This window comes from Somniosus microcephalus, unplaced genomic scaffold (assembly GCF_052327205.1).
Source record: "Somniosus microcephalus isolate GS21.2 unplaced genomic scaffold, FLI_Smic_1.0 scaffold33, whole genome shotgun sequence".
NCBI lineage: Eukaryota > Metazoa > Chordata > Chondrichthyes > Squaliformes > Somniosidae > Somniosus > Somniosus microcephalus.
Window position 1 is genome coordinate 308848 of NW_028225220.1, and position 71835 is coordinate 380682.

General features: G+C 50.5%; 1 protein-coding gene across 1 annotated transcript; it reads right to left on the minus strand.

Annotated features, from left to right (window-relative positions):
• Positions 1–3115: 3115 nt before the first annotated feature.
• Positions 3116–34483, minus strand: LOC147083871 (poly(ADP-ribose) glycohydrolase-like). Its single transcript, XM_085980079.1, is given in 8 exon segments — positions 3116–3894; positions 5250–5378; positions 18487–18592; positions 20642–20750; positions 24081–24159; positions 27092–27239; positions 29910–29982; positions 34428–34483. Coding segments are annotated over 8 exon segments (816 nt in total). The 3' UTR covers positions 3116–3778.
• Positions 34484–71835: the final 37352 nt, after the last annotated feature.

The window sequence follows — 71835 nt, forward strand, 5'->3', positions numbered from 1 at the left end:
TAGTCTGCCTTGTCACTTTGTGATATCTTTCAACAAAAGTGCTTATTTCACTGAGTTCCAGCTTTACCTGTTGTGGATTATTGGCCCAAACACTGTGGCCAGCAGCGTCGTTCCCGAGTACCTTGACAGGCCGCCAGTTCACCATTAACTTGCGGTATTTTTCAAAGGCGGTATGGCGGTACACAAGATACGGCCATTATTTTTTTAACTGTATCCAACTCATTTTTAGCCGTTCTTGTCAGTTTTTGTGTTTGTTCAGCAGAATGCTTATCACAACAACAACAACTTGTGCCTTTAATGTAGTGAAACCTCCCAAGGTGCTTCGCAGAAGCAGCAAATAAATCTTGACACTGAGCCACATAAGGATAAATTAGGGCAGGTGACTAAAAGCTTGATCAAAGCGTAGGTTTTAAGGAGCGTCTTAAAAGAGGAAAGAGAGGTAGCGAGGCGGTGAGGTTTAGGCAGGGAATTCCAGAGCTTAGGGCCGAGGCAACAGAAGGCACGGCCACCAATGGTTGAGCGATTATAATCAGGGATGCTCAAGAGGCCAGAATTAGAGGAGCGCAGATATCTCAGGGGGGTTGTAGGGCTGGAGGAGGTTACAGAGATAGAGAGCGGCGAGGCCATGGAGGGATTTGAAAACAAGGATAAGAATTTTGAAATCGAGGCGTTGCTTAACCGGGAGCCAATGTAGGTCAGTGAGCTCAGGGGTGATGGGTGAATGGGACTTGGTGTGAGTTAGGACATGGGCAGCCGAGCTTTGGATGACCTCAAGTTTGCATAGGGTAGAATGTGGGAGGCCAGCCAGGAGTGTGTTGGAAGTCAAGTCTCGAGGTAACAAAGGCATGGATGAGGGTTTCAGCAGCGGATGAGCTGAGGCAATGGCAGTCAGGTGAGTTTGCGATGCTGGAAATAGGCGGTGTTAGTTGTGGCACGGGTATTCCACTGACTATCTTGCTTACCTCTACAAGACCAGCTCTCAGTCACTTCCTCTGATGGTGAAGAACTCCGTAATTGCCAAGCATTTAACATCTTGTTGGAAATGCAGTGAAGGAAAATCACTTTTAATCCCACTGATTTCATGGTGCGCAATTCTTGTTCATCCCCTCGCACTGCTCCCAACTCCAGTGACAGTCTTGTACCAGTTCGCTCCTCACTGTTGTTTTATCCGGCTCCGAATGCTCTCTTCAGGCAGCCCAGCTTTGAAGGGATACTTTCTAGAATTGTCCCACAGGGAGGCTTTTTAAAGAGTGAAAGTTCCGCACTCCACTTTTACAGAAATCCTAGTGACAGCACTGATGTGGGTTTCTGTCCTTCCCTCCAAACTGTGAATGGTGGCCTGACTCGCTCACTCTCTGAGCTGCCATTCAGGGGCCTGATGACTTCTCTGTCCACTCCACAAACAATTACAAAATGAGTTCCACCCTTACTCGTGAAACACACGCAAGTTCAGCAATAGGATGCGCTGAAAAGTTCATCCCATATGTCAAACTGAAACCGATTTCATGGTTATTCAGACTAAACACCTTCAGCTCTTGCTGCCTCCTGTTAGATCCATGCTGGGAGCCGGGCCTGTCAGTGACGGTGCCTGTTCATGCCAGCCTGGAGCTCTTTCAACATCATCTTCCTGCTCATTGGTACGAGGCTCCCAGAGGATGTACCAGCTAAATGAAAGGTTGCGACCTTCTGCCCCCCACCACCCCCTCCCCGTCCAAAACTGGATGGGAGCGTCACGGACTAGCACCAGGACAGCCTGATAGCTGAAGGTGTGATATTTACTGTTGGTGAGAGTTCATTGAGAACTTTACTAACTAATGCCCCCACCCCACCACATCATGGGGCAAAAGGGACTTCTGCTTTTATAAGCAGAATTATCGCCGATCCTTCATCGTCGCTGGGTCAGAATCCTGGAACTCCCTCCCTAACAGCACTGTGGGAGCACCTTCACCACACGGACTGCAGCGGTTCAAGAAGGCGGGTCACCACCACCTTCTCAAGGGCAACTAGGGATGGGCAATAAATGCCGGCCTTGCCAGCGATGCCCAAATCCCATAAACAAATAAAAAAATAAGCTGGGTCTATGTCTCAGCCGCCCTGGTGTGAAAGCAGGCGTGTTGGCCCCTCACCGTACGGGCGCTGATCTGAACAACTGCTGTGCACATTAGACCGGCGGATCTAAGAGAGAGAGTGAGGGGCAGGTGAGAGGCCTCGGCTTGGGTTCATTGCTCTGATTCTATCCTATTGCGGTTGTACAGACATCCCACGGGTTGATGTGTCAGTCAGTCACTGACAGTGACGGTGAAATGTAGTGAGTGCTCCTGTTCCCCATCAAAAGAAATTCTCGTTCCTTTCAACATTATTTTAAGTTTTTAATTTGGATTAGGATGTACAAGATAAGAACAATTTGGGTGGGAGAACCACTTAACACTTATAAAGAAAGAAAGACTTGCATTTATATAACGCCTTTCACGACCTCAGGATGTCCCAAAGGATTTACAGCCAACGAAGGACTTTGGACTGGACTCACTGTTGTAATGTAGAAACGTGGCAGCCAATTTGTGCACAGCAAGCTCCCACAAACAGCGATGAGATAATGACCAGTTAATCTGTTTCAGTGATATTTATTGAGGGATAAGTATTGGCCAGGACACCGGGGAGAACTCTCCTGCTCTACAATATAGTGTTATGGGATCTTTTACATCCACCCGAGAGAGTAGACTGGATCTCGGTTTAACGTCTCATCCGAAAGACGGATGACTCACTATGAAATGAAACGGCCCTTGGGAATCTGTGTAAAAATGCATGAGACAGCTTCAGGCTCTCACTTCGCACCTGGTTGGTATTTGCCCAGCTGTAGCATCGCTTCCTGTGCTCACAATCTCTGTAAAACCAACCCTGACCCTAATGCTGTAAGCACAGGGTTAATCAGACTGGCCCGAAGCCGACTGACGCTGTACTGCTGCTGAGCTCTCTTCATAGTGTGGCAATGTTAACCTTTCACCTTTGCTTGTTAAGTTAATTTAGATGCGGTGACCACTGAACTAAGGCTGATCTCGAAGCAGTGGTCAGTTTAATCACTTCAGTAAACCTAAAGACATCCCAGTGCAGATTGATCCAGATATTTCACAGAACTTTAATCAGTTGATAACAAGTGTGTGAAAAACAAAGGAAACCCTCTGGGGATACATCCTCCTTTTTAATTGGGGTTTCTGTAGAAGCAGAAGATTGGCTGGTATGGAATGGCACCGAATCAAAGACACACTTACAATCAAAGGTTTCACCTGGTAGAATAGCAGAAACTAGCGATAAGATAACAGAGTAAGGAGTCTCATTAACACAACAGAAAAATAACTCTAAGTAAACAAAACTAAAATTATTGATAAGGGGACAAGCTGATTAAAATTCACCTTATATAGGGCCGTAATTTAACTTTTGTACAATCTTAATGCAGAAACATGTGGGTAGTCACATCGAGCGGGGTAAGAAAAAGATATAAAAGGTGTGTGTTTGTACAGATACCACAAGGTCTGATCAACCTGTACACTGAGCTCGAAGCTGTGACACGTTTCAGTCCCCGACTAAAGCAGCCAGCCTCAGTTGTAAATGCTGTCTTTTTTAAGTGTATGTTTAAGGACTATTGCCTGTGCTGTAAGCTAATAAATCTCTGGCCCCTGATTTTCAATGTTTAAGAACCCTGTTGATTTGAGGAATGAATTATAAATGAGATCCTCTCCTCCATCAATGTACTGAGCGTCTTTCTGTCATTTGCTGCTGGTGATCAGATTCGCACCTTTAAACAGTTCACATTGTTCTGAATGAACTCGTATAGATCTCTGGCTCTGCTTGTTCCAAAATCTGTTCTCGAGTACTTCTCCAAAATGTTGTAAAGTTGCCCTATGAGAAAAGCAGCAGAATGTTTGATGACATTACACTCAAACCAGCTCGCCAAGGTTTTTCACTTAATTTCTCGCCTCCTCTCCTGAAGGTACCGCCGCTTGCTGGGGTACAATCCCACGGGTGTTAGCCGTAGCCTCCCTCCCCCGGACCAGTGTGTTAATCTGTGCTTGGACAGTAAGTAGTGGCAGGCTATTCAGCCGCTTGGGGCTTCACATATGCACCTGATTCTACCTTTACCATGTCTGTCTGTCCACACAAGCGCACACACACACACCCACACCGCACCCCACACTCACACCCACACCAACCCACACCCACACCGACGCCCACACACACACTCACACCCACACCAACCCACACCCACACAGACGCCCACACACACTCTCACACCCACAGCCACACTCACACCCACACCCACACTCACACCCACATGAACACACCCATGAACACGAACACACATGCACCCACGAACACGCACACACACGAACACACACACACCCATGAACACGCACGCACACACACACACCATACCCCACACACACACCCACACACACACTGACACCCACACCCACTCTCAAACCCACACTCACACCCACAGCCGCACTCACACTCACACCCACACTCACTCACACCCACACGAACACACCCATGAACACGAACACACACGCACCCACGAACACGCACGCACACATGAACACATACACACCCCAAGAACACGAACACACACGCACGCACACACACCCACATGCATACACGAACCCACGCACACCCACACACCCACGAACACACACCCACCCACGAACACACACCCACCCACGAACACGCACACAACTACATACAAGCAAGATATACTAATCAAGACCAGGAGCTGGGCTGATTTTGGCCCATTCCCCCACACCCGATAAGAATGATGATGTGAATTATAGCAACTCACCAAGGCCCTGCTTTAACTCTGCTAACAAAGCACGAAGCAGGAATGGAACCTGGGATCCTCCTCTAAACCCCAGTCTCACGTTGGGAGGTTAATTTTGAACTGAGCCATTACAGCAGCTCGCCTTCACACAAGTGCTGAAGGTCTCGGTAAACTGGTGGTGTAGGTATTCCTCATCTTTCCCCGAGTGATGCCACTGGATGGCTTTATTGATGGGCTCTCTACTCCTGCTCTTTCATGTTCTCGACAGTTAGAACCGCCACAAAAGCATTGACAACTACACATTGACCTAATGTTTGAGCAGCTGTGGCTCCTGTTCCTGATCACTATCCAATGGCGTCGAACAGAAAATACCAGAAACCGCTGCTGTCTCTGAGCTCACACCATACACTATCCATCTTCTAGTTTGGTTGGTACTTACCCACTGTGACATCTTTCCTTTGCAAAAACTGATGCATTTCATATATGCTTCTCATCAAGGCCCTGTCCCCAAAAGTAAAGTACACCACGTCCCTCTGTGCCTGAGCAGCTGCCATTATCTGAAGGAGAGCTGTGGAAAGAAAGCATGATTTCAGAGTCATAATAATTACAGCACAGAAGGAGGCCGTGAGGCACCTCAGGTCTGCACTGGTGCACGTTCTGCAACTGCAGCCTTCTACTCTAATCCTGCCCTTCCTCTATACCTTTACCGTCTTCCTTTTCAAATACTGAATCCAATTCCCATTTAAATGATGTGTGGGGCTCTGCCACAGCAGCCACGCGTGGTAAAATGTTCCAGGTTCAAATAACCCTCTGCACGATCAAAAATTCTTCTGATCCTGGTGCTGACGCCCTCTTATTCCCTGTATCTGTGCCAGTGTGAGCAATCTTTGTCTGTGTAACTTGAGCCATTTTATGTTAAAGGCGCTATACAAATGGTTGTTTCTAGAATTGTTCCCATGGATGCAAGCACCTGGCTCTTTGTCTCTGGTGGATTTTTATTTTCCATTCAGGGCACTGCAGAAGATTTGCAGCTTCTCTGGTCATTATCACAGTGCTGTTTGTGGGAGCTTGCTGTGCACAAATTGGCTGCTGCGTTTCCCACATTACAACAGTGACTGCACTCCAAAAAGTTCTTCATTGGCTGTGATGTGCTTTGGGATGTCTGGTGGTCGTGAAAGGCGCTATAGAAATGCAAGTCTCTCTTCTCTTCCTGGGCGCTAATGCCACCCACTTCCTTCAGGTGGCAGTGCTGAGACCAGCACCTTCCACTGAATCGATAGCTCCACCAGCAGCAGCGTGCTGGTACTACAACTGCAGTATTTACCCAACTTGCAAAACTCACGGGGAGAAATTCGGTAGCTTAGCGCCTGGTGGGGCGCTAACGGGGCACTGAGGCAGTAGCACCGCGGTGAGGTGAATCCAGCAGCGCATGCCAAATTCGACCTCCCACCCCCGTAGCACCGCCGCTACGATTAGCGCCGGGGACTTCAGCAGCAGGCAAATCGTAACGTCAGTGAGTGTGCAAAGGTCACTGGGCGCCCAATCTGCCAAATTAAGCATCATCCCCTGCCTTAGCGACTCGCCCAACAGCGGTAATGGGAGGGGGCGTGAAGCAGGCATATGTCGGCTCCAGGGGCGCTATTTAAAGGGATCAGTCGCAGCTGTCAGGTTAGTGCTGTTTCAGTTTGCGATTGTACAAGAGTTTAATTCAGTCATTTAAAAGTTCTTTAGTATCAGTAGTGTTGTGGCTACTAAAAATTAGTTACATTTATTCTGACAAAATTTCAAAGTGCTACACATCGTTACATTAATGGGGGCTGTACTGGCAGTCAACCTCGCCCTCCAGGGTCTACAGCAGAGGGAGCAGAGGAAGCGAGAAAGATTGCAAGATGTGGCCTGAGGGAGGAGGAGGGCCATCAGGGCTCTCAACAGGAGGCCTTACCCTCCGAGGGTATTCCGAGAGCACTTCTCCTTCCTCCAATTAAGCGAGGAGCAGTGCATTAGAAGGCTCTGCTTCAGCAAGGATGTGGCCACCTCCTGCAACCAGACCTCGAGCCTCAGATCAGGTCGACCATGGCTCTCTCTGTGGCAGTGAAGGTCACCATCGCCCTCAATTTCTTCGCCAGCGGTTCCTTCCAGTCTGCAACAGGTGCCAGTTCGCAGACCATCACTGCATCCGGGAGGTCACAGAGGTACTCTACAGTAGGAGAAGGGACTACATTTCCTTCCCCATCACCAGAGAGAAGCAGGACAAACGTGCATGTGGCTTTGCCAGGATAGCGGGCTTCCCCATGGTGCAGGGCGCCAATGACTGCACCCACATGGCTTTGCCTGAGGCCTCTGTAACCGCAAAGACTACCACTCACTTAATGTGCTGTTGGTGTGTGACCACAGACAGCAAATCCTCAATGTGAATGCCCGCTATCCTGGCAGCACCCACGATGCCTTCATCCTGCGCCAGACTGGTGTGCCAGCACTCTTCCAGCCACCACATCAAGCTCGCGGCTGGCTGGTTACATTCCAGGGCTATCCGGTCTCCACCTGGCTCATGGCTCCCCTCCACAACCCCAACACTCCTGCTCAGCACTCATATACTGAGAGCCATGCTGCCACCAGGAACATCATCGAACAGACCATTGGAGTGCTCAAGCAACGGTTCCAGTGCCTTGACCGCTCGGGAGGAGCCCTTCAGTACTCGGCTGAGCTGGTGTCCCATTTCGTTGTGGTCTGCTGCATGCTCCACAACATGGCCATCATGAGGGCCCAGCTGTTGCCACCAGGGACTGCGAAACAACCTCAGGAAGAGGAAGAGAGAGAGGAGGAGGAGGAGGATGAGGACGAGGAGGAAGAGAAAGAGAAGGAGGAGGAGCAGGAGCGAGGGAGGAGGCAGCCACTCAATCTGCCTTCTGGAAGGGCGGTCCGTGACTGCCTCATCAGACTGCAGTTCCAATAAATTAAACCCCAGATCCCCGCTGCTCACCACATCCCCATCATTCCATCCCTGTCGCAGGTCACATCACAGCACAACGCTGAAATGAGCGACATCACAAAATCATCCAAAGCCAATTAATAATAATCAGTGAACACATATTTACAACAACAATATTAACTCTTCACCCTCGTGCGATCCCTTAGTGCCTCTTGTTGCTGTGCCTTTGCCTACCCTAGTGCTCCTACCAAATGTTGGCCCAGTGGCTGCAGCACGGTGGGTGGAAGGCTGCTGAGTGTACGTGCGGGAGACATCAGATGGCCTTGCGGATCGCACTCGACCAGCTCTGGGCCTGGAAGGCCCGGCTGTAGACTGCACCACCTCAGCATTGGCGGCAGCAGTCTGGGCTGGCTGGATGACAGGCAGTGACAAGGGCAATGGCGGAGTGCCAGTGGTGGGCGCAGGAATGCTGTCATCCTGAGAGAGGACGGTAACTTCCTGCTCCACTGACACACTGCCACTCCCCCGAAGCAGCACCTCAGCATCACTGCCAATCTGCTGGAGCACAGATTGCTGGCCTGCTGCGACACTGTGACACTGAGTGCGGTTTTCAACAGAGTGCTGAGAGTTGGGTGAGTCAGGGAGTCTTAACTGGTTGCTGAAATCAAACTTTTGTTTGTTTCACATTTGCTGTGTACTGTTTACTGTTTAAAATCTAAATTTCCCAGCTTTAAGCAGGGTTAAAAATGGATAAACAAGTCCTACAACTCAGAGCAGCTGAAGGCAGTTAACAAGGGAAACTGGAGTAATCTGGTTAACCTGGTTCTCCTATAGCTGGGCTCAGCAAGTCTTTGTTTCAGGGCTTATAAAAACAGGCTTTGAAGTGCGATTTTGCACTGAGTGCGGTTTTCAACAGAGTGCTGAGAATTGGGTAAGTCAGGGAGTCTTAACTGTTTGCTGAAATCAAACTTTTGTTTGTTTCACATTTACTGTGTACTGTTTACTGTTTAAAATCTAAAATTCCCAGATTTAAGCAGGGTTAAAAAGGGATAAACAAGTCCTACAACTCCGAGCAGCTGAAGGCAGTTAACACGGGAAACTGGAGTAATCTGGTTAACCTGGTTCTCCTGTAGCTGGGCTCAGCAAGTCTTTGTTTCAGGGCCTATTAAAACAGGCTTTGAAGTGCGATTTTGCACTGAGTGTGGTTTTCAACAGAGTGCTGAGAGTTGGGTGAGTCAAGGTGAGGCAAGGCCTCAGAGCTTCGGCGGGTGCTTCAGCGGTAGAGTGGGCCTACAAAGGGCTCCAGAGACCAGGTATGGCTTACTTTACTGGTGGTATTGAATTAATTTAATTTAAATTGATTAAAGGGGTAGGTCATGCCAGGAGATCCCAGCCCCGTGATATGCACCTCTTGCTCTATGTGGGAATTCAGAGATGCTGCCAGTGTCCCTGACCAACACGCGTGCCAGAAATGCATCCAGCTGCAGCTACTAACGGGCCGTCTTGGGGCACTGGAGCTGTGGGTGGATGGGCTGTGGAGCATTCACGGTACTGAGAGAGTCGCGAATTACTCGTACAGTGAGTTGGTCACACCGCAGGGTAGGGCTGCACAGGCAGAAGGGAAATGGGTGACCACCAGGCGGAACAGTAGAAGCAGGCAGGTAGTGCAGGGGACCCCTGTGGCCATCCCCCTTTCAACCAGGTATACCGCTTTGGATACTGTTGGGGGGGATGACTTATCAGGGGAAGGCAGCAGCAGCCAACTTCCTGGCACTGGGTGTGCTCCTGATGCCCAGGAAGGGAGGATAAAGAGTGGGAGAGCAATAGTGGTAGGGGAATCTATAGTAAGGGGAACAGATAGGCATTTCTGTGGCTGTAGACGTGAATCCAGGAAGGTTTGTTGCCTCCCTGGTGCCAGGGTCAATGATGTCACTGAGCGGCTGCAGGGCATTCTGGAGGGGGAGGGCGAACAGCCAGAGGTCGTGGTCCACATTGGTACCAACGACATAGTTAAAAAGAGGGATGAGGTCCTGCAGCAAGAATTTAAGGAGCTAGGTAGAAGATTAAAGAGCAGGACATCAAAGGTTTTAATCTCTGGATTACTCCCGGTGCCACGTGCTAGTGAGTATAGGAATAGAAAGATAGAACAGATGAATGCGTGGCTAAAGGGATGGTGCAGGAGGGAGGGCTTTAGTTTCCTGGATCACCGGGTCTGCTTCTGGGAAAGGTGGGACTTGTACAAGTCGGACGGTTTACACCTGAACCAGAGGGGGACCAATATCCTTGCGGGGAGGTTTGCTAGCACTGTTGGGGGGGGGTTTAAACTAACTTGGCAGGGGGATGGGATACAGAGTGGAGCTATAGTAGGGGGTGATTTACAGCCAAATACGGAGGAAAAAACAGGTCAGCTGGGAAGGCAGAACAAATATGTGAAGGCAAAAGTGAATATGGCAAGGCTGGAAGGCACTTATTTTAATGCAAGGAGTCTTGCAAATAAGGTGGATGAACTGAAGTTGTTGTTGAACACATGGGAGTACGATATTGTTGCTATCACGGAGACATGGTTGAGGGAGATAGAAATGGCCTCTTTCTGCACTGTGGGGTTTCTGTGATTCTGTGACTGGCAGCTCAATATTCCGGGGTATAGAATCTTCAGGCGAGACAGAGGGGGTGTAAAAGGGAAGGGGGTGTTGCAATATTAATTAAGGAGTCAATTACTGCTGTAAGGAGGGATGATATATTAGCGGGTTCCTCTAATGAGGCCATATGGGTAGAACATAAAAACAAAAAGGGGGCAAGCACTTTGCTGGGAGTGTACTATATGGCCCCCAACAGTCAGGGGGAGAGAGAGGAACAGGTATGTAGGCAAATCTCAGAGCAGTGCGAAAATAATAGGGTAATAATAGTGGGGGATTTCAACTTCCCCAATATTAATTGGGATAGTCAGAGTGTGAAAGGCTTAGAGGGTGCAGAATTCTTAAAGTGCATCCAGGAGAGCTTTTTGAGCCGACATGTAGAAAGTTCTACAAGACAGGGGGCGGTACTGGACCTAATTCTAGGGAATGTAGCCGGGCAAGTGGTGGAAGTGTCAGTAGGAGAGCATTTTGGCGACAGTGACCATAATTCGGTGAGATTTAAGGTGGTCATGGAAAAAGACAAAGACGGCGTGGAAATAAGGGTTCTAAATTGGGGGAAGGCCGATTATAATATGATAAGGCAGGATCTGGCCAAAGTGGACTGGGAGCAGCTACTTATAGGAAAATCCACATCAAAGCAGTGGGAGACTTTCAGAAGGGAAATAGAGAGAGTACAACGCCAACATGTTCCCGTAAAGGTCAAGGGTGGGACCAACAAGCAAAGGGAACCTTGGATGACAAGGGATATACAAAAATGCATTAGGAAAAAAAGGGGGTCTTTTGGCAGTTACAAAAGACTTAAGACGGAGGAAGCCCTAGAGGAGTATAAAAAGTGCAGGGGCATATTTAAAAAAAGAAATTAGGAGGGCGAGGAGGGGCCATGAAATAACACTGGCGAGCAAAATAAAGGAAAACCCTAAGATGTGTTATAAGTATATTAAGGGCAGGAGGATAACCAGGGAAAGGGTAGGGCCCATTAGGGACCAAAGTGGCAATCTGTGTGTAGAGCCAGATGATGTAGGCGGGGTTTTAAATGAATTTTTTGCATCTGTGTTCACTATGGAGAAAGACGATGTAGACCTAGAAATCAGGCAAGGGGACTGTGATATACTTGAACATATTAGCATCGAGAGGGAGGAGGTACAAGCGGTTTTAGCAGGCCAAAAAGTGGATAAATCCCCAGGCCCGGACGAGATGTATCCCAGGCTGCTGAGTGAGGCAAAGGAGGAGAATGCAGGGGCTCTGACACAAATTTTCAGAACCTCTCTGGCCACAGGGGATGTACCAGAGGACTGGAGAACAGCTAACGTAGTACCATTATTCAAGAAGGGTAGCAGGGATAAACCAGAGAATTACAGGCCAGTGAGCCTAACATCTGTGGTAGGGAAATTATTGGAAAAAATTCTGAGGGACAAAATTAGTCTCCACTTGGAGAGGCAAGGATTAATCGGGGATAGTCAGCATGGCTTTGTCAAGGGTAAATCATGCCTGACCAATCTGATTGAATTTTTCGAGGGGGTGACTAGGTGTGTGGATGAGGGAAATGCTGTGGATGTGGTATACATGGACTTCAGTAAGGCTTTTGACAAAGTCCCGCATAGGAGACTGGTCAAGAAGGTAAGAGCCCATGGGATCCAGGGTGCCTTGGCACGTTGGATCCTAAAGTGGCTGAGTGGCAGGAGGCAGAGGGTGATGGTCGAAGGTTGCTTTTGTGACTGGAAGCCTGTGTCCAGTGGGGTACCTCAGGGATCGGTGCTGGGTCCCTTGCTGTTTGTGATCTACATAAATGATTTGGATGAGAATGTAAAAGGTATGATCAGTAAGTTCACAGATGACACGAAAATTGGTGGGGTGGTAAATTGCGAGGAGGAAAGCCTCAGGCTACAGGACGATATAAACGGGTTGGTCAGATGGGTGGAAAACTGGCAAATGGAATTTAACCCTGAAAAGTGCGAGGTGATGCATTTTGGACAGACAAGTAAGGCAAGGGAATACACAATCAGTGGTAGGACCCTAGGAAGTACAGAGGGTCAGAGGGACCTTGGTGTACATGTACATAGATCCCTGAAGGCAGCGGAACAGGTAGATAAGGTGGTTAAAAAGGCATATGGGATACTTGCCTTCATTAGCCGAGGCATAGAATATAAGAGCAAGGAGGTTATGATGGAGCTGTACAAAACGCTGGTAAGGCCACAGCTGGAGTACTGTGTGCAGTTCTGGTCGCCTCACTATAGGAAGGATGTGATTGCTTTGGAGAGGGTGCAGAGAAGATTCACCAGGAAGTTACCTGAGATGGAGCGCCTCAGCTATGAAGAAAGAGTAAACAGGCTGGGGTTGTTTTCCTTGGAGCAAAGAAGGCTGAGGGGGGACCTGATTGACGTGTACAAAATGATGAGGGGCATAGATAGGGTAGATAAAGAGGAACTTTTCCCCTTAGTAGGGGGGTCAATAACAAGGGGGCCTAGATTCAAGGTAAGGGGCAGGAGGTTTAGAGGGGATTTGAGGAGGAACTTTTTCACCCAGAGGGTGGTTGGAGTCTGGAACTCACTGCCTGAAAGGGTGGTAGAGGCAGGAACCCTCACAACATTCAAGAAGCATTTGGATGAGCACTTGAAATGCCATTGCATACAAGGCTATGGACCAAATGCTGGAAAATGGGATTAGATTGGACAGGGCTTGATGAACAGCGCAGACACGATGGGCCGAAGGGCCTCTTTCTGTGCTGTAAAACTCTATGGCCTAGAAATTCACTTTGGGCCCGCCAGCTGGCGTGCGCCCAAAAGTTAGCGCTGAGAGCGGAGCCAGTTGCGACCGTCAGATATTCAGTTTTTGCGCCCCAAGTCGGAACCGGGTGCTATTCCAGGGTGTGCCCGCCCCCGCTTGGGGTGCTGAAACTGAATTTCAGCGCTCTAGGCGCCGCTGCGCCACCCGCTGCGGAGCGGCAGGCTGCGGTACTGCAGGCCTCCTCCTTCTCTTAAGGGGGAGGTGCCTGCAACGGGGAGGTCGCCACTGGATAGTGCCGGCAAATTAGCCCGGCACCACGGAGAAGTGCCGGGTTCGCGGAAAGCAGCCGGCAATGCCATGGGGGGGTGGTGGTGGAAGAGGCCGGGGAAGGAGGTGCGGGCAGGAGGCCGCCGAAAAAGCGGCCGGTCGCACCTCCACCTTAAAGCGCCCCATTAAGGCTACAGTACAGCCCCGTTTTCTGATCGCTGTTTGCGGCCGCCGCGGAAGAGGTGGCCGCAACTCAATATGGGGTTCGGGCCGGTGGCGGGGCGGTAGCGGGGCACTGCGCACACCGATGACGTCATCGGTGCCGGCGCAGCGCTAACAGCTACTGCCGCCATTACCGCAGCGCTGAATATCAGTGCAAACTCCTCTATTGGCGCAGAAACCCTCTTTGGGCGGTAACTGGCTGCAAAGCTGGCAGCGCCTTACTGAATTTCTAGGCCTATGACTCTAAACTCTATGACCGTGAAAACTCCGGTGGACGGTGGTCGACCCAGCCACGATGGCAGCAGCCAGAGCTTATGTGGCATCAAGCTGAGACTGCGTGAAAGCAGTCTGAGAATCGATGGCACCAAGCATAGTCTGCATTACAGCACTAAGACGTTGCATGGCTTCAGTCTTTGCTGCAATGGAAGCTGCGACATTGCCCATCACACGCGGCAACAGGTCTGGGTCTCCACTGTTTCTCAGGGAGTTCACCGTCCTTTCCAGACTGGAAATGACAGGCTCCATGGTGTGCACAGAGCTCTGTGCAATGTTGGAGGCGGACTCCTCCATGCTCCTTACCATTGCCGAGAGGCTCTCGGGCACCCTTGCCATTGCACCTATCATCTCCGTGTGCATGCCCATCACCCTTCTTCTAAAGAGCTCCCCATCAACGTCCTCAACTGAGTCCTGTGCAGCAGAACTCGCCGTCCGGGGAGCTGACGCTCGCGCTACCCTATCCCCCTGGCCTTGCTGCAGCCCACTTGTCCCCGGTGCATGACCCTGTGCAGATCCCGCTACTATACTAGCCTCTAAAGAACGCGTAGTGCCAGTATCTGAGCTGGTGTCTGTGGGTGAGACATGCAGTGACACAGTGTGTTCTTCGTCCTCCTCTTCTTCCGCCTCACTCTCTGTGGTACCGTCAGGGACAGGATGCTCAGCTGCTTGCTCATTATCTGAAAGCATAAAGGCACAAGAGTCGGGTTAACATAGAAACATAGAAGACAGGAGGAGGAATAGGCCATTCATCCCTCGAGCCTGCTCCGCCCTCAATGCAATCATGGCTGATCATCCAAATTCAGTACCCTGTTCCTGCCTTCTCTCCATATCCCTTGATCCCTTTAGCCTTAAGAAATATATCTAACTCCTTCTTGAATATATTTAATGAAATGGCATCTACTGCCTTCTGTGGTAGAGAATTCCACAGGTTCACCACTCTCTGGGTGAAGAGAATCCTCCTCATCCCTGTCCTAAATGGCTTACCCCTTATCCTTCGACTGTGACCCCTGGCTCTGGACTCCCCGGCCATCGGGAACATCCTTCCTGCATCCAGTCTATCTAGTCCTGTTAGTATTTTATAAGTTTCAATGAGATCCCCTCTCATTCTTCTAAACTCCAGCGAGTATAAGCCCAATCGACCGAATCTCTCCTCATACGTCATTCCTGCCATCCCAGGTATCAGCCTGGTAAATCTTTGCTGAACTCCCTCCATGGCAAGAACATCCTTCCTCAGATAAGGTGATCAAAACTGCACACAGTACTCAAGGTGCGGTCTCACCAAGGCCCTGTACAACAGCAGCAAGACATCCTTGTTCCTGTACTCAAACCCTCTCGCTACAAAGGCCAACATACCATTTGCCTTCTTAACCGCCTGCTGCACCTGCATGCTTACCTTCAGCGACTGGTGCACAAGGACACCCAGGTCTCGTTGCACTTTCCCTTCTCCCAATCTATTGCCATTCAAATAATAATCTGCCTTCCTGTTTTTGACACCAAAGTGGATAAGCTCGCATTTATCCACATTATATTGCATCTGCCATGTGTCTGCCCAATCACCCAACCTGTCCAAATCATACTGGAGTTTCTCGGCATCCTCCTTACAGCACACACTCCCACCCAGCTTTGTGTCGTCTGCAAACTTGGAGATATTACATCCAATTCCCTCGCCTAGATTATTAGTATATTGTGAATAGCTGGGGTCCCACGTCCGATCCCTGCGGTGCCCCACTAGTCACTGCCTGCCACTTGGAAAAAGACCCGATTATTCCAACTCTTTGCTTTCTGTCTGCCAACCAGTTCTCTATCCAAGTCAATACCTTGCCCCCAATCCTATGTGCCTTAACTTTACACGCTAATCTCTTATGCGGGACCTTATCGAAAGCCTTCTGAAAGTGCAAATACACCACATCCACTGGTTCTCCCTTATCAATTTTACCAGTTACATCCTCAAAAAATTCCAGTAAATTAGTCAAGCACGGTTTACCTTTTGTAAATCCATGTTGACTTTGTCCGATCCTGTCATTGTTTTCCAAGTGCTCTGCTATTACATTGTTATAATGGACTCTAGCATTTTCCCCACTACCGATGTCAGGCTTACCAGTCTATAATTCCCCGTTTTCTCTCTACCACCTTTTTTGAATAGTGGGGTAACATTAGCTACCCTCCAATCCATGGGTACTGTTCCAGAGTCTATAGAATTTTGGAAGATGACCAGCAATGCATCTACTATTTCTAGGGCCACTTCCTTAAGTACCTAGGATGTAGATTATCAGGCCCTGGGGATTTATCGGCCTTCAATCCTGTCACTTTCCCTAACACCATTTCCCTACAAATATTGATTTCTTTCAGTTCCTCCCTCTCATTAGAACCTATGTTCCCCGACATCTCTGGGAGGTTATTTGTGTCCTCCTTTGTGAAGACAGAACCAAAGTATGTATTTAATTGTTCTGCCATTTCTTTGTTCCCCATTATAAATTCCCCTGATTCTGACTGCAAGGGACCTACGCTTGACTTCACCAATCTTTTTCTCTTCACATATCTATAAAAGCTTTTTCAGTCAGTTTTTATGTTCCCTGAAAGCTTACTCTCATACTCTATTTTCCCCCTCTTAATTAATCCCTTTTTTCCTCCTTTGCTGAATCCTAAACTGCTTCCAATCCTCAGGTTTACTGCTTTTTCTGGCCAATTTATATGTCCTCTCCTTGGATCTTATGCTATCCCTAATTTCCCTTGTTAGCCACGTTTGAGTCAGCTTTTTTTTTATGCCAAACTGGGATGAACAGATTCTGTAGTTCATTCATGCGATCTTTGAATGTTTGCCATTGCCTATCCACCGTCAACCCTTTGAGTGACATTCCCCAATCAATCGTACCCAACTCTTGCCTCATACCATCATAGTTTCCTTTATTTAAATTCAGGACCCTAGTCTCTGAGTCAACTACTTCACTCTCCATCTTAATTAAGAATTCTATCATATTATGATCGCTCCGACCCAAGGGGCCTCGCCCAACAATATTGCTAGTTAATCCTTTCTCATTACATAATACCCAATATAAGATGGCCTGATGTCTAGTTGGTTCCTCGACATATTGGTCCAGGAAACCATCCCGTATACACTCCAGGAATTCCTCCTCCACTGTATTGTTACTAATTTGGTTAGCCCAATCTATATGTAGATTAAAGTCACCCATGATAACTGCTGTGCCCTTATTGCACGCATCTCTAATTTCCCTTTTAATGCCATCCCCAACCACCACATTACTGTTTGGTGGTTTATATACCACTCCCACTAACGTTTTCTGCCCTATGGTATTTCTCAGTTCTACCCATACAGATTCCACATCTTCAGAGCCAATATCTTTCCTACAATTGTGTTAATCCCTTTTTAACCAGCAATGCTACCCCACCTCCTTTTCCTTTTTGCCTATCTTTCCTTAAGGTGAGGGGAGGGGGCAGGAAGGGAGAAAGACATGCATACAGCATGATTAGCTGGAAAGTGGGAAAGGCTTGTGTGGTGAGGGGGAAGTGGGATGTGAGGAGGAGGAGTAGGGATGAACATACCATTGTTGTCCCTAAGAGGGTCAACATCGCTGGTGGCCACAACGCCCACCACCTGGCACCCAGTAATCTGCAGCACTCTCCTCCAGCTCAGACAGTGGTCGGGTGTCAGGTTTTCCCCCGCCTGTGTGCTCCTGCTCCCTCCTGTTGTGAGTGACCTTGGCCTGCAAGAGAAAGGAAAGTGTGAGAGTGAGTGCGGAGCAAGGTGTTTGGGAGATGTGCCTGCCACAGTTGAATAGCTGCCATTGTTTGCAAGGTGTGAGATGTGGGTGTGAGTGTTGGTAGGTAGAGATTGTTGGTGGATGAGTGCTGGGGGAGTGGTGCTTTGGGCAGTGTATGAAGATTGTGGCTCAGATAGTGGTATGTAGCATTTGTTGAAGCGTTGACTCACCCTGACCACATGAGTGAGGTTGTTAAATTTCTTCCTGCTCTGTGTGTGGGTCCTGGGGACCACAGTGCTGCCCGAGACCTGCTGGGCTACCTCCCTCCACATGGTGTGGAAGACTTGCGGTGAGGGCCTCCTGCCACTTGCTGGGTACAGCACGGCCCTCTGTCTCTCCACAGCGAAGACCAACTCCTCCAATGCTTGGTTGCAGAATCTGCGGGCTCTCTCCCTGGGCCGTTGATCTGCCATGAATACAGCTGCTTGAATCATCCGGCTCCTTGGGCTTGGCCTGCTCCTGCTTGCTGACACAGGTTCACAGGCAGCAATGCTGAGAATGAGGTTCTGCAGCATCAATGAACCTCCCCTCTAAGAACTGGAAAGAGCCTGTGGCAATGATGACCTTCGATTAGACTGCACCTGACATTGGTTAGTGTTTTGAGTGTAACGCCACTGAGCTAAGCCGTTAGCACTTGATTTAGCGCTGCCATCCATTCTCTGAGCGACTACACTGAATTTTGTGTGCAGCGAGATTCATTCGCGCCTGGCGCTAAATCTCAAACTTTTCCAAAGTTAGCGTCCACTCCTGGGCTATAATGAATTTCTCGCCCACAGTGGCCTCAGATGGTTGTACTCCACTTGAGGTGGTCTTTTACTAATGGCAGTTTAACAATCAACCAACCTTTAAGCTGTACATCCCCTTTGTACGCTTCACAGCCCCAGTTGCCGGTGGCGATGGCGGAATGCTGATTGGCTGGTATCACACAGTGTGAGAATCCACAGAAAGCCTTCAGAGGAGACACAGCATTAAAGGCACCAGACTCAAAGCCGTTAAATCTGACCAACAAACAAAATGCAGTCAGAGACGCCTTTTATTTCCAGCCTTCGCCTCTCTTCTCCTGAAGGTGCTGACACTGGCTTGGTCCAGTCTCGCCCCCCCCACCGTCCTGCCCATCCCGTCCCACCCCCACCCCATCCCGTCCCACCCCATCCCGTCCCTCCACCAACCATCCCTCCCCCACCGTCCCCTCCCCCAGCATCACCTCCCCCACCGTCCCCTCTCCCACCGTCCCTCCCCCACCGTCCCCTCCCCCACCATCCCCTCCGCCAACATCCCCTCCCCCACCATCCCCTGCCCCCACCGTCCCCTCCCCCACCCACCATCCCCTCCCCCACCGTCCCCTCCCCCACCGTCCCTCCCCCACCGTCACCTCCCCCACCGTCCCCTCCCCCAACGTCACCTCCCCCACCGTCCCCTCCCCCACCGTCCCTCCCCCACTGTCCTCTCCCCCACCGTCCCTCTCCCACTGCCCCCTCCCCCACCATCCCCTCCGACTACCGTCCCTCCCCCACCGTCCCCTCCCCCATCGTCCCCTCCACCCACCATCCCCTCTGCCCACCATCCCTCCCCCACCGTCCCTCCCCCACCATCCCTACCGTCCCTCCCCCACCGTCCCCTCCCCCACCATCCCCTCCCCCACCGTCCCCTCCCCAGCGTCCCCCTCCCCACCATCCCCTCGCCCACCATCCCCTCCCCCACCATCCCCTCCCCCACCGTCCCATCCCCCACCATCCCCTCCCCCACCGTCCCCTCCCCCATCATCCCCTCCCCCACCGTCCCCTCCCCACCATCCCTCCCCCACCATCCCCCTCCGCCACCTTCCCCCTCCGCCACCGTCCCCTCCCCCACCGTCCCCTCCCCGACCGTCCCCTCCCCCACCATCACCTCCCCCACCGCAGCAGCCCCAACACTGGGCTGGCAAGGCCCAGCTAACTCCACACTGACCAGAGATCTAAGCAAGGATCGCTGTGGTTCAGTACCAGATGGGACAAGATCCTTTAGCAGTGAGTGGAACAGCAGCGACTGTGACAGCCCCAAGCCACACCAGCAGGTCGAGAGGAGAGGGGCAGAAACCCAAATCATTTCCACAATCTTATCTGTGACCAGTGACTAAAATCTATAATTCTACTTTTGCTGCTGATACCTTTAAGTATTTTAAATAATAAGTTATTCTCTCCCTTTTCCCAAATGGACGTCGTTGGCTACGAATGGGTGAACCTTCTCCCTGGCCTCTGCTGTGAAACTGGCTGTTGGGAGGCGAGAGCAGAAAGTTGAAGCAAAGTAGACCGCTTTGCTCACGCCAGTGGGGTGACTCTAGCCAAGCCCGGAGAGCAGCTCCAAGGGCCCACACCCTCCAGAAGGAGGTGACCACTAATGGTGACCACTAATGAGAAACCCCCTTGGCTCGTCCCAACTAAAATGTGTAAATTTAGATCATTTGTAAATTGGCATCAATGAAGCGATGTCCAGGGGTTCCCGCTAGTGGACACCAGGTGGCTGCAACCATGGTCACCTCGGTGTGTGACCGAGATCAGGACCGAGCAGGCAGGCTCAGGCAAGGGTCCACTTTTCACATCCAGCTCGACAATCAGACAGCTGGTTAGATGCAGACTGGAGTTCAGGCCGGCTGCAAGATACAGTTTGTAAGTCTGCAGGGGCCGCTGATTGCGGTTTTAGATCTTCAAAAAATTGTACCTGTTTCAATCAACCTCGGACTTCAATGAATCCTGAAACTTAAAAACGCACGAGGTGAAGTAATGTAGTGCGCAGTAATCCTTGCCTGGCTGTCACCCTGAAGCCCTGTGATTAAGATCAGGAGCTAACCTGTGGGCCGCTCTCACTATACGCTGGTACTGTGTGTGGGTTCCCAACAGGACCTGCTCGCCTTTAAGTTGGTTACTACACACTTTGCATCCGTTTCAAGCTGTGTGACCACGGATGTCAAAGGCGGCCAGTTTCCTTTGCTGGGTTGTGTTCTTCCTGTCTCAGGACTTACCTTTCTCAGCTCCCTCTCCAAAAACCGAGGTTGGTACTGGTCCATGGGGTTGCGAAAGTTAATAGCATCAATGGCCACTATCTCTGTACTGCGCCTCAGCCAGGAATCCCTGGAAAAATGGAAATGGGATGAATATTTCTGTTTGCAAAGACCCCGAATATTCACTCCCCCCTCCCCAAGGTATTAATGTGGCACGGTTGGTGATTTATTTAGATAGTGAAAATAAACTTAATTCCCAGAGCAACTGAAATATTGGCAATCCACCAGAACAAATGAAACTACGGACAGCAAATGCCCCTTCAGACACTTTCTTTTCACAGACCATGTACAATCTGCCCTTTCACAGACAGGTTGTCTCTGCCCACTCTCCTGAAGGTGGTGCCTCCCTCACTGGAGCAGTGACCAACATCAGCGGCATTTTCTAACAAGGTAAAACCCTGAAATTTCTCACTGATGCCGAGTGTATTGCCAGGATATTAGTCTAACGCAATTTTCTACCTTATTCAGTTCTGTCCTACAGGGGGTTTATATATAGAATAACGGATACCCGGGAGTGAGTTACAGGCTGGAATCTAATCAAGGGGTTTGGTGGTTTATATATAGAATAACGGATACCCGGGAGTGAGTTACAGGCTGGAATCTAATCAAGGGGTTTGGTGGTTTATATATAGAATAATGGATACCCGGTAGTGAGTTACAGGCTGGAATCTAATCGAGGGGTTCGGGGGTTTATATATAGAATAACAGATACCCGGGAGTGAGTTACAGGCTGGAATCTAATCGAGGGGTTCGGGGGGGATTATATATAGAATAACAGATACCTGGGAGTGAGTTACAGGCTGGAATCTAATCGAGGGGTTCGGGGGTTTATATATAGAATAACAGATACCCGGGAGTGAGTTACAGGCTGGATTCTAATTGAGGGGTTCGGGGGTTTATATATACAATAATGGATACCCGGGAGTGAGTTACTGGAGACATCAGCTCGCGTTTCTCTGACTTTAGCCTCTAACCTTCTGTAACAGAACTTCCTCGGGGCAGTGTCTGAGGCCCAACCATCTTCAGCTGTTTCATCAATGACCTTCCCTCCATCATAAGGTCAGAAATGGGGATGTTTGCTGATGACTGCACAGTGTTCAGTTCCATTCGCAACTCCTCAGATAATGAACCAGTCCATGCCCCCATGTAGCACGATCTGGACAACATTCAGGCTTGGGCTGATAAGTGGCAGGTAACATTCGTGCCACACAAGTGCCAGGCAATGACCATCTCCAACAAGCGAGAGTCTAACCACCGCCCCTCGACATTCAATGGCATTACCATCGCCGAATCCCCCAGCATCAACATCCTGGGGGTCACCATTGACCAGAAACTTAACTGGACCAGACACATAAATATGTGGCAGCAAGAGCAGGTCAGAGGCTGGGTATTCTGCAGCGAATGTCTCACCTCCTGACTCCCCAAAGCCTTTCCACCATCTACAAGGCACAAGTAAGGAGTGTGATGGAATACTCTCCACTTGCAGCTTCAATAACACTCAAGAAGCTCGACACCATCCAGGTCAAAGCAGCCCGCTTGATTGACACTCCATCCACCACCTTAAACTTTCACTCCCTCCACCACAGGCGTACCGTGGCTGCAGTGTGTACCATCTCCAAGATGCACTGCAGCAACTCGCCAAGGCTTCTTCGGCAGCACCTCCCAAACCCGTGACCTCTGCCACCTAGAAGGACAAGGGCAGCAGGCGCATGGGAACACCACCATCTCCAAGTTCCCCTCCAAGTCACACATCATCCTGACCTGGAAGTATATCGGCCGTTCCTTCATCGTTGTTGGGTCAAAATCCTGGAACTCCCTCACTAACAGCACTGTGGGAGTACCATCACCACACGGACTGCAGCGGTTCAAGAAGGCGGCTCACCACCACCTTCTCAAGGGCAACTAGAGATGGGCAATAAATGCTGTCCTTGCCAGCGACGCCCACATCCCATGAACGAATTAAAAAAAATTCTACCCCTCTCGATATAAAGGCTAACATTCCATTTGCCTTTTGATTATTTTTTGTACCTGACTACATTTTAGTGATCTGTGTACACGGAGCCCTAAATCTCTTGGGCCCTCCGCTGTTCCCAGCTTTTCACCATTTAGAGAATACTCAGATCCATCCTTTCTTGGCCCAAAATGGATGACCTCACACTTACCTGGGTTGAAATCCATCTGCCAGGGTTTTGCCCACTCACTGAATCTCTCAATGGCTCTTTGTAATTTTATGCTCCTGTCTACACGACTTACTATACCACCAATCTGTGTCATCGGCAAACTTGGATGTACGGCTCTCTAATGTGTTAATAAATATAGTGAATAGTTGAGGCCCCAGCTCAGATCCTTGTGGGACACCACTAGTCACTTCCATCCAACTCGAGTACACGCCCATTATCCCTGCTCCCTGTCTTCCACCGCAGAACCAATCTCCTCACTAGGTCAGTAATTTGCCTTCAATTCCATGAGCTTTAATTTAGGTCTTGTGTCTTCTGCAATTATCTTGCATTCTTCACATAATTCAAACCTGCCTGACCTTGTCTCTCAATCAGCACTTCTCCCCATGCAAATAGCTCAAGTTTGGAGAGTCTTTTGATAACTTGCCCCCAAAATAATTTTTTTTTTAAGTTCTATAAAGTGGGCGCTCAGAGACCCACTTCCTGCACTCTTCCCCACTCACTTTCTTTCTGTTCTACAACCCAAATCAAAGCCGGAGATACATAATCCCATTCCAAAAGAAGAGGGTATCCAGATCTGCACTTTGTGTTCAGCTGGAGTCCCAACACCTTCAGGGGCCCAGGCGGTCAGGCGGAATCGCTCTGACGCAACACCTCATATCATCTCAGAAATGTCCCAGAGCACTTCACACTCAATGAAATACATTGAAGTCACTGTTATATGGGCAAACACAGCAGCTAATCCGTACAAAGCAAGATCACACAAACAGCAATCAGGTGAATAACCAGTTAATCCATTTTTGGGGGTGTTAGTTGAGGGAGGTGTGTTGGCCAGGATACTGGGAGAACTTCCCGCTGTTCTACAATGATGACACGGGATCTTTAACATCCACTTCAAAAGGCAGGTGGCACCTCGGGCAGCCTAGACTATGTGCCCTCATCCTGCATCGAGGCCTGAGCCCACAGCCTTTGGAGTCCGAGACGAGAGTGCTTCCAAGTGAGCCGAGCTGGAACACGGGTGGTTTTTGTTCAAGGTCACCATCAACAGCGGGAGTACTAAAAGCGCTCAGATGGCCAATTCTGATAATCACTATTTCAGGCAAATTGTTGCTCTAAGCATCGACAGGACAGAGGGCTCCAGATCTCCACTTTGAGCAGCCATGGTTACGATAGCCCCCTACACCCAAGCACCATATTCTCTACCTGAATGGGATGTCACTCACCTTGGCGTCTCATCATTGTAAAATCTGGCCCATCTGTACGAGTCACTGTATCCATTATATTCACTGTAACGCTGAGCTCCTGGAAATCAGATGATTGGGATCAGTGGAATCTCTCAGCATTCGATCACTCTCATTGTCTGCTCTCTTCCTCCGCGCACTGGTTCTGTTTCTCCCCTCTTTGTGTTCCGAGTCTCAGATTGTCACCCGGCCTGCACCAGGGGATGAGACTGGAAATCTGCCCCTCCATGCTCGCTGATGGATGGGAGACTCCCGGGGATTAACTGGCCCATCCGTTTCCCCAGCCTTCCTTGTGAGTTAGAGCCACCTCCCCATCTCTCCTGAAGATGCTGCCCGTGGTGGGGACAGTTTTACAGGGGGGGCACTGGCCCTCCAATACCTCGTCCAATCGACCATTCTTTAGGTATGAGTACCATCAGTGAGTATCGGCACGCTATCTGAACTGAGCCCAATCCAGTTCGAAGCCACTGTCCAGACACCCGCACACTTCCAGCAGGGGTGGTGTGGTGGTTATGACACTGGACTAGTTAATCCAGAGTAGAGCCAGTTCAAATCCCACCAGGGCAGTTTCAGAATTTGAATTCAGTTAAAAAAATCTGGAAGTAAAAAGCTGGTCTCAGTAAAAGTGACCGTGAAGCTGTCGGATTGTCGTACAAACCCAACTGGTTCACTAATGTCCTTTAGGGAAGGAAATCAGCTGTCCTTACCCGGTCCGGGCCTATATGTTACTCCAGTCCCACACCAACCTGGCTGACTCTTAACTGCCCTCCGAAGTGGCCCAGTGAGCCCCTCGGTTGTTCAGGGTGACTGGGGATGGACAGTAAATGGCGGGCTTGCCAGCGACGCCCACATCCCAACAGGTTACGTGATTGGACAATAAGGTGACAGATGGAGTCTAATGTGGGGAAATGTGAGGTAATTCACTTTGGTAGGAAGAATAGAAAAACAATGGCCTAGAAATTCAGTGGGCTTTGCGCCCAGTTACCGCCCAAAGAGGGCTTCTGCGCCAGTCTGCAAACTTCGGGCGAGCTTCATTGACGCGCTAATTGCGGCGGTAGCCGTTAGCGCTGCGCCGCCACCGATGACGTCATCGGTGTGCGCAGCGCCCCGGTTCCACCCCGACACCGGCCTGATCCCCATCTTCAGTAGCGGCCGCCTCTTCCGTGGCGGCCGCTAATAACTTTCGGAGACCGGGTCCGTACAGCAGCCTTAGTGGGGCGCTTTAAGGTGGAGGTGCGGCCGGACGCTTTTTCGGCGGCCGCCTGCCCACACCTCCTTCCCCGGCCTCCTCCACACCCCCCCCCGCGGCATTGCCGGCTGGTTTCCGGGAGCCCGGCACTTCTCCGTTGTGCCGGGCTCTTTTGCCGGCACTCCCGATCGGGGCTTCGGCTGCTGCAGGCACCTCCTCCTTAAGAGAGGGAGGAAGGCCTGCAGTACCGCAGCCTGCCGCTCCGCTGCGGGTGGCGCTGCAGCCAGTAGCACGCCGATATTCAGTTTCAGCGCCCCAAGCGGGGGCGGCCACACTCTTGAACAGCGGCCGTCCTCGACTTTGGGCGCTGAAACTGAATATCGGCTGGGCGCGAGTGGCTCCTCGCCCAGCGCTAAATTCTGGCCGCCAGCGAGCTGGCGGGGCTATAGCTAATTTCTAGGCCAATATTTTTTAAATTGTGAGAAACTATTAAATGTTGGTGTTCAGAGAGATTTAGGTGTCCTCGTACAGGAAACACATAAAGCTAGCACGCAGGTATAGCAAGCAATAAGGAAGGCAAATGGCATGTTGGCCTTTATTGCAAGGGGTTGGAGTATAAGAGTAAGGATGTCTTGCTACAATTGTACAGGGCCTTGGTGAGACCACACCCGGCGTACTGCGCATAGTTTTGGTCTCTTTATCTGAGGAAGGATATATTTGCCTTGGCGACGGTGCAGCGAAGATTCACTAGATTGATTCCTGGGATGTCCTATGAGGAGAGATTGTGTAGAATGGGCCGATACTCTCTGGAGCTTAGAAGAATGAGAGGTGATCTCATTGAAACATACAAGATTCTGAAGGGGATTGACAGGGTAGATGCTGAGAGGTTGTTTCCCCTGGCTGGAGTGTCTAGAACTAGGGGCCATAGTCTCAGGATAAGGGGCCGGCCTTTTTAGACTGAGACGAGGAGGAATTTCTTCACATGGGAGTGTTGTGAATGTTTGGAATTCTCTGCCCCAGAGGGCAGTGGTTGTTGAGTCATTGAGAATATTCAAGGCTGAGACAAATAGATTTTTGGACTCTAGGGGAATCAAGGGCGATGGAGATCGGGCGGGAAAGTGGACTTGAGGTCGATGATCAGCCATGACCTTATTGAATGGCGGAGCAGGCTCGAGAGGCCGAATGGCCGACTCCTGCTCTTATTTCTTATGTTCTTATGGGAATGAACATAAATAAACCCTGTAAATGGTACATTTTCTACAGCACCATTAATGCAGCAACCGTCACACGGCACTGGAGATGGTACAGGAAAACCATGGGCAAAACGGCAGGTTTGGAGGAGATTTTTTAAAGGCAGGGAGACAAGTAGCGAGGGGGAGGGAGGGAGAGTGCAGCTACGCATTGAGAAACTCCCAGCTTTTCTCTCACACGTTTGCTAGTGTTCCTTCAGGCAGCGAGCGTTTGCTTAGCGCAGTTTCAGAGTTTGGGAGCTGCGTCTGCCTGAACCATTATTTAAAAAAATCCATCTGAACCGGGCAGTAAATCCCAATAAATCCAAGCAGATCCCGAATTACACCCATGGAGAAAGAACTGGGAATGCTGAGAATGTTCCGAATGGGAGGTTCACCAGAAGCAGTGCAGACGATGGACCCTCATCCAAGCATCAACCCGGCTTTCCTCCCTTCCAAATGCTGACTGTCTATTCCATCAGACCCTGAGCTCTCCCGAATCCGAACTATTTAACCAGGAGGCTCGCTGCCGCTTGCAGCGCAAAGTAACTGAGTTAACAGAGCTGAAACCTTACAGGTAATAACCAGACATTCGTTTTCCAGCATCTTCTCGGTGAAGAGACGTGCCACGATCAGCTCCGTGTTAATGAGAAATCGGATTTCCTCCTGGACAAGTCCAGAGCCAAGAACTCCACCTCCCACCAACGCTGCAGCAAAATCCTCCTGGAATCAACAGGCACACTGGTCACACCGCGCACTGCTCCAGCCCGCACTGGTCACACCGTGCACCACTCCAGCCCACACTGGTCACACCGCGCACTGCTCCAGCCCACACTAGTCACACCGCGCACTGCTCCAGCCCACACTGTCACACTGCGCACCGCTCCAGCCCGCACTGGTCACACCGCGCACCGCTCCAGCCCACACTGGTCACACCGTGCACCGCTCCAGCCCACACTGGTCACACCGCGCACCACTCCAGCCCACACTGGTCACACCGCGCACAGCGCACCATTCCAGCCCAGACTGGTCACACCACGCACTGCTCCAGCCCACACTGGTCACACCGTGCACCACTCCAGCCCACACTGGTCACACCGCGCACTGCTCCAGCCCACACTGGTCACACCGCTCCAGCCCACACTGGTCACACCGTGCACCGCTCCAGCCCACACTGGTCACACCGCGCACTGCTCCAGCCCGCACTGGTCACACCGTGCACTGCTCCAGCCTGCACTGGTCACACCGCGCACCGCTCCAGCCCGCACTGGTCACACCGCGCACTGCTCCAGCCCGCAGTGGTCACACCGTGCACCGCTCCAGCCCACACTGGTCACACCGCGCACCGCACCAGCCCGCACTGTGCTCCGCGCATTGCTCCCGCCCACACTGGTCACACCGCGTACTGCTCCAGACAACATTGGTCACACCGTGCACTGCACCATGCACTGCTCCAGCCCACACTGGTCACACCACGCACTGCTCCAGCCCACACTAGTCACACCGCGCACTGCACCAGCCCGCACTGTGCACCGCGCACTGCTCCAGCCCACACTGGTCACAATGCTCCCGCCCACAATTGTCACACCGTGCACTGCTCCAGCCCACACTGGTCAGACCGCGCACCGCTCCAGCCCAGACTGGTCACACCGCGCACCGATCCTGCCCACACTGGTCTCACCGTGCACTGCTCCAGCCCACACTGGTCACACCGCGCACTGCTCCAGCCCACACTGGTCACACCGCGCACCGCTCCAGCCCACACTGGTCACACCGCTCACCGCTCCAGCCCACACTGGTCAAACCACACACTGCTCCAGCCCACACTGTGCACCGTGCACCGCTCCAGCTCACACTGGTCAAACCGCGCACCGCTCCAGCCCACACTGGTCGCACCGCGCACCGCTCCAGCCCACACTGGTTACACCGCGCACCACTCCAGCCCACACTGGTCACACCGCGCACCGCTCCAGCCCACACTGGTCACACCACGCACCGCTCCAGCCTGGAGAATGGCACTTCAATGTGGATCCTTTGTAAGATTGGAAAATACCATGTTTCAGCATCTGGTTCCTTTACTACATGGGAACTCAACAACAACTTGTACCTTTATAGGACCTTTAACGTAGTAACAATGGCCCGCTGTGCCTCACAGGAGTGTAAAGCAGACAAAGATTGACCCCGAGCCACATGAGGACGAAGTACGGCAGGTGACCAAAAGCTCGGTCAAAGAGGGAGGTTTTGAGGAACGTCTTAAAGGAGGAAAGGGGGGCGGAGAGGTGGAGAGGTTTAGGGAGGGAATTCCAGAGCTCAGGCCCTCGGCAGCTGAAGGCACGGCCACAAATTTTGCAGCGATTAATATCGAGGAGGCGCAAGAGGCCAGAATTCTGTCTGTCCCTCCCTCTAAAAATTTGCATGTATGACCTATCATGTCTCTAACATGTCCTAAAGTGCCTCGCAGCCAATGAATGAGTCGTATAGTCAACCGAAGATTTCTGTTTTTACACAGCGGGTGATGAACTGTTCGGATGGGTTGGCAGGAAGGCTGCCTGAGACCAGGACACTGAACTCATTGAGAAGAACAGCTAGGTACTGCCATGGGGAAACAGTGGGATTTATATTCTCAGAGGGCGAGGTCAAAGGGGCAGAAGGGCCTTCTTCGATCAAACCATTATTTTATGCTTGTGTTGTGGTGCCACAGGCAATTCCCAGTTTGGCCATGCATTGGTCAGGTCCAATTGGTAATTCTGACATCCAGGGTCAGTGTAAACATGGTGCAATTACACAAGCCAGGTGACGGGAATGAAATAACTTGCATGGGCTTTCAACCCCACGAGCAGGCTGCAAAACTACGCTACACCCCGCTGTATCTGCGAGATTTAGTATCCGCTTTAAATGCAGATTTTGATTCCAGTTTCCTTCCTTCACCCCTTCTCCTGAGCCTTTCACTAATGTACAGTAATGTTGCACAGGCCAGCGGTCAGGGCCCGTTTCTGGCAGTGACCATGAGCAGCGAGATGACAAGGGTTGTCCTGTCTGCCATTGGGTTTCCTGATTGGCTGCTGGTGTACTTCCACTTTGCTCCCCATACCAATATATGGCACTCGCCCTTCCGCAACATGGGCCTGTGCTGTGGAGATGTTGAGCAGGCTCTTATTCATATACTTCCAGGAAGGGGGTCCAGACCAGATGGGCTCTTTCCAACTTGAGGCCAAAGCTGAAAATCACTCCGCACGATACTTTAACACGTCTTAAACATACGTCTCTCCAGTGAACTGAGCTGACAGCTGAAGCCGGTGTGGAACGATACACGGAGGGAGGTGTGGGACATCTCCTACAAGTGGTGGGACTGTGAGCGGTGTTAGACCTTTGCATCTGCCAGTCCTCTGTTACCTGCAGCATGTCATGTTCCTCTTCTATTCTGCCCTTACAGGTGATATGAAGCTTAGTCACCTTGTACATAGATCTGGAAACAAGAGAAACATTTATTGGAACAGATGGTGGAAAGCAGCCGTTGTTGTGCAGGCACTGGGCAAGAAACGAAATGACCAAGGATTATAAATGACCACATATTTACCCCCCGCCCCCCTCCAACCCCCGACCCCCCACAATTTCCCTTCTCTCTGTCTCCGGAAGTCACTGAATTCTCACTTGGGCTCCACAGGCAGTGCTCACCCAATGATACCCAGCCTCAGTGATCATTGTCCCTGTGCAGGTTCTGACCAAGTGTTGGCAGCCTATCTGTGGAGGACATCAGACCTATCGTGTCCACGCATCAATAACACACAGACTGCAGGAGAATGGTAATAACAGGTAATTACTGAACAGAGGGTATGCTAAAACTGAAAGTACAGAAGCCTGCTGCGGCTTTATATACAGGTGTGGCCACTGCTGGTACTGCAGTATAAAAGCAGTTCTCTGTTAAAGGTACATACACAACAATTCCTCCCCTTTTAGATAAACATTCATTTAACAATTGAATAATAACTAATTACAATTACAATTTTCTTTGTACTATATACATCAGCTGAAAGTAATCATTTATAAATTCAGTCTTTGAGGCGGCTTCCTGATCCTGTCTGGATAGCACCTTTCTCGAGTATCCTGTTCTTGCGGCGGAGTCGATTCTGGGTCATTGTCATTGGTTGGTTCATCAGCTTCCAATACCACTGATTCTGAGGTAGACGCAATCTGTACTTCGGGTTCATCACCAGGTGTGCCTGCTCGTGGTATGGGTTTGACTTGTTCCTGTGACTCTAGAATCTGGTCAGCATGGCGTCTCAGGATGCTCTCTCCAACGTCCACTGTGTACATTAGTGGTCCCTGCCATGTGCATATCGTTCCTGGCTGCCATTTTTCCATTCGGTAATTGCGGGCCAAGACTGGTTGCCCTATCTTGAAGTTCCTGGTTGGCTTTTCATTGATGTGCTGGAATTGCTTATTCTCAACCTCTCGTCTTATGTTTGGTTTGAGCAAGTCCAGGCGACATCTTAACCCGTGGTTAACGAACATCATGGCTGGAGTTTGGTTGGTGACTGCATGTGTCGCATTTTGGTAAGCAAACAAGAAATTATCCACCTTGTGTTGCAGTGGTAGGTTGTCGTTATACATCGCCTTTATTGCTTTTTTAAAGGTTTGAACAAACCTCTCAGCCAATCCATTTGAGGCTGGATGATATGGGGCGGATGGGTAATGCTTTACCCCATTATTCCTCAAAAACCTCCAGAAATCCTCGGACATAAGCTGTGGCCCATTGTCGGAGCAAATCTGTTCTGGCAAGACAGTCCTGGCGAAGATGGTCCGTAGGACTGCAACAGTTTTCTCCATGGTGGTGGAGGACATTTTGATGACCTCTGGCCATTTCGAATATGCATCCACGGCGATTAAAAACATTGAGTCCATAAATCGACCAGCAAAATCAATGTGTACCCGTTGCCATGGAGATGAGGGCCACTCCCATGGGTGTAGCGGGGCCTGTGGTGGAGCGTTTTGGACCTTCTGGCATCCTGTGCATCTCTTGGTCATTTCTTCGATTTCTTTATCGATTCCCGGCCACCACACAAACGCCTTGGCTACGCTCTTCATTTTCACCCCTCCCAGATAACCCTCATGAAGTTCATTGAGCACTCTTTTTCTCAACTTAGGTGGAATTACCACTCGGGTCCACACATCAAGGTCCCCCGGCACACTGACAGCTGTTCTCTCCTTGGCGAGAATGCTGGCAACAGTGAGTCGCCATGTGCTGGCCAACCCTTCACCGTTAAATCATAGACCCGAGAGAGTGTCGGGTCATTTCTGGTTTCCTTTTCTATACTTGAGTTTGTAACAGGTAGACATTCGACTATGGTTGAATGGAATATCTCAACAGGGTCCACTGCAGGTGCTTCCTCCACCATAGGCAGTGGCAGGCGCGACAGTCCATCAACGTTTCCATGCTGTTTCGTGCCCTTGTACTCTATGTCGTATTGATGAGCCCCTAGAAAAATGGACCATCTTTGCAGCCGTTGCGTCGTCATCACCGGAACGCCCTTCTTTTGGTTAAACATGGAGACAAGAGGCTGGTGATCAGTCAGTAAGGTGAATTTCTGCCCATGCAGATAGTGATTGAACTTCTTCACCCCCCACACCAGGCTAAGGGCCTCCCTGTCAATCTGGGCATAGTTACGCTCGGCTGAAGTTAACGAGCGTGACGCAAAGGCTATTGGCCTCTCTGAACCGTCAAGGAATTTGTGCGACAGCACCGCTCCAATTCCGTAGGGAGACGCATCACATGCCAACCTAATCGGTAGTGATGGATTGTAGTGGGCCAATACATCTTTTGAGGTGATTAGGCATTTACATTTCTGAAAGGCACGCTTACACTCATCACTCCATTTCCATGCTCCTCCAGTTTGCAGCAGGGCGTTCAGCGGGTGCAGAATTGTAGACAAGTTTGGCAAGAACTTATGGTAGTAGTTCACCAGCCCGAGGAACGACCTCAGTTGTGACACATTTTCCGGTGCTGGAGCCTTGACTACTGCCTCAATCTTGTCTGGGGACTTATGTAACCCCTCTTCATCAATCACGTGACCACAATACGAGATTTGTTTCCTGAAAAACTCGCATTTGGGGTGGTTGGCTCGTAGCCCATATTCTTGCAATCTAGTGAGCACCTGCTCCAGGTTGGCAAGGTGTTCACTGTCATTTCCACCCGTAACCAGGATGTCGTCCAAATTACACTGGGTCCCCAGGATCCCTTGCAGGACTTGTTCCATCACCCTCTGCCAAATAGCCAGAGCTGATGCGACTCCGAATACCAGTCGGTTGTACTGGTAAAGGCCTTTGTGAGTGTTTATCGTGAGGTATTTCCTAGATGCTTCTTCTACCTCCATTTGTAGATACGCTTGGGCCAGATCAATCTTCGTAAAGCATTTCCCTCCAGATAGTGAGGCGAAAATATCTTCCATCCGTGGAAGTGGAAATTGTACTGTGTGAAGGACTGGGTTCACAGTTACCTTAAAGTCCCCACAGATGCGAACCTTCTTCAGTTCCCCAGGCCTGCTGCTCAATGACTTCTTCATTACAGGAACGATGGGTGTGGCCCACTCCCTCCAGTCCACCTTGGACAGCACACCCGAATGCTCCAGACTCTCCAGCTCTGCTTCGATGGCTGGGCGGATCGCATTCGGCCTTAAAAAATTTTGGGTTTGCTTTATCTTCCATTTTTATCGTTGCCGTTATGCCTTTTAGAGTCCCAAGTCCTTGCTGGAACACCTCTTTCACGTCAGTTAGAATTTTTGACAGTCGTCCAGGTGTGACGTCGTCATCCTTTTTGTCAGCCACAGTTAGCGCCTAAATGGAATGCCAATCCAATTGTATTTTTCGGATCCATTCACGTCCCAATAATGGTGGTCCTCCATCTTGTAGTATATACAGATACAGTTCCTGTGTTTCCTTGTCGTTGTATTTAACAGGCACCCTTATTTTTCCTCTGGGGTAGACTTTTTGCCCCGTATATGTCTTCAGGACAATGGAAGTATCCTTCAAGGGAATGTGTGAGAATAGCCGCTCGTAGTCTCGTCGATTCATGACTGTTAGGGCTGATCCTGTGTCCAATTCCATCTTTACTTGGGACACTGCTATCATGTGGGTGACCCAAATGGTTCGGTGATCCTCCTTTGCGATCACGTTGTGTAACTTTAAACAATTAGTCTTCTGCTCCCAGAGTCATTATCACTCTTCTGATCTTCCGAACTACCGTCCGTCATCTTTTGTACTTTATTGTACTTTTCCTTAGTAGTTCTTTTAGTGTTGGTTTTCTTTCCTGACCTGCAGACTTGTGCTATGTGTCACAATTTTCCACATTGCCTGCATACTTTGTCCTTAAACCAGCAATCCTTCTGGTCATGGGTTGTTCTGCCACAGCGATAGCACTTTTCTGCTCCATATGCCATTTCATTAGCGCTATACTCTTGTGGTTTATGTTGTATTTCCGCAGCTCCCCGTGCTGCTGCTTCGCTGAAAGCCTTTTCTAGCGTAAGGTCCTTTTCCGAAAGTAGTCGTTTCTGGGATCCTTCACTCTGGAGCCCGCAGACAAACTTATCCCTTAAGGTATCTGCCAGTCCTGCTCCGAACTGGCAGTGTTTTGATAACTTGCATAGTTCCGTAAGATAGTCAGCATTACTCTCGTCTTTGTGCTGGTTTCGTTTATGGAACTTGAATCTTTCTGCTATCAGCAGCAGCGTAGGGTTTAGATGTTCTTGTAAGATATTGACAATCTCGTCAAAACTTTTCTCCATTGGTTTAGCTGGGGTAATTAAATTCCGCAATAGGCCGTATGTTCTCGCACCCATCAAATTCAATAATACCGATGCCTTCTTTCCATCGGCCACCTCATTTGCCTTGCAGTACACTTCAATTCTTTCCACATACGTGGTCCAGTCTTCTACTTCGTTGTCAAAAGCAATGATGCTGCCACTCTTCGGCATCTTGGGTGGTTTAAAATGGCGCCTCCTGCGCTTTTCCTTCTTCCCCAATGGGTTAAAATGGCGCCTCCCGCGCTTTTCCTTATTCCCCCTGCTGCCAATGCTGCTCTTAGCGTTCTAACTCATAATGGCGGCGCCCCGCGGCTTTCTGCACGTCTCTCTTTTGTTAATTAATTTTTCTTCGATGTTGTCCGCTGAGCGTCTCTCAGTTCCGTCCCCTTTCTTTTTCTTAATGCAGCCCGACTCTTGATCACCGGCCACGCCCTGTGCGCTCCACCATCTCTCTCTCTTTTTCTTCCCGATGACACTGCTCAGCCCCTTTGCAGAGCCGCTCGATCGAGCTCTAGCCGGCCGCAGTCCAGGAAAGGTCAGCGCACTACCTGCTACCAGCCCGATTTGCTGGGACACCTTGACTGGAGAACCAAGCCCAGCTCTACACAGCTTCCCCTGCGATTCTCTGAACTCCGATGGATCACTGGGCGGTTGCCCACGGTCAACGCCCGTTGCTTTGGCTTCGACCTCCAAGAAGCTTCTTTTCAGGGATGGATCCCCGTGAGGTGATGCAGTACTGCAGGTGAGTTTGAACCTGCTCGTCACCACTATAGTGTCCGCGCATCAATAACACACGGACTGCAGGAGAACGGTAATAACAGGTATGCACTGAACAGAGGGTATGCTGAAACTGAAAGTACAGAAGCCTGCTATGGCTTTATATGCAGGTGTGGTCACTGCCGGTACTACAGCATAAAAGCAGTTCTCCCTTAAATGTACATACACAACAAGACCCAGGGTCTGACTGTATCCACACTCGATGTTCACAAGAGCATTTCCCGGGAGGTTGCCGGCTGGTGCTCAGGGGCAGAAACCTTGGCCAATTTCAAAGGAACAGGAGGAGGCCATTCAGCCCCTCGATGCTGTTCCGCCATTCTATTAGATCATAGCTGTTCTTACCTCAACTCCATTTACCCGCCTTTTCTCCATAGCTCTCGATACCCTCACCCAACAAAAAGCCGCTGTTCCTAGTCTCGAGAACCCCAGCAGCCACAGCCTTTCGGGGGACAGAGTGTTCCAGAATTCCACCACACTTTGCACAAAGTAAATGTTTCCTGATTCCCCACAACCCCCGCTGGAGTGACGTGTGCCCCCCCGCCCCTGCTGGAGTGACGTGTGCCCCCCCGCCCCCGCTGGAGTGAAGTGTGCCCCCAGCCCCCGCTGGAGTGACATGTGCACCCACCCCCCGCCCCTGCTAGAGTGAAGTGTGCCCCCGCCCACCGCCCCTGCTGGAATGACATGTGCCCCCCGCCCCCGCTGTGGTGACATGTGCCCCCCCGCCCCTGCTGGAGTGATGTGTGCCCTCACCCCCCGCTGGAGTGACGTGTGCCCCCACCCCCCGCCCCCGCTGGAGTGACGTGTGCCTCACCCCGCCCCCGCTGGAGTGACGTGTGCCCCCCCGCCCCCGCTGGAGTGACGTGTGCCCCCCCGCCCCCGCTGGAGTGATGTGTGCCCCCCGCCCCTGCTGGAGTGACGTGAGCCCCCCCGCCCCCGCTGGAGTGATGTGTGCCCCCCCCGCCCGTGCTGGAGTGATGTGTGCCCCCCGCCCCCGCTGGAGTGATGTGTGCCCCGCCGCCCCCGCTGGAGTGACGTGTGCACCCCCGCCCCCGCTGGATTGACATGTGCCCCCCCGCCCCCGCTGGATTGACGTGTGCCCCCCCCGCCCCCGCTGGATTGACGTGTGCCCCCCCCGCCCCCACTGGAGAGACCTGTGCCCCCCCGCCCCCAAAGGAGTGATGTGTGCCCCCCCCCGCCCCCGCTTGAGTGACGTGTGCCCCCCCTCCACCCCCCGATGGAGTGATTTGAGCCTCCCCTCCCCCCCCGCTGGAGTGACGTGTGCCCCCCCACTGCCCCCCACTTGAGTGACGTGTGCTGCCCCAACCACCCCCCCCCCCGCTGGAAAGATGTGTGCCCCCCACAAACGCCCCCCCGCTGGAGTGACGTGTGCCCCTCCCACTGACCCCCACTGGAGTGACGTGTGCCCCCCGCTGTAGTGACGTGCCCCCCCAAGCTGCAGTGACGTTTCCCCCCCCCTGCTGACTTGATGTGTGCCCCCCTCCCCCCGCTGGCGATCCGACTCGGTGCAACTCAGCAATGAGCTCTGAACTGAGCGAGGGGGAAAGTTCTATCGTTGAATTTGGGAAGGTTGTGAGATGCAACTTTCAGCAGTGTAAGTTTTGCATAAGCAGTTCGACAAATAAAAAGACACTCTCGGCCATTTGCTGCCGTCCACCAAGGCGCTATCTGGGAATAACCGAAGCTGCCCTTACAGCACTTTCTATTGGCATTTAAAAGGGCACCCATCCACCACCTTAAACATTCACCCCCTCCACCACCAGCGTACCGTGGCTGCAGTGTGTACCATCTAGAAGATGCACTGCAGCAACTCGCCAAGGCTTCTTCGGCAGCACCTCCCAAACCTGCGACCTCTACCACCTGGAAGGACAAGGGCAGCAGATGCATGGGAACACCACCACCTCCAAGTTCCCCTCCAAATCACACACCATCCTGACTGTGGAAATATATCGCCGATCATTCATCGTTGCTGGGTCAGAATCCTGGAACTCCCTCCCTAACAGCACTGTGGGAGTACCTTCACCACACGGACTGCAGTGGTTCAAGAAGGCGGCTCACCACCACCTTCTCAAGGGCAACTAGCGATGGGCAATAAATGTCCATGAATTAATTTAAAGAAAAGAAACGACATGCCACTTTTGCCCATTACCAGTTGATCCTTCATGGCTTTGAACACAGGGAGTCAAGGAGCAAGTGAAGCAAGGTTAAAGGTGAAGAATAATTGGAGGGTGTGCTGACGTAACCTGTGGGATTTTCTACCACAGAAGGCTGTGGAGGCCAAGTCACTGAATATATTTAAGAAGGAGATAGATTTCTCGACACAAAAGGCATCAAGGGGTATGGGGAGAGAGCGGGAATATGGCATTGAGATAGAGGACCAGCCATGTTCATATTGAATGGCGGAGCAGGCTCGAAGGGTCTTTCCTGTTTTATATTTTTCTATGTTTCTCTTTAACTCCTTCCTCCAACATAAAGTCACACATTCTGTCCTCGTTTTATACAAGACTATATTTGCAGTTAAATAACAAATGGTATAGCAGAAAAGCAGCACCACCGCAGGTGGGAGGATGTCATTACAAGATCAATCTGCAGTTCTCATTCTGAACAGAGGAAATTACATTGGGGAACTTGTGCACGGATGTGTGACACCAGGAAGTAAGGTTTTGTAGACAGGAAGTGCGCACAGACAGCAGACCTGGAGTCTCCGCTCAGTTGCGCTGTTTTTTTGCGCAATTAGCCTGAAATTAGTGCCAAGGATCGCGGAATTTATAAGTGCAAATTACACTCAGCGGGAATCGAGTTTCCGCGATCTGTTGCGCCGGTTTAAAGCCGGCCCCTCCCACGAAACCTGCCACGCCCCCAGATCGGATTAAACACCGCGGCGCACTTCCGCTAACTGCGCCCATTTGCGGTCCTTCGAGGAGGCTCCAAAAAACCTTTTAGACGCAAAGACACTAATGGGCACGTTTTAAAAGCTTTTGATCAGAATTTTTTTGAATTTACTAAGAAACTGACTGCTGTTCACCAATGTAGCTAGTAAAGGGCTAGGTAAAGTTTTGAAAGTCTTTTTCAGTTAGTGAAAGTGTAGAGGGAGATTTACTCTGTACCTAACCCGTGCTTTACCTGCCCTGGTGAGTGTTGGATGGGACAGTGTCGAGGGAGCTTTACTCTGTATCTAACCCGTGCTGTACCTGACCCGGGAGTGTTTGCTGGGTAATTGCAGAGGGAGCATTACTCTGTATCTAACCCGTGCTGTACCTGCCCTGGGAATTGTCTGATGGGACGGTGTAGCGGGAGCTTTACTCTGCATCTAACCTTTGCTGTACCAGCCCTGGGAGTGTTTGTTGGGACAGTGTAGATGGAGCATTACTCTGTATCTAACCCGTGCTGTACCAGCCCTGGGAGCGTTTGATTTGAGAGTGCAGAGGGAGCATTACTCTGTATCTAACCTGTGCTGTTCCTGCCCTGGGAGTGTTTGATGGGACAGCGTAGAGGGAGCTTTATTCTGTATCTAACCCGTGCTGTACCTGCCCTGGGAGTGTTTGATGGGAGAGTGTAGACAGAGCTTTGCTCTGTTTCTAACCCGTGCTGTACCTGCCCTGGGAGTGTTTTATGGGCCAGTATAGAAGGAGCTTTACTCTGTATCTTTCACGTGCTTTACCAGCTCTAGGAGTGTTTGATGGGACAGTGTCGATGGCGCTTTACTCTCTATCTAACCCGTGCTGTACCTGCCCTGGGAATGTTTGATGGGACACTGTAGAGGGAGCTTTACTCTGTATCTAACTCGTGCTGTACCTACCCTGGGAGTCTTTGATGGGACAGTGTAGAGGGAGCTTTACTCTGTATCTAACCCGTGCTGTACCTGCCCTGGGAGTGTTGATGTGACAGTGTAGAGAGAGCTTTACTCTGTATCTAACCCGTGCTGTACCTGCCCTGGGAATGTTTGATGGAACAGTGTAGAGGGAGCTTTACTCTTTATCTAACCTGTGCTATTCCTGCCCTGGGAGTGATTGATGGGACAGTGTCGAGGGAGCTTTACTCTGTTTCTAACTCGTGCTGTACGTGTCCTGGGAGTGTTTGATGGGCCAGTATAGAAGGAGCTTTACACTATCTAACCCGTGCTGTACATGCCCTGGGAGTGTTTGATGGGACAGTGTAGAGGGAGCTTTACTCTGAATCTAACCTGTGATGTAACTGACCTGGGACTGTTTGATGGGACACTGTAGAGGGAGCATTACTCTAATCTCTGTAGGACCTGCCCTGGGAGTGTTTGAGGGAGCGTTACTCTGTATATAACCCGATCTGTCGTTGACCTGGGGAGTGCTTGTTGGGACAGTATAGTGGGAGATTTACTCTGCATCTAACCCGTTCTGCAACTGCCCCGTGAGTGTTTGATGGGACAATGTAGAGGGAGCTTTACTCTGTATCTAACCCGTGCTGTACCTGCCCTGTGAGTGTTTGATGGGACAGTGTAGAGGGAGCTTTACCCTATATCTATCCCGTGCTGTTCCTGCCCTGGGAGTGTTTGATGGAACAGTGTAGAGGGAGCTTTACTCTGTTTCTAACACGTGAGATAACTTCCCTGGGAGTGTTTGATAGTAAAGTGTAGAGGGAGCTGTACTCTATATCTATTCTGTGTTGTACCTGCCTTGGGAGTGTTTGAAGGGACAGTGTAGAGGGAGCGTTACTCTATATCTAACTCCAGCTGCACCTGCCCTGGGAGTGTTTTTGGAACTGTGTAGAGGGAGCTTTGCTCTGTATCTAACCTGTGCTATTCCTGCCCTGGGAGTGATTGATGGGACAGTGTCGAGGGAGCTTTACTCTGCTTCTAACCCGTGCTGTAAGTTTCCTGGGAGTGTTTGATGGGCCAGTATAGAAGGAGCTTTACTCTATCTAACCCGTGCTGTATATGCCCTGGGAATGTTTGATGGGACAGTGTAGAGGGAGCTTTGCTCTGAATCTAACCTGTGATGTAACTGACCTGAGGCTGTTTGATGGGACAATGTAGAGGGAGCATTACTCTAATCACTGTAGGACCTGCCCTGGGAGTGTTTGAGGGAGCATTACTCTGTATATAACCCGATCTGTAGTTGACCTGTGGAGTGCTTGATGGGACAGTAGAGTGGGAGATTTACTCTGCATCTAACCCGTGCTGCACCTGCCCCGTGAGTGTTTGATGGGACAATGTAGAGGGAGCTTTACTCTGTATCTAACCCGTGCTGTACCTGCCCTGTGAGTGTTTGATGGGACAGTGTAGAGGGAGCTTTACCCTGTATCTAACCCGTGCTGTTCCTGCCCTGGGAGTGTTTGATGGAACAGTGTAGAGGGAGCTTTACTCTGTTTCTAACCCGTGAGATAACTTCCCTGGGAGTGTTTGATAGGACAGTGTAGAGGGAGCTTTACTCTATATCTAATCTGTGTTGTACCTGCCTTGGGAGTGTTTGAAGGGACAGTGTAGAGGGAGCATTGCTCTATATCTAACCCCAGCTGCACCTGCCCTGGGAGTGTTGATGGGGCAGTGTAGAGGGAGGGTTACTCTGTACCTTACCAATGCTCTACCTGCCCTGGGGAGTGTTTGATCGGACAATGTAGAGGGAGATTTACTCTGTATCTAACCCGTGCTGTACCTGCCTGGGAGTATTTGATGGGAAAGTGTACAGGGAGTTTTACTCTTTTTAACCCGTGCTATACCTGATCTGAGTGTGTTTGAAAGGACTGTGTAGAGGGAGCTTTACTCAGTATCTAACCGGAGCTGTTCCTGCCATGTGGAGTGTTTGTTGGGACAGTGTAAAGGGAGCTTTACGCTGTATCTAACCCGTGCTGTACCTGCCTTGGGAGTATTTGATGGGACAGTGTACAGGGAGTTTTACTCTATTTAACCAGTGCTATACCTGATCTGAGTGTGTTTGATAGGAATGTGTGGAGGGAGCTTTACTCTGTATCTAACACGTGCTGTACCTGCCCCGGGAGTGTTTGATGGGACAATGCTATGGGAGTTTTACTCTGTATCAAACTGTGCTGTTCCTGCCCTGGGAGTGTTTGATTCAACAGTGTAGAGGGAGCTATACTCTGTATCTAACCCGTGCTCTACTTGCCCTGGGAGTGTTTGATGGGACAGTGTAGACGGAGCTTTACTCTGTTTCCATCCCATGATGTACCAGCCCTGGGAGTGTTTGATGGGACAGTGTAGTGGGAGCTTTACTCGGTATCTAACCGGTGCTGATCCTGCCTTGGGAGTGTTTGATTGGACAGTTTAGAGGGAGCTTTAATCTGTATCTAACGCATGCTGTACCTGTCCTGGGAGTGTTTGATGGGACAGTGTAGAGGGAGTTTTACTCTGTACATAAACCGTGCTGCAACTGCCCCTGGAGTGTTTGATGGGGCAATGTAGTAGGAGCTTTGCACTGTATCTAACCCGTGCTGTTCCTGCCCTGGGAGTGTTTGATGGGGCAGTGTAGAGGGAGCTTTACTCTGTATCTAACCCGTGGTATTCCTCCCCTGGGAGTGTTTGATAGGATAGTGCAGAGGGAGCTTTACTTTGCATCTAACCTTTGTTGTAACTGCCCTGGGAGTTGTTGATGGGACAGTGTAGAGGGTGCTTTACTCTCTATCTTAGCCGTGCTGTACCTGCCCTAGGAGAGTTCGATGGGACACTGTAGAGTGAGCTTTACTCTGTATCTAATCTGTGTTGTACCTTCCCTGGGAGTGTTTGATAGGGCAGTGTAGCGTGAGCTTTATCTGTATCTAAACTGTGTTGTACCTTGCCTGGGACTGTTTAATGGGACAGTGTAGAGGTAGCTTTACTCTGCATCTAACCCGTGCTTGTCCTGCCCTGGGAGAGTTTGATGGGACAGTGTAGAGGAAGCTTTACTCTGTTTCCAACCCATGCTGTACATGTCCTGGGAGTGTTAGATGGGACAGTGTAGAGAGAGCATTACTCTGTATCTAACACTAGCTGTACCTGCCCCGGGACTGTTTGATGGGACAGTGTACAGGGAGCTTTACTCTGTATCTAACCTACGCTGCTCCTGCCCCGGGAGTGTTTGATGGGATAGTGTAGAGGGACAGTTACTCTGTTCCCAACCCGTGCTGTACCTGCCCTGGGGAGTGTTGGATGGGAAAGTGTAGAGGGAGCTTTACTCTGTATCTAACCCGTGCTGTACCTGACCCGGGAGTGTTTGCTGGGTCAATGCAGAGGGAGCATTGCTCTGTATCTAACCCGTGCTGTTCCAGCCCTAGGGATTGTTTGATGGGACAGTGCAGAGGAAGCTTTACTCTGAATCTAACCTGTGCTGTTCCTGCCCTGTGAATGTTTGATGGGACAGTGTAGAGGGAGCTTTACTCTGTATCTAACCCGTGTTGTACCTGCCCTGGGAGTGTTTGATGGGACAGTGTAGACAGAGCTTTACTCTGTTCCTAACCCGTGCTGCACCTGCCCTGGGAGTGTTTGATGGGGCAGCATAGAAGGAGCTTTACTCTGTATCTAACACGTGCTGTACCAACCCTGGGAGTGTTTGATGGGACAGTGTGGATGGAGCTTTACACTGTATCTAACCCGTGCTGTACCTGCCCTGGGAGTGCTGGATTGTAGAGTGTAGAGGAAGCATTACTCTGTTTCTAACCCATGCTGTACCTGCCCTTAGAATGTTTGATGGGACAGTGTAGAGGGAGCTTTACTCTGTATCTAACCCGTACTGTTCCTGCCCTGGTAGTGTTTGATGGAACAGTGTAGACGGAGCTTTACTCTGTATCTAACCCATGCTGTACCAGCCCTGGGAGTGTTTGATGGGAAAGTGTAGGTGAAGCCTTACTCTGTATATAACCTGTGCTGCTCGTGTCCTGGGAGTGTTTGATGGGACAGTGTAGAGGGAGGATTACTCTGTATCTAACCCTAGCTGTACCTGCCCCGGGAGTGTTTGATGGGACAGTGTACAGGGAGCTTTACTCTGTATCTAACCTGTGCTGTTCCTGCCCCGTGAGTGTTGGATGGGACAGTGTAGAGGGAGATTTACTCTGTATCTAAGCCGCGCTGTACCTGACACGGGAGTGTTTGCTGGGTCAATGCAGAGGGAGCTTTACTCTGTATTTAACCTGTGCTGTAACTGCCCTGGGGTGTGTTTGATGGGACAGTGTAGAGGGAGCTTTACTCTGTATCTAACCTAGGCTGTTCCTGCCCCGTGAGTGTTGGATGGGACAGTGTAGAGGGAGATTTACTCTGTATCTAAGCCGCGCTGTACCTGACATGGGAGTGTTTGCTGGGTCAATGCAGAGGGAGCTTTACTCTGTATTTAACCTGTGCTGTAACTGCCCTGGGGTGTGTTTGATGGGACAGTGCAGCGGGAGCTTTACTCTGTATCTAACCTAGGCTGTTCCTGCCCTGGGAGTGTTTCATGGGACAGTGTAGAGGGAGCTTTACTCTGTATCTAACCCGTGCTGTACTTGCCCTGGGAGTGTTTGATGGGACAGTGTAGACAGAGCTTTACTCTGTATTTAACACGTGCTCTACCAGCCCTCGGAGCGTTTGATGGGACAGTGTAGATGGAGCTCTACTCTGTCTCTAACCCGTGCTGTACCTGCCCTGGGAATGTTTGATGGGACACTGTAGAGGGAGCTTTACTCTGTATCTAACCCGTGCTGTTCCTGCACTGGTAGTGTTTGATGGAACAGTGTAGAGGGAGCTTTACTCTGTATCTAACCCATGCTGTGCCAGCCCTGGGAGTGTTTGATGGGACAGTATAGATGGAGCTTCACTCTGTATCTAACCCGTGCTGTACCTGCCCTGGGAGTGTTTGATGGGACAGTGTAGAGGGAGCTTTACTCTGTATCTAACCCGTGCTGTACCTGCCCTGGGAGTGCTGGATGTGACAGTGTACTGGGAGCTTTACTCTGTATCTAACCCGTGCTGTACCTGCCCTAGGAGTGTTTGGTGGAACAGTGTAGAGGGAGCTTTACCCTATATCTATCCCGTGCTGTTCCTGCCCTGGGAGTGTTTGATGGAACAGTGTAGAGGGAGCTTTACTCGGTTTCTAACCCGTGCTGTACGTTTCCTGGGAGTGTTTGATGGGCCAGTATAGAAGGAGCTTTACTCTATCTAACCCGTGCTGTATATGCCCTGGGAGTGTTTGATGGGACAGTGTAGAGGGAGCTTTACTCTGAATCTAACCTGTGATGTAACTGACCTGGGGCTGTTTGATGGGACACTGTAGAGGGAGCATTAGTCTAATCATTGTGGGACCTGCCCTGGGAGTGTTTGAGGGAGCATTACTCTGTATATAACCCGATCTGTAGTTGACCTGTGGAGTGCTTGATGGGACAGTATAGTGGGAGATTTACTCTGCATCTAACCCGTGCTGCACCTGCCCCGTGAGTGTTTGATGGGACAATGTAGAGGGAGCTTTACTCTGTATCTAACCCGTGCTGTACCTGCCCTGTGAGTGTTTGATGCGACAGTGTAGAGGGAGCTTTACCCTGTATCTAACCCGTGCTGTTCCTGCCCTGGGAGTGTTTGATGGAACAGTGTAGAGGGAGCTTTACTCTGTTTCTAACCCGTGAGATAACTTCCCTGGGAGTGTTTGATAGGACAGTGTAGAGGGAGCTTTACTCTATATCTAATCTGTGTTGTACCTGCCTTGGGAGTGTTTGAAGGGACAGTGTAGAGGGAGCATTGCTCTATATCTAACCCCAGCTGCACCTGCCCTGGGAGTGTTGATGGGGCAGTGTAGAGGGAGGGTTACTCTGTACCTTACCAATGCTCTACCTGCCCTGGGGAGTGTTTGATCGGACAATGTAGAGGGAGATTTACTCTGTATCTAACCGTGCTGTACCTGCCTGGGAGTATATGATGGGAAAGTGTACAGGGAGTTTTACTCTTTTTAACCCGTGCTATACCTGATCTGAGTGTGTTTGATAGGACTGTGTCGAGGGAGCTTTACTCAGTATCTAACCGGAGCTGTTCCTGCCATGGGGAGTGTTTGATGGGACAATGTAGAGGGAGCTTTTCGCTGTATCTAACCCGTGCTGTACCTGCCTTGGGAGTATTTGATGGGACAGTGTACAGGGAGTTTTACTCTATTTAACCAGTGCTATACCTGATCTGAGTGTGTTTGATAGGAATGTGTGGAGGGAGCTTTACTCTGTACCTAACACGTGCTGTACCTGCCCCGGGATTGTTTGATGGGACAATGCTATGGGAGCTTTACTCTGTATCAAACTGTGCTGTTCCTGCCCTGGGAGTGTTTGATTCAACAGTGTAGAGGGAGCTATACTCTGTATCTAACCCGTGCTCTACTTGCCCTGGGAGTGTTTGATGGGACAGTGTAGACGGAGCTTTACTCTGTTTCCATCCCATGATGTACCAGCCCTGGGAGTGCTTGATGGGACAGTGTAGTGGGAGCTTTACTCGGTATCTAACCGGTGCTGATACTGCCTTGGGAGTGTTTGATTGGACAGTTTAGAGGGAGCTTTAATCTGTATCTAACGCATGCTGTTCCTGTCCTGGGAGTGTTTGATGGGACAGTGTAGAGGGAGTTTTACTCTGTACATAAACCGTGCTGCAACTGCCCCTGGAGTGTTTGATGGGGCAATGTAGTAGGAGCTTTACTCTGTATCTAACCCGTGGTATTCCTGCCCTGGGAGTGTTTGATAGGATAGTGCAGAGGGAGCTTTACTTTGCATCTAACCTTTGTTGTAACTGCCCTGGGAGTTGTTGATGGGACAGTGTAGAGGGTGCTTTACTCTGTATCTTAGCCGTGCTGTACCTGCCCAAGGAGAGTTCGATGGGACACTGTAGAGTGAGCTTTACTCTGTATCTAATCTGTGTTGTACCTTCCCTGGGAGTGTTTGATAGGGCAGTGTAGCGTGAGCTTTATCTGTATCTAAACTGTGTTGTACCTTGCCTGGGACTGTTTAATGGGACAGTGTAGAGGTAGCTTTACTCTGCATCTAACCCGTGCTTCTCCTGCCCTGGGAGAGTTTGATGGGACAGTGTAGAGGAAGCTTTACTCTGTTTCCAACCCATGCTGTACATGTCCTGGGAATGTTAGATGGGACAGTTTAGAGAGAGCATTACTCTGTATCTAACACTAGCTGTACCTGCCCCGGGACTGTTTGATGGGACAGTGTACAGGGAGCTTTACTCTGTATCTAACCCGTGCTGTACCTGCCCTAGGAGTGTTTGGTGGAACAGTGTAGAGGGAGCTTTACTCTGTATCTAACCTGTGCTATTCCTGCCCTGGGAGTGTTTGATGGGACAGTGTCGAGGGAGCTTTACTGTGAATCTAACCTGTTACATAACTGACCTGGGACTGTTTGATGGGACACTGCAGAGGGAGCGTTACTCTAATCTCTGCAGGACCTGCCCTGGGAGTGTTTGAGGGAGCGTTACTCTGTATATAACCCTATCTGTACCTGCCCTGGGAGTGTATGATGGGACAGTATAGAGGGAGCTTTACTCTGTATCTAACCCGTGCTGCACCTGCCCTGGGAGTGTTTGATGTGACAGTGTACAGGGAGCTTTACTCTGTATCTAATCCGTGCTGTTCCTGCCCTGGGAGTCTTTGATGAAATAGTGTTGAGGGAGCTTTACTCTGATTCTAACCCATACTGTACGTGTCCTGGGAGTGTTTGATGGGACACTGTAGAGGGAGGGTTACTCTGTACCGAACCAATGCTCTCCCTGCCCTAGGTAGTGTTTGATGGGACAGTGTAGAGGGAGCTTTTCCCTGTATCTAACCCGTGCTGTACCTTCCCCGGGAGTGTTTGATGGGACAGTGTACAGGGAGCTTTACTCTGTATCTTACCTGTGCTTTTCCTGCCCCAGGAGCGTTTGATGGGATAGTGTAGAGGGAGATTTACTCTGTACCTAACCCGTGCTGTAACTACCCTGGGGAGTGTTGGATGGGACAGTATAGAGGGAGCTTTACTCTGTATCTAACCCGTGTTGTACCTGACATGGGAGTGTTTGCTGGGTCAATGCTGAGGGAGCATTACTCTGTATCTAACCCGTGCTGTTCCTGCCCTGGGTATTGTTTGATGGGACAGTGTCGAGGGAGCTTTACTCTGTATCTAACACGTGCTGTACCAGCCCCGGGAGTGTTTGATGGGACAGTGTGGATGGAGCTTTACTCTGTATCTAACCCGTGCTGTACCAGCCCTGGGAGTGCTTGATTCGAGAGTGTAGAGGGAGCTTGACGCTGTTTCTAACATGTGCTGTGCCTGCCCTGGGAATGTTTGATGGGACAGTGTAGAGGGAGCTTTACTCTGTATCTAACCCGTACTGTTCCTGCCCTGGTAGTGTGTGATGGAACAGTGTAGACGGAGCTTTACTCTGTATCGTACCCATGCTGTACCAGCCCTGGGAGTGTTTGATCGGACAGTATAGATGGAGCTTTACACTGTATCTAACCCGTGCTGTTCGTGCCCTGGGAGAGTTTAATGGGACAGTGTAGAGGAAGCGTTACTGTGTATCTAAATCTAGCTGTACCTGCCCCGGGAGTGTTTGATGGAACAGTGTAGACGGAGCTTTACTCTGTATCTAACCCATGCTGTACGTGTCCTGGGAGTGTTTGATGGGACAGTGTAGAGGGAGCTTTACTCTGTATCTAACCCGTGCTTTTTCTGCCCTGGGGTTGTTTGATGGGACAGTGTACAGTCAGCTTTAGTCTGTATCTAACCTGTGCTGTTCCTGCCCTGGGAGTGTTTGATGGGACAGTGTACAGGGAGCTTTACTGTGTATCTAACCCGTGCTGCACGTGCCCTGGGAGTGTTTGATGGGACACTGTAGACGGAGCTTTACTCTGTTTCTAACCCGTGAGATAACTACCCCTGGGAGTGTTTGATAGGACAGTGTAGAGGGAGCTTTACTCTGTATATAACCCCAGCTGTACTTGCCCTGGGAGTGTTGAATGGACATTGTAGAGCGAGGGTTACTCTGTACCTAACCCATGCTCTACCTGCCCTGGGGAGTGCTTGATGGGACAATCTAGAGGGAGATTTACTCTGTATCTAAGCCGCGCTGTACCTGACACGGGAGTGTTTGCTGGGTCAATGCAGGGGGAGCTTTACTCTCTATTTAACCTGTGCTGTAACTGCCCTGGGGAGTGTCTGATGGGACAGTGTAGAGGGAGATTTACATTGTATCTAACCTGTGCTGTTCCTGCCCTGGGAGTGTTTGATGGGACAGTGCAGAGGGAGCTTTACTCTGAATCTTACCCGTGCTGTACTTGCCCTGGGAGTGTTTGACGGGACAGTGTAGACAGAGCTCTACTCTGTTTCTAACCCGTGCTGTACCTGCCTTGGGGATGTTTGATGGGACACTGTAGAGGGAGCTTTACTCTGGATCTAACCCGTGCTGTTCCTGCACTGGTAGTGTTTGTTGGATCAGTGTAGAGGGAGCTTTACTCTGTATCTTACCCGTACTGTTCCTGCCCTGGTAGTGTATGATGGAACAGTGTAGATGGAGCTTTACTCTGTATCTAAACCTAGCTGTGCCTGCCCCGGGAGTGTTTGATGGGACAGTGTCGAGGGAGCTTTACTCTGTTTCTAACCCGTGCTGTACGTGTCCTGGGAGTGTTTGATGGGCCAGTATAGAATGAGCTTTACTCTAGCTAAACTGTGCTGTACCTGCCCTGGGAGTGTTTGATGGGCCAGTATAGAAGGAGCTTTACTCTATCTAACCCGTGCTGTACCTGCCCCGTGAGTGTTTGGTGCGACAATGTAGAGGGAGCTTTACTCTGTAACTAACCCGTGCTGTACCTGCCCTGTGAGTGTTTGATGGAACAATGTTGAGGGAGCTTTACTCTTTATCTAAGCAGTGTTGTACCTGCCTTGGGAGTGTTTGAAAGGACAGTGTAGAGGGAGCGTTACTCTGTATCTAACCCCAGTGGTACATGCCCTGGGAGTGTTGATGGGACAGTGTAGAGGGAGGGTTACTCTGTACCTAACCCATGCTCTACCTGCCCTTGGGAGTGTTTGATGGCACAATGTAGAGGGAGTTTTACTCTGTATCTAAACCTAGCTGTACCTGCCCCGGGAGTGTTTGAGGGGACAGTGTACAGGGAGCTTTACTCTGCATCTAACCTGTGCTGTTCCTGCCCGGGGACTGTTGGATGGGACAATGTAGAGGGAGATTTACTCTGTATCTAACCCGCGCTTTACCTGACACGGGAGTGTTTGCTGGGTCAATGCAGAGGGAGCTTTACTCTGTATTTAACCTGTGCTGTAACTGCCCTGGGAGTGTTTGATGGGACAGTGTAGAGGCAGCTTTACTCTGTACCTAACCCGTGCTGTAACTGCCCTGGGGAGTGTTTGATGGCACAATGTAGAGGGAGTTTTACTCTGTATCTAACCCTAGCTGTACCTGCCCCGGGAGTGCTGGAGGGGACAGTGTACAGGGAGCTTTACTCTGCATCTAACCTGTGCTGTTCCTGCCCGGGGACTGTTGGATGGGACAGTGTAGAGGGAGATTTACTCTGTATCTAACCCGCGCTTTACCTGACACGGGAGTGTTTGCTGGGTCAATGCAGAGAGAGCTTTACTCTGTATTTAACCTGTGCTGTAACTGCCCTGGGAGTGTTTGATGGGACAGTGTAGAGGCAGCTTTACTCTGTACCTAACCCGTGCTGTAACTGCCCTGGGGAGTGTTTGAAGGGACAGTGTAGAGGGAGCTTTACTCTGTATCTAACCGGCGCTGTATCTGCCCCGGGAGTGCTTGATGGGGCAGTGTAGAGGGAGCTTTACTCTGTATCTAACCCGTGCTGTTCCTGCCCTGGGAGTGTTTTATGGGACAGATAGAGGAAGCTTTACTCTTTATCTAACCGGTGCTGTTCCTGCCCTGGGAATGTTTGATGGGACAGTTAGATGGAGCTTTAGTCTGTATCTAACCCGTGCTGTACCTGCCCTGGGACTGTTTGATGAGACAGTGTAGAGCGAACTTTACTCTGTATCTAACCTGTGCTGTTCCTGCCCTGGGAGTGTTTGATGGGACAATGTAGAGGGAGCTTTAATCTGTATCGAAACTGAGATTTACGTACCCTGGGAGTGTTGATGGGAGAGTGTAGGTGGTGCTTGACTCTGTTTCTAACCCGTGCTGTGCCTGCCCTGGGAGTGTTTGATGGGGCAGTATCGAAGGAGCTTTACTATGTATCTAACACGTGCTGTACCAGCCCTGGGAGTGTTTGATGGGACAGTGTAGGTGGAGCTTTACTCTGTATCTATCCCATGCTGTACCTGCCCTGGGAGTGTTTGATTGGTGAGTGTAGAGAGAGCTTCACGTTGCATCTAACCCGTGCTGTACCTGCCCTGGGAATGTTTGATGGGACAGTGTAGAGTGAGCTTTACTCTGTATCTAACACGTGCTGTTCCTGCCCTGGTAGAGTTTGATGGAACGGTGTAGAGGGAGACTTACTCTGTATCTAACCATGCTGTACCAGCCCTGGGAGTGTTTGATGGGACAGTGCAGATGGAGCTTTACTCTGTATCTAACCCGTGCTGTAACTGCCCTGGGATTGGTTGATGGGACAGTGTAGAGGGAGTTTTACTCTGTATCTAACCCGTGCTTTTTCTGCCCAGGGGTTGTTTGATGGGACAGTGTAGAGGTAGTTTTACTCTGTATCTAACCTGTGCTGTTCCTGCCCTGGGAGTGTTTGATGGGACAGTGCACAGGGAGCTTTACTGTGTATCTAACCCGTGCTGCACGTGCCCTGGGATTGTTTGATGGGACACTGTCGACGGAGCTTAACTCTGTTTCTAACCCGTGAGATAACTACCCCTGGGAGTGTCTGATAGGACAGTGTAGAGGGAGCTTTACTCTATATCTAATCTGTGTTGTACCTGCCTTGGGAGTGTTTGAAGGGACAGTGTAGAGGGAGATTTACTCTGTATCTAACCCGTGCTCTACTTGCCCTGGGAGTGCTGGTGGGACAGTGTAGACGGAGCTTTACTCTGTTTCTAACCCGTGCTGTACCTGCCCTGGGAGTGTTTGATGGGGCTGTGTAGAGGGAGCTTTACTCTGTATCTAACCGGTGCTGATCCTGTCCTGGGAGTGTTTGATGCGACAGTGCAGAGGAAGCGTTACTCTGTATCTAACCCTGGCATTTCCTGCCCCGGGAGTGTTTGATGGGACAGTGTAGAGGAATCTTTTCTCTGTACCTAACCCGTGCTGTAACTGCCCAGGGGAGTGATTGATGGGCAGTGTAGAGGGAGCTTTACTCTGTATCTAACACGTGCTGCACCTGCCCTGGGAGTGTTTGATGGGGCAATGTAGATGGAGCTTTGCTCTGTATCTAACCCGTGCTGTTCCCGCCCTGGGAGTGTTTGATGGGGCAGTGTAGAGGGAGCTTTACTCTGTATCTAACCCGTGCTATTCCTGGCCTGGGAGTGTTTGATAGGATCGTGTAGAGGGAGCTTTACTTTGCATCTAATCTGTGTAGTAACTGCCCTGGGAGTTTTTGATGGGACAGTTTAGAGGGAGCTTTACTCTGTATCTTACCCGTGCTGTACCTGCCCTGGGAGAGTTTGATGGGACACTGTAGAGTGAGCTTTACTCTGTATCTAATCTGTGTTGTACCTTGCCTGTGAGTGTTTGGTGGGACACTGTAGAAGGAGATCTACACTGCATCTAACCCGTGCTTTTCCTGCCCTGGGAGAGTTTGATGGGACAGTGCAGAGGTAGCTTTACTCTGTTTCCAACCCATGCTGTACTTGTCCTGGTTGTGTTTGATGGGACAGTTTAGAGAGAGCGTTAATCTATATCTAACCCTAGATGTCCCTGCCCCGGGAGTGTTTGATGGGACAGTGTACAGGGAGCTTTACTCTGTAGATAACCTGTGCTTTTCCTGCCCCGGGAGTGTTTGATGGGATAGAGTAGAGGGAGATTTACTCTGTACCCAAACCGTGCTTTCCCTGTCCTGGGGAGTGTTGGATGGGTCAGTGTAGAGGGAGCTTTACTCTGTATCTAACCCGTGCTGTACCTGACCCGGGAGTGTTTGCTGGGTCGATGCAGAGGGAGCATTACTCTGTATCTAACTCGTGCTATACCTGCCCTGGGGATTGTTTAATGGGACAGTGTAGAGGGAGCTTTACTCTGTCTCTTACCTGTGCTGTTCCTGCCCTGGGAGTGTTTGATGGGACAGTGTAGACCGAGCTTCACTCTGTTTCTAACCCGTGCTGTACCTGCCCTGTGAGTGTTTCATGGGGCTGTAAAGAAGGAGCTTTATTCTGTATCTAACACATGCTGTTCCAGCCCTGGGAGTGTTTGATGAGAAAGTGTGGATGGAGCTTTACTCTGCATCTAACCCGTGCTGTATCAGCCCTGGGAGTGCTTGTTTGGAGAGTGTAGAGGGAGCTTTAGTCTGTATCTAACCCGTGCTGTACCTGCCCTGGGTATGTTTAATGGGACAGTAGAGAGGGAGCTTTACTCTGCATCTAACCCGTGCTGTTCCTGCCCTGGTAGTGTTTGATGGAACAGTGTAGACGGAGCTTTACTCTGTATCGAACCCATGCTGTACCAGCCCTAGGAGTGTTTGATGGGACAGTGTAGATGGAGCTTTACTCTGTATCTAACGCGTGCTGTTGGTGCCCTGGGAGAGTTTGATGGGATTGTGTAGAGGGAGTTTTACTCTGTATCCAACCCATGCTGTACCTGTCCTGGGCGTGTTTGTTGGGACAGTGTAGAGGGATCGTTACTCTGTATCTAACCTGTGCTGTTCCTGCCCCGTGAGTGTTTGATGGGACAGTGTAGAGGGAGATTTACTCTGTACCTAACCCGTGCTGTACCTGCCTTGGTGAGTGTTGGATGGGACAGTGTAGAGGGAGATTTACTCTGTATATAATCCGCGCTGTACCTGACACGGGAGTGTTTGCTGGGTTAATGCAGGGGGAGCTTTACTCTATTTAACCTGTGCTGTAACTGCCCTGGGGAGTGTTTGATGGGACAGTGTAGAGGGAGATTTACTCTGTACCTAACCCCAGCTGTACCTGCCCTGGGAGTGTTTGATGGGACAGTGTAGAGGGAGCTTTACTCTGAATCTTACCCGTGCTGTACTTGCCCTGGGATTGTTTGATGGGGCAGTGCAAACAGAGCTCTACTCTGTTTTTAACCCGTGCTGTACCTGCCTTGGGGATGTTTGATGGGACACTGCAGAGGGAGCTTTACTCTGGATCTAACCCGTGCTGCTCCTGCACTGGTAGTGTTTGATGGATCAGTGTAGAGGTAGCTTTACTGTGTATCTAACCGGTACTGTTCCTGCCCTGGTAGTGTATGATGGAACTGTGTAGACGGAGCTTTACTCTGTATCTAACCCATGCTGTACCAGCCCTGGGAGTGTTTGATCGGACAGTATAGATGGAGCTTTACTGTGTATCTAACCCGTGCTGTTCGTACCCTGGGAGAGTTTAATGGGACAGTGGAGAGGGAGTTTTACTCTGTATCCAACCCATGCTGTACGTGTCCTGGGAGTGTTTGATGGGACAGTGTAGAGGGAGCGTTACTCTGTATCTAAACCTAGCTGTACCTGCCCCGGGAGTTTTTGATGGGACAGTGTCGAGGGAGCTTTACTCTGTTTCTAACCCGTGCTGTACGTGTCCTGGAAGTGTTTGATGGGCCAGTATAGAAGGAGCTTTACTCTATCTAACCCGTGATGTACCTGCCCTGGGAGTGTTTGATGGGCCAGTGTAGAGGGAGCTTTACTCTCTAGCTAACCCGTTCTGTTTCTGCCCTGGGTGTGTTTGATGAACTAGTGTTAAGGGATCTTTACTCTGTTTCTAACCCGTGCTGTACGTGTCCTGGGAGTGTTTCATTGGCCAGTATAGAAGGAGCTTTACTCTATCTAACCCTTGCTGTACCTGCCCTGGGAGTGTTTGATGGGACAGTGTAGAGGGAGCTTTACTCTGATTCTAACCTGTGATGTAAGTGACCTGGGAATATTTGATGGGACACTGCAGAGGGAGTTTTACTCTAATCTCTGCAGGACCTGCCCTGGGTGTGTTTGAGGGAGCGTTACTCTGTATATATCCCTATCTGTAGCTGCCCTGAGGAGTGCTTGATGCGACAGTGCAGAGGGAGATTTACTCTGTATCTAACCCATGCTGTACCTGTCCGTGAGTGTTTGGTGCAACAATGTAGAGGGAGCTTTACTCTGTAACTAACCCGTGCTGGACCTGCCCTGTGAGTGTTTGATGGAACAATGTTGAGGGAGCTTTACTCCTTATCTAATCAGTGTTGAACCTGCCTTGGGAGTGTTTGAAGGGACAGTGCAGAGGGAGCGTTACTCTGTATCCAACCCCAGTGGTACATGCCCCGGGAGTGTTGATGGGACAGTGTAGAGGGAGCGTTACTCTGTACCTAGCCCATGCTCTACCTGCCCTTGGGAGTGTTTGATGGCACAATGTAGAGGGAGCTTTACTCTGTATCTAACCCTAGCTGTACCTGCCCCGGAAGTGTTTGAGGGGACAGTGTACAGGGAGCTTTACTCTGCATCTAACCTGTGCTGTTCCTGCCCCGGGAGTGTTGGATGGGACAGTGTAGAGGGAGATTTACTCTGTATCTAACCCGCGCTTTACCTGACACGGGAGTGTTTGCTGGGTCAATGCAGAGAGAGCTTTACTCTGTATTTAACCTGTGCTGTAACTGCCCTGGGGAGTGTTTGATGGGACAGTGTAGAGGGAGCTTTATTCTGTATCTAACCGGTGCTGCAGCTGCCCCGGGAGTGTTTGATGGGGCAGTGTAGAGGGAGCTTTACTCTGTATCTAACCCGTGCTGTTCCTGCCCTGGGAGTGTTTTATGGGACAGTTAGAGGGAGCTATACTCTTTATCTAACCGGTGCTGTTCCTGCCCTGGGAGTGTTTGATGGGACAGTTAGATGGAGCTTTACTCTGTATCTAACCCGTGCTGTACCTGCCCTGGGATTGTTTGATGAGACAGTGTAGAGCGAACTTTACTCTGTATCTAACCTGTGCTGTTCCTGCCCTGGGAGTGTTTGATGGGACAGTGTAGAGGGAGCTTTAATCTGTATCGAAACTGAGATTTACGTGCCCTGGGAGTGTTGATGGGAGAGTGTAGACGGAGCTTTACTCTGTTTCTAACCCGTGCTGTGCCTGCCCTGGGAGTGTTTGATGGGGCAGTATCGAAGGAGCTTTACTATGTATCTAACACGTGCTGTACCAGCCCTGGGAATGTTTGATGGGACAGTGTAGATGGAGCTTTACTCTGTATCTATCCCATGCTGTACCTGCCCTGGGAGTGTTTGATTGGTGAGTGTAGAGAGAGCTTCACGTTGTATCTAACCCGTGCTGTACCTGCCCTGGGAATGTTTGATGGGACAGTGTAGAGTGAGCTTTACTCTGTATCTAACACGTGCTGTTCCTGCCCTGGTAGTGTTTGATGGAACGGTGTAGAGGGAGATTTACTCTGTATCTAACCCATGCTGTGCCAGCCCTGGGAGTGTTTGATGGGACAGTGCAGATGGAGCTTTACTCTGTATCTAACCCGTGCTGTAACTGCCCTGGGATTGTTTGATGGGACAGTGTAGAGGGAGCTTTACTCTGTATCTAACCCGTGCTTTTTCTGCCCAGGGGTTGTTTGATGGGACAGTGTAGAGGTAGTTTTACTCTGTATCTAACCTGTGCTGTTCCTGCCCTGGGAGTGTTTGATGGGACAGTGTACAGGGAGCTTTACTGTGTATCTAACCCGTGCTGCACGTGCCCTGGGCATGTTTGATGGGACACTGTAGACGGAGCTTTACTCTGTTTCTAACCCGTGAGATAACTACCCCTGGGAGTGTTTGATAGGACAGTGTAGAGGGAGCTTTACTCTATATCTAATCTGTGTTGTACCTGCCTTGGGAGTGTTTGAAGGGACAGTGTAGAGGGAGCTTTACTCTGTATATAACCCCAGCTGTACTTGCCCTGGGAGTGTTGATGGGACATTGTAGAGCGAGGGTTACTCTGTACCTAACCAATGCTCTACCTGCCCTGGGGAGTGTTTGATGGGACAATGTAGAGGGAGCTTTCCTCTGTATCTAACACGTGCTGTACCTGCCCTGGGAGTATTTGATGGGACTGTGTAGAGGGAGCTATACTCTGTATCTAAGCTGTGCTGTTCCTGCCCTGGGATTGTTTGATGCAAAAGTGTAGAGGGAGATTTACTCTGTATCTAACCCGTGCTCTACTTGCCCTGGGAGTGCTGGTGGGCCAGTGTAGAGGGAGCTTTACTCTGTTTCTAACCCGTGCTGTACCTGCCCTGGGAGTGTTTGATGCGACAGTGTAGAGGAAGCGTTACTCTGTATCTAACACTGGCATTTCCTGCCCCGGGAGTGTTTGATGGGACAGTTTAGAGGAAGCATTTCTCTGTACCTAACCCGTGCTGTAACTGCCCAAGGGAGTGTTTGATGGGCAGTGTAGAGGGAGCTTTACTCTTTATCTAACACGTGCTGCACCTGCCCCGGGTGTGTTTGATGGGGCAATGTAGAAGGGGCTTTGCTCTGTATGTAACCCGTGGTGTTCCCGCCCTGGGAGTGTTTGATGGGGCAGTGTAGAGGGAGCTTTACTCTGTATCTAACCCGTGCTATTCCTGGCCTGGGAGTGTTTGATGGGACAGTGTAGATGGAGCTTTACTCTGTATCTAACCCGTGCTGTTGGTGCCCTGGGAGAGTTTGATGGGACTGTGTAGAGGGAGTTTTACTCTGTATCCAACCCATGCTTTACCTGTCCTGGGCGTGTTTGTTGGGTCAGTGTAGAGGGATCGTTACTCTGTATCTAACCCTAGCTGTACCTGGCCCGGAATGTTTAATGGACAGTGTACAGGGAGCTTAACTCTGTATCTAACCTGTGCTGTTCCTGCCCCGTGAGTGTTTGATGGGACAGTGTAGAGGGAGATTTACTCTGTACCTAACCCGTGCTGTACCTGCCTTGGTGAGTGTTGGATGGGACAGTGTAGAGGGAGATTAACTCTGTATCTAATCCGCACTGTACCTGACACGGGAGTGTCTGCTGGGACAATGCAGGGGGAGCTTTACTCTCTATTTAACCTGTGCTGTAACTGCCCTGGGGAGTGTTTGATGTGACAGTGTAGAGGGAGATTTACACTGTATCTAACCCCAGCTGTACCTGCCCTGGGAGTGTTTGATGAGACAGTGCAGAGGGAGCTTTACTCTGAATCTTACCCGTGCTGTACTTGCCCTGGGAGTGTTTGATGGGACAGTGTAGACAGAGCTCTACTCTGTTTCTAACCCGTGCTGTACCTGCCTTGGGGATGCTTGATGGGACAAGGTAGAGGGAGCTTTACTCTGGATCTAACCCGTGCTGTTCCTGCACTGGTAGTGTTTGATGGATCAGTGTAGAGGGAGCTTTACTGTGTATCTAACCCGTACTGTTCCTGCCCTGGTAGTGTATGATGGAACTGTGTAGACGGAGCTTTACTCTGTATCTAACCCATGCTGTACCAGCCCTGGGAGTGTTTGATCGGACAGTATAGATGGAGCTTTACAGTGTATCTAACCTGTGCTGTTCGTATCCTGGGAGAGTTTAATGGGATAGTGGAGAGGGAGTTATACTCTGTATCCAACCCATGCTGTACGTGTCCTGGGAGTGTTTGATGGGACAGTGTAGAGGGAGCGTTACTCTGTATCTAAACCTAGCTGTACCTGCCCCGGGAGTGTTTGATGGGTCAGTGTCGAGGGAGCTTTACTCTGTTTCTAACCCGGCCTGTAGGTGTCCTGGAAGTGTTTGATGGGCCAGTATAGAAGGAGCTTTACTCTATCTAACCCGTGATGTACCTGCCCTGGGAGTGTTTGATGGGCCAGTGTAGAGGGAGCTTTACTCTCTAGCTAACCCGTTCTGTTTCTGCCCTGGGAGTGTTTGATGAACTAGTGTTAAGGGATCTTTACTCTGTTTCTAACCCGTGCTGTACGTGTCCTGGGAGTGTTTGATTGGCCAGTATAGAAGGAGCTTTACTCTATCTAACCCTTGCTGTACCTGCCCTGGGAGTGTTTGATGGGACAGTGTAGAGGGAGCTTTACTCTGATTCTAATCTGTGATGTAAGTGAACTGGGAATATTTGATGGGACACTGCAGAGGGAGTGTTACTCTAATCTCTGCAGGACCTGCCCTGGGAGTGTTTGAGGGAGCGTTACTCTGTATATATCCCTATCTGTAGCTGCCCTGAGGAGTGCTTGATGCGAAAGTGCAGAGGGAGATTTACTCTGTATCTAACCCGTGCTGTAGCTGCCCGTGAGTGTTTGGTGCAACAATGTAGAGGGAGCTTTACTCTGTAACTAACCCGTGCTGTAACTGCCCTGTGAGTGTTTGATGGAACAATGTTCAGGGAGCTTTACTCTTTATCTAATCAGTGTTGTACCTGCCTTGGGAGTGTTTGAAGGGACAGTGTAGAGGGAGCGTTACTCTGTATCTAACCCCAGTGGTACATGCCCTGGGAGTGTTGATGGGACAGTGTAGAGGGAGGGTTACTCTCTACCTAACCCATGCTCTACCTGCCCTTGGGCGTGTTTGATGGCACAATGTAGAGGGAGCTTTACTCTGTATCTAACCCTAGCTGCACCTGCCCCGGGAGTGTTTGAGGGGACAGTGTACAGGGAGCTTTACTCTGCATCTAACCTGTGCTGTTCTTGCCCCGGGAGTGTTGGATGGGACAGTGTAGAGGGAGATTTACTCTGTATCTAACCCGCGCTTTACCTGACACGGGAGTGTTTGCTGGGTCAATGCAGAGAGAGCTTTACTCTGTATTTAACCTGTGCTGTAACTGCCCTGGGAGTGTTTGATGGGACAGTGTAGAGGCAGCTTTACTCTGTACCTAACCCGTGCTGTAACTGCCCTGGGGAGTGTTTGATGGGACAGTGTAGAGGGAGGTTTACTCTGTATCTAACCGGTGCTGCACCTGCCCCGGGAGTGTTTGATGGGGCAGTGTAGAGGGAGCTTTACTCTGTATCTAACCCGTGCTGTTCCTGCCCTGGGAGTGTTTTATGGGACAGTTAGAGGGAGCTATACTCTTTATCTAACCGGTGCTGTTCCTGCCCTGGGAGTGTTTGATGGGACAGTTAGATGGAGCTTTACTCTGTATCTAACCCGTGCTGTACCTGCCCTGGGATTGTTTGATGAGACAGTGTAGAGCGAACTTTACTCTGTATCTAACCTGTGCTGTTCCTGCCCTGGGAGTGTTTGATGGGACAGTGTAGAGGGAGCTTTAATCTGTATCGAAACTGAGATTTGCGTGCCCTGGGAGTGTTGATGGGAGAGTGTAGACGGAGCTTTACTCTGTTTCTAACCCGTGCTGTGCCTGCCCTGGGAGTGTTTGATGGGGCAGTATCGAAGGAGCTTTACTATGTATCTAACACGTGCTGTGCCAGCCCTGGGAATGTTTGATGGGACAGTGTAGATGGAGCTTTACTCTGTATCTATCCCATGCTGTACCTGCCCTGGGAGTGTTTGATTGGTGAGTGTAGAGAGAGCTTCACGTTGTATCTAACCCGTGCTGTACCTGCCCTGGGAATGTTTGATGGGACAGTGTAGAGTGAGCTTTACTCTGTATCTAACACGTGCTGTTCCTGCCCTGGTAGTGTTTGGTGGAACGGTGTAGAGGGAGATTTACTCTGTATCTAACCCATGCTGTGCCAGCCCTGGGAGTGTTTGATGGGACAGTGCAGATGGAGCTTTACTCTGTTTCTAACCCGTGCTGTAGCTGCTCTGGGATTGTTTGATGGGACAGTGTAGAGGGAGCTTTACTCTGTATCTAACCCGTGCTTTTTCTGCCCAGGGGTTCTTTGATGGGACAGTGTAGAGGTAGTTTTACTCTGTATCTAACCTGTGCTGTTCCTGCCCTGGGAGTGTTTAATGGGACAGTGTACAGGGAGCTTTACTGTGTATCTAACCCGTGCTGCACGTGCCCTGGGCTTGTTTGATGGGACACTGTAGACGGAGCTTTACTCTGTTTCTAACCCGTGAGATAACTACCCCTGGGAGTGTTTGATAGGACAGTGTAGAGGGAGCTTTACTCTATATCTAATCTGTGTTGTACCTGCCTTGGGAGTGTTTGAAGGGACAGTGTAGAGGGAGCTTTACTCTGTATATAACCCCAGCTGTACTTGCCCTGGGAGTGTTGATGGGACATTGTAGAGCGAGGGTTACTCTGTACCTAACCAATGCTCTACCTGCCCTGTGGAGTGTTTGATGGGACAATGTAGAGGGAGCTTTTCTCTGTATCTAACACGTGCTGTACCTGCCCTGGGAGTATTTGATGGGACTGTGTAGAGGGAGCTATACTCTGTATCTAAACTGTGCTGTTCCTGCCCTGGGATTGTTTGAAGCAAAAGTGTAGAGGGAGATTTACTCTGTATCTAACCCGTGCTCTACTTGCCCTGGGAGTGCTGGTGGGCCAGTGTAGAGGGAGCTTTACTCTGTTTCTAACCCGTGCTGTACCTGCCCTGGGAGTGTTTGATGGGGCTGTGTAGAGGGAGCTTTACTCTGTATCTAACCGGTGCTGATCCTGCCCTGGGAGTGTTTGATGCGACAGTGTAGAGGAAGCGTTACTCTGTATCTAACACTGGCATTTCCTGCCCCGGGAGTGTTTGATGGGACAGTGTAGAGGAAGCATTTCTCTGTACCTAACCCGTGCTGTAACTGACCAAGGGAGTGCTGGATGGGCAGTGTAGAGGGAGCTTTACTCTGTATCTAACACGTGCTGCACCTGCCCCGGGAGTGTTTGATGGGGCAATGTAGAAGGGGCTTTGCTCTGTATCTAACCCGTGCTGTTCCCGCCCTGGGAGTGTTTGATGGGGCAGTGTAGAGGGAGATTTACTCTGTATCTAACCCGTGCTGTACCTGCCCTGGGATTGTTTGATGGGACAGTGTAGATGGAGCTTTACTCTGTATCTAACCCGTGCTGTTGGTGCCCTGGGAGAGTTTGATGGGACTGTGTAGAGGTAGTTTTACTCTGTATCCAACCCATGCTGTACCTGTCCTGGGCGTGATTGTTGGGACAGTGTAGAGGGATCGTTACTCTGTATCTAACCCTAGCTGTACCTGGCCCGGGATGTTTGATGGGACAGTGTACAGGGAGCTTAACTCTGTCTCTAACCTGTGCTGTTCCTGCCCCGTGAGTGTTTGATGGGACAGTGTAGAGGGAGATTTACTCTGTACCTAACCCGTGCTGTACCTGCCTTGGTGAGTGTTGGATGGGACAGTGTAGAGGGAGATTTACTCTGTATCTAATCCGCGCTGTACCTGACACGGGAGTGTCTGCTGGGACAATGCAGGGGGAGCTTTACTCTCTATTTAACCTGTGCTGTAACTGCCCTGGGGTGTGTTTGATGGGACAGTGTAGAGGGAGATTTACACTGTATCTAACCCCAGCTGTACCTGCCCTGGGAGTGTTTGATGGGACAGTGCAGAGGGAGCTTTAATCTGAATCTTACCCGTGCTGTACTTGCCCTGGGAGTGTTTGATGGGACAGTGTAGACAGAGCTCTACTCTGTTTGTAACCCGTGCTGTACCTGCCTTGGGGATGCTTGATGGGACACTGTAGAGGGAGCTTTACTCTGGATCTAACCCGTTCTGTTCCTGCACTGGTAGTGTTTGATGGATCAGTGTAGAGGGAGCTTTACTGTGTATCTAACCCGGACTGTTCCTGCCCTGGTAGTGTATGATGGAACTGTGTAGACGGAGCTTTACTCTGTATCTAACCCATGCTGTACCAGCCCTGGGAGTGTTTGATCGGACAGTATAGATGGAGCTTTACAGTGTATCTAACCCGTGCTGTTCGTATCCTGGGAGAGTTTAATGGGACAGTGGAGAGGGAGTTTTACTCTGTATCCAACCCATGCTGTACGTGTCCTGGGAGTGTTTGATGGGACAGTGTACAGGGAGCTTTACTGTGTATCTAACCCGTGCTGCACGTGCCCTGGGCTTGTTTGATGGGACACTGTAGACGGAGCTTTACTCTGTTTCTAACCCGTGAGATAACTACCCCTGGGAGTGTTTGATAGGACAGTGTAGAGGGAGCTTTACTCTATATCTAATCTGTGTTGTACCTGCCTTGGGAGTGTTTGAAGGGACAGTGTAGAGGAAGCTTTACTCTGTATATAACCCCAGCTGTACTTGCCCTGGGAGTGTTGATGGGACATTGTAGAGCGAGGGTTACTCTGTACCTAACCAATGCTCTACCTGCCCTGTGGAGTGTTTGATGGGACAATGTAGAGGGATCTTTTCTCTGTATCTAACACGTGCTGTACCTGCCCTGGGAGTATTTGATGGGACTGTGTAGAGGGAGCTATACTCTGTATCTAAACTGTGCTGTTCCTGCCCTGGGATTGTTTGAAGCAAAAGTGTAGAGGGAGATTAACTCTGTATCTAACCCGTGCTCTACTTGCCCTGGGAGTGCTGGTGGGCCAGTGTAGAGGGAGCTTTACTCTGTTTCTAACCCGTGCTGTACCTGCCCTGGGAGTGTTTGATGGGGCTGTGTAGAGGGAGCTTTACTCTGTATCTAACCGGTGCTGATCCTGCCCTGGGAGTGTTTGATGCGACAGTGTAGAGGAAGCGTTACTCTGTATCTAACACTGGCATTTCCTGCCCCGGGAGTGTTTGATGGGACAGTGTAGAGGAAGCATTTCTCTGTACCTAACCCGTGCTGTAACTGACCAAGGGAGTGTTTGATGGGCAGTGTAGAGGGAGCTTTACTCTGTATCTAACACGTGCTGCACCTGCCCCGGGAGTGTTTGATGGGGCAATGTAGAAGGGGCTTTGCTCTGTATCTAACCCGTGCTGTTCCCGCCCTGGGAGTGTTTGATGGGGCAGTGTAGAGGGAGATTTACTCTGTATCTAACCCGTGCTGTACCTGCCCTGGGATTGTTTGATGGGACAGTGTAGATGGAGCTTTACTCTGTATCTAACCCGTGCTGTTGGTGCCCTGGGAGAGTTTGATGGGACTGTGTAGAGGTAGTTTTACTCTGTATCCAACCCATGCTGTACCTGTCCTGGGCGTGATTGTTGGGACAGTGTAGAGGGATCGTTACTCTGTATCTAACCCTAGCTGTACCTGGCCCGGGATGTTTGATGGGACAGTGTACAGGGAGCTTAACTCTGTCTCTAACCTGTGCTGTTCCTGCCCCGTGAGTGTTTGATGGGACAGTGTAGAGGGAGATTTACTCTGTACCTAACCCGTGCTGTACCTGCCTTGGTGAGTGTTGGATGGGACAGTGTAGAGGGAGATTTACTCTGTATCTAATCCGCGCTGTACCTGACACGGGAGTGTCTGCTGGGACAATGCAGGGTTAGCTTTACTCTCTATTTAACTTGTGCTGTAACTGCCCTGGGGTGTGTTTGATGGGACAGTGTAGAGGGAGATTTACACTGTATCTAACCCCAGCTGTACCTGCCCTGGGAGTGTTTGATGGGACAGTGCAGAGGGAGCTTTAATCTGAATCTTACCCGTGCTGTACTTGCCCTGGGAGTGTTTGATGGGACAGTGTAGACAGAGCTCTACTCTGTTTGTAACCCGTGCTGTACCTGCCTTGGGGATGCTTGATGGGACACTGTAGAGGGAGCTTTACTCTGGATCTAACCCGTGCTGTTCCTGCACTGGTAGTGTTTGATGGATCAGTGTAGAGGGAGCTTTACTGTGTATCTAACCCGTACTGTTCCTGCCCTGGTAGTGTATGATGGAACTGTGTAGACGGAGCTTTACTCTGTATCTAACCCATGCTGTACCAGCCCTGGGAGTGTTTGATCGGACAGTATAGATGGAGCTTTACAGTGTATCTAACCCGTGCTGTTCGTATCCTGGGAGAGTTTAATGGGACAGTGGAGAGGGAGTTTTACTCTGTATCCAACCCATGCTGTACGTGTCCTGGGAGTGTTTGATGGGACAGTGTAGAGGGAGCGTTACTCTGTATCTAAACCTAGCTGTACCTGCCCCGGGTGTGTTTGATGGGACAGTGTCGAGGCAGCTTTACTCTGTACCTAACACGTGCTGTAACTGCCCTGGGGAGTGTTTGATGGGACAGTGTAGAGGGAGCTTTACTCTGTATCTAACCGGTGCTGCACCTGCCCTGGGAGTGTTTGATGGGGCAGTGTAGAGGGAGCATTACTCTATATCTAACCCGTGCTGTTCCTGCCCTGGGATTGTTTTATGGGACAGTTAGAGGGAGCTATACTCTTTATCTAACCGGTGCTGTTCCTGCCCTGGAAGTGTTTGATGGGACAGTTAGATGGAGCTTTACTCTGTATCTAACCCGTGCTGTACCTGCCCTGGGATTGTTTGATGAGACAGTGTAGAGCGAACTTTACTCTGTATCTAACCTGTGCTGTTCCTGCCCTGGGAGTGTTTGATGGGACAGTGTAGAGGGAGCTTTAATCTGTATCGAAACTGAGATGTACGTGCCCTGGGAGTGTTGATGGGAGAGTGTAGACGGAGCTTTACTCTGTTTCTAACCCGTGCTGTGCCTGCCCTGGGAGTGTTTGATGGGGCAGTATCGAAGGAGCTTTACTATGTATCTAACACGTGCTGTACCAGCCCTGGGAGTGTTTGATGGGACAGTGTAGACGGAGCTTTACTCTGTTTCTAACCCGTGCTGTACCTGCCCTGGGAGTGTTTGATGGGACAGTGTATGGGGAGCTTTAATCTGTATCTAACGCATGCTGTACCTGTCCTGGGAGTGTTTGATGCGACAGTGTAGAGGAAGCGTTACTCTGTATCTAACCCTGGCATTTCCTGCCCCGGGAGTGTTTGATGGGACAGTGTAGAGGAAGCTTTTCTCTGTACCTAACCCGTGCTGTAACTGCCCAGGGGAGTGTTTGATTGGCAGTGTAGAGGGAGCTTTACTCTGTATCTAACACGTGCTGCACCTGCCCCGGGAGTGTTTGATGGGGCAATGTAGAAGGAGCTTTGCTCTCTATCTAACCCGTGCTGTTCCCGCCCTGGGAGTGTTTGATGGGGCAGTGTAGAGGGAGCTTAACTCTGTATCTAACCCGTGCCATTCCTGGCCTGGGAGTGTTTGATAGGATAGGGTAGAGGGAGCTTTACTCTGTATCTAATCTGTGTTCTACCTTGCCTGTGAGTGTTTGATGGGACAGTGTAGAGGTAGCTTTACTCTGTTTCCAACCCATGCTGTACTTGTCCTGGGAGTGTTTGATGGGACAGTTTACAGAGAGCGTTACTCGATACCTAACCCTAGATGTACCTGCCCCGGGAGTGTTTGATGGGACAGTGTACAGGGAGCTTTACTCTGTATATAACCTGTGCTTTTCCTGCCCCGGGAGTGTTTGATGGGATAGAGTAGAGGGAGATTTACTCTGTACCCAAACCGTGCTGTACCTGTCCTGGGGAGTTTTGGATGGGTCAGTGTAGAGGGAGCTTTACTTTGTATCTAACCTGTGCTGTACCTGACCCGGGAGTGTTTGCTGGGTCGATGCAGAGGGAGCATTACTCTGTATCTAACTCGTGCTTTACCTGCCCTGGGGATTGTTTATTGGGACAGTGTAGAGGGAGCTTTACTCTGTTTCTAACCTGTGCTGTTCCTGCCCTGGGAGTGCTTGATGGGAGAGTGTAGACCGAGCTTTACTCTGTTTCTAACCCGTGCTGTACCTGCCCTGGGAGTGTTTCATGGGGCAGTATAGAAGGAGCTTTACTCTGTATCTAACACGTGCTGTACCAGCCCTGGGAGTGTTTGATGAGACAGTGTGGATGGAGCTTTACTCTGTTTCTAACCCGTGCAGTATCAGCCCTGGGAGTGCTTGTTTGGAGAGTGTAGAGGGAGCTTTACTCTGTATCTAACCCGTGCTGTACCTGCCCTGGGAATGTTTGATGGGACAGTAGAGAGGGAGCTTTACTCTGTATCTAACACGTACTGTTCCTGCCCTGGTAGTGTTTGATGGAACAGTGTAGACGGAGATTTACTCTGTATCGAACCCATGCTGTACCAGCCCTAGGAGCGTTTGATGGGACAGTGTAGATGGAGCTTTACTCTGTATCTAACCCGTGCTGTTCGTGCCCTGGGAGAGTTTGATGGGACTGTGTAGAGGGAGTTTTTCTCTGTATCCAACCCAAGCTGTACCTGTCCTGTGCGTGTTTGTTGGGACAGTGTAGAGGGAGCGTTACTCTGTATCTAACCCTAGCTGTACCTGGCCCGGGATTGTTTGATGGGACAGTATACAGGGAGCTTAACTCTGTATCTAACCTGTGCTGTTCCTGCCCCGTGAGTGTTTGATGGGACAGTGTAGAGGGAGATTTACTCTGTACCTAACCCGCGCTGTACCTGCCTTGGGGAGTGCTGGATGGGACAATGTAGAGGGAGATTTACTCTGTATCTAAGCCGCGCTGTACCTGACATGGGAGTGTTTGCTGGGTCAATGCAGGGGATGCTTTACTCTGTATTTAACCTGTGCTGTAACTGCCCTGGGGAGTGTTTGATGGGACAGTGTAGAGGGAGATTTACACTGTATCTAACCTGTGCTGTTCCTGCCCTGGGAGTGTTTGATGGGACAGTGTAGAGGGAGCTTTGCTCTGAATCTTACCCGTGCTGTACTTGCCCTGGGAGTGTTTGATGGGACAGTGTAGACAGAGCTCTACTCTGTTTCTAACCCGTGCTGTACCTGCCTTGGGGATGTTTGATGGGACACTGTAGAGGGAGCTTTACTCTGGATCTCACCCGAGCTGCACCTGCCCCGTGAATGCTTGATGGGGCAGTGTAGAGGGAGCTTTACTCTGTATCTAACCGTGCTGTTCCTGCCCTGGGAATGTTTGAAGGGACAGTTAGAGGGAGTTTTACTCTGTATCTAACCGGTGCTGTTCCTGCCCCGGGAGTGTTTGATGGGACAGTGTAGAGGGAGCTTTACTCTGCATCTAACCCGTGCTTCACCTGCCCCGTGAGTGTTTGATGGGACAATGTACAGGGAGTTTACTCTGTATCTAACCCTAGCTGTACCTGCCCCGGGAGTGTTTGAGGGGACAGTGCACAGGGAGCTTTACTGTGCATCTCACCTGTGCTCTTCCTGCCCCGGGAGTGTTGGAAGGGACAGTGTAGAGGCAGATTTACTCTGAATCCAACCCGCGCTTTACCTGACACGGGAGTGTTTGCTGGGTCAATGCAGAGGGAGCTTTACTCTGTATTTAACATGTGCTGTAACTGCCCTGGGAGTGTTTGTTGGGACAGTGTAGAGGCAGCTTTACTCTGTACCTAACCCGAGCTGTAACTGCCCTGGGGAGTGTTTGATGGGACAGTGTAGAGGGAGCTTTACTCTGTATCTAACCGGTGCTGCACCTGCCCCGGGAGTGTTTGCTGGGGCAGTGTAGCGGGTGCTTTACTCTGTATCTAACCCGTGCTGTTCCTGCCCTGGGAGTGTTTTATGGGACAGTTAGTGGGAGTTTTACTCTTTATCTAACCGGTGCTGTTCCTGCCCTGGGAGTGTTTGATGGGACAGTTAGATGGAGCTTTACTCTGTATCTAACCCGTGCTGTACCTGCCCTGGGATTGTTTGATGAGACAGTGTAGAGCGAACTTTACTCTGTATATAACCTGTGCTGTTCCTGCCCTGGGAGTGTTTGATGGGACAGTGTAGAGGGAGCTTTAATCTTTATCGAAACTGAGATGTACGTGCCCTGGGAGTGTTGATGGGAGAGTGTAGACGGAGCTTTACTCTGTTTCTAAACCGTGCTGTGCCTGCCCTGGGAGTGTTTGATGGGGCTGTGCAGAGGGAGCTTTACTCTGTATCTAACCGGTGCTGATCCTGCCCTGGGAGTGTTTGATGCGACAGTGTAGAGGAAGCGTTACTCTGTATCTAACACTGGCATTTCCTGCCCCGGGAGTGTTTGGTGGGACAGTATAGAGGAAGCATTTCTCTGTACCTAACCCGTGCTGTAACTGCCCAAGGGAGTGCTGGTGGGCCAGTGTAGAGGGAGCTTTACTCTGTATCTAACACGTGCTGCACCTGCCCCGGGAGTGTTTGATGGGGCAATGTAGAAGGGGCTTTGCTCTGTCTCTAACCCGTGCTGTTCCCGCCCTGGGAGTGTTTGATGGGGCAGTGTAGAGGGAGATTTACTCTGTATCTAACCCGTGCTATTCCTGGCCTGGGAGTGTTTGATGGGACAGTGTAGATGGAGCTTTACTCTGCATCTAACCCGTGCTGTTGGTGCCCTGGGAGAGTTTGATGGGACTGTGTAGAGGGAGTTTTACTCTGTATCCAACCCATGCTGTACCTGTCCTGGGCGTGTTTGTTGGGACAGTGTAGAGGGATGTTCACTCTGTATCTAACCCTAGCTGTACCTGGCCCGGGATGTTTGATGGGACAGTGTACAGGGAGCTTAACTCTGTATCTAACCTGTGCTGTTCCTGCCCCATGTGTGTTTGATGGGACAGTGTAGAGGGAGATTTACTCTGTATCTAATCCGCGCTGTAGCTGACACGGGAGTGTCTGCTGGGGCAATGCAGGGGGAGCTTTACTCTCTATTTAACCTGTGCTGTAACTGCCCTGGGGAGTGTTTGATGGGACAGTGTAAAGGGAGATTTACACTGTATCTAACCCCAGCTGTACCTGCCCTGGGAGTGTTTGATGGGACAGTGCAGAGGGAGCTTTACTCTGAATCTTACCCGTGCTATACTTGCCCTGGGAGTGTTTGATGGGACAGTGTAGACAGAGCTCTACTCTGTTTGTAACTCGTGCTGCACCTGCCTTGGGGATGCTTGATGGGACACTGTAGAGGGAGCTTTACTCTGGATCTAACCCGTGCTGTTCCTGCACTGGTCGTGTTTGATGGATCAGTGTAGAGGGAGCTTTACTGTGTATCTAACCCGTACTGTTCCTGCTCTGGTAGTGTATGATGGAACAGTGTAGAGGGAGCTTTACTCTGTATCTAACCCGTGCTGTACCTGTCCTGGGCGTGTTTGACGTGACAGTGCACAGGGAGCTTTACTCTGTATCAAACCCGTGCTGTCCCTGCCCTGGGAGTGTTTGTTGGAACAGTGTAGAGGGATCTTTACTCTGTATCTAACCTGTGCTATTCCTGCCCTGGGAGTGCTTGATGTGACAGTGTACAGGGAGCTTTACTCTGTTTCTAACCCGTGCTGTCCGTGTCCTGGGAGTGTTTGATGGACCAGTATGGAAGGAGATTTACTCTATCTAACCCGTGCTGTACCTGCCCTGGGTGTGTTTGATGGGACAGTGTAGAGGCAGATTTACTCTGAATCTAATCTGTGATGTAACTGACCTGGGAGTGTTTGTTGCACCACTGTAGAGGGAGCGTTACTCTAATCTCTGCAGGACCTGCCCTGGGAGTGTTTGAGGGAGCGTTACTCTGTATATATCCCTATCTGTAGCTGCCCTGAGGAGTGCTTGATGGGACAGTGTAGTGGGAGCTTTACTCTGTATCTAGCCCATGCTGCACCTGCCCCGTGAGTGTTTGATGGGCCAATGTAGAGGGAGCTTTACTCATATCTAACCCGTGCTGTACCTGCCCTGTGAGTGTTTGATGGGACAGTGTATAGGGAGGTTTCTCTGTATCTAACCCGTGCTGTTCCTGCCCTGGGAGTGTTTAATGAAATAGTGTTGAGGGACCTTTTCTCTCTTTCTAACCCGTGCTGCGCATGTCCTGGGAGTGTTTGATGGGCCAGTATAGAAGGAGCTTACCTCTATCTAACCCGTGCTGTACTTGCCCTGAGGAGTGTTTGATGGGACAGTGTAGAGGGAGCTTTACTCTGAATCTAATCTGTGATGTAACTGACCTGGGACTGTTTGATGGGACACTGTAGAAGGAGCGTTACTCTAACCTCTGCACGACCTGCCCTATGTGTGATTGATGGGATAGTGTAGAGGGAACTTTACTCTGCATCTAACCCGTGCTGCACCTGCCCCGTGAGTGTTTGATGGGACAATGTACAGGGAGTTTACTCTGTATCTAACCCTAGCTGTACCTGCCCCGGGAGTGTTTGAGGGGACAGTGTACAGGGAGCTTTACTCTGTATCTAACCCGAGCTGCACCTGCCCCGTGAATGCTTGATGGGGCAGTGTAGAGGGAGCTTTACTCTGGATCTAACCCGTGCTGTTCCTGCCCTGGGAATGTTTGATGGGACAGTAAGAGGGAGTTTTACTCTGTATCTAACCGGTGCTGTTCCTGCCCCGGGAGTGTTTGAGGGGACAATGTACAGGGAGTTTACTCTGTATCTAACCCTAGCTGTACCTGCCCCTGGAGTGTTTGAGGGGACAGTGTACAGGGAGCTTTACTGTGCATCGAACCTGTGCTGTTCCTGCCCCGGGAGTGTTGGATGGGACAGTGTAGAGGGAGATTTACTCTGAATCTAACCCGCGCTTTACCTGACACGGGAGTGTTTGCTGGGTCAGTGCAGAGGGAGCATAACTCTGTATTTAACCTGTGCTGTAACTGCCCTGGGAGTGTTTGATGGGACAGTGTTGAGGCAGCTTTACTCTGTACCTAACCCGTGCTGTAACTGCCCTGGGGAGTGTTTGATGGGACAGTGTAGAGGGAGCTTTACTCTGTATCTAACCGGTGCTGCACCTGCCCCGGGAGTGTTTGCTGGGGCAGTGTAGAGGGAGCTTTACTCTGTATCTAACCGGTGCTGTTCCTGCCCTGGGAGTGTTTGATGGGACAGTTAGATGGAGCTTTACTCTGTATCTAACCCGTGCTGTACCTGAAATAACAACAGAAAATGCTGGAAAAACTCAGCAAGTCAGGCAACATCTCTAACCGGTGCTGTTCCTGCCCTGGGGAGTGTTTGATGGGACAGTGTAGAGGGAGCTTTAATCTTTATCGAAACTGAGATGTACGTGCCCTGGGAGTGTTGATGGGAGAGTGTAGATGGAGCTTTACTCTGTTTCTAAACCGTGCTGTGCCTGCCCTGGGAGTGTTTGATGGGGCAGTATCGAAGGAGCTTTACTATGTATCTAACACGTGCTGTACCAGCCCTGGGAGTGTTTGATGGGACAGTGTAGATGGAGCTTTACTCTGTATCTATCCCATGCTGTACCTACCCTGGGAGTGTTTGATTGGTGAGTGTAGAGAGAGCTTCACGTTGTATCTAACCCGTGCTGTACCTGCCCTGGGAATGTTTGATGGGACAGTGTAGAGTGAGCTTTACTCTGTATCTAACACGTGCTGTTCCTGCCCTGGTAGTGTTTGATGGAACGGTGTAGAGGGAGATTTACTTTGTATCTAACCCATGCTGTACCAGCCCTGGGAGTGTTTGATGGGACAGTGCAGATGGAGCTTTACTCTGTATCTAACCCGTGCTGTAACTGCCCTGGGATTGTTTGATGGGACAGTGTAGAGGGAGCTTTACTCTGTATCTAACCCGTGCTTTTTCTGCCCAGGGGTTGTTTGATGGGACACTGTAGACGGAGCTTTACTCTGTATATAACCCCAGCTGTACTTGCCCTGGGAGTGTTGATGGGACATTGTAGAGCGAGGGTTACTCTGTACCTAACCAATGCTCTACCTGCCCAGGGGAGGGTTTGATGGGACAATGTAGAGGGAGATTTCCTCTGTATCTAACACGTGCTGTACCTGCCCTGGGAGTATTTGTTGGGACAGTGTAGAGGGAGCTATACTCTGTATCTAAACTGTGCTGTTCCTGCCCTGGGATAGTTTGATGCAACAGTGTAGACGGAGCTTTACTCTGTTTCTAACCCGTGCTGTACCTGCCCTGGGAGCGTTTGATGGGACTGTGTAGAGGGAGCTTTAATCTGTATCTAATGCATGCTGTACCTGTCCTGGGAGT